General features: G+C 48.6%; 3 protein-coding genes across 5 annotated transcripts in view; all 3 read right to left on the reverse strand.

Annotated features, from left to right (window-relative positions):
* Nucleotides 1–7,843: 7,843 nt before the first annotated feature.
* Nucleotides 7,844–35,629, reverse strand: XKR5 (XK related 5). 2 transcript variants are annotated; one of them, XM_042241469.2, is made up of 7 exons: nt 35,542–35,629; nt 33,045–33,228; nt 27,184–27,368; nt 25,402–25,611; nt 24,576–24,745; nt 21,122–21,233; nt 7,844–19,345 (listed from the first exon to the last, which is right to left on the reverse strand). In XM_042241469.2, the coding sequence occupies exons 1-7, from the start codon at nt 35,597–35,599 to the stop codon at nt 18,276–18,278; spliced, it is 1,989 nt and encodes a 662-aa protein (XP_042097403.1). In that variant the 5' UTR covers nt 35,600–35,629; the 3' UTR covers nt 7,844–18,275. The 2 variants fall into 2 exon arrangements, with proteins under 2 accessions (XP_042097403.1, XP_060262953.1); XM_060406970.1 differs by lacking the exon at nt 25,402–25,611.
* Nucleotides 35,630–39,572: 3,943 nt separating this feature from the next.
* ZNF596 (zinc finger protein 596) lies at nt 39,573–48,344 on the reverse strand. Of its 2 annotated transcripts, none has more exons than XM_042241471.1 (6): nt 48,224–48,344; nt 45,604–45,686; nt 45,358–45,484; nt 44,523–44,618; nt 43,755–43,837; nt 39,573–41,354 (listed from the first exon to the last, which is right to left on the reverse strand). In XM_042241471.1, exons 2-6 carry the CDS (start codon nt 45,613–45,615, stop codon nt 40,476–40,478), a joined length of 1,197 nt encoding a protein of 398 aa, XP_042097405.1. In that variant the 5' UTR covers nt 45,616–45,686; nt 48,224–48,344; the 3' UTR covers nt 39,573–40,475. The 2 variants fall into 2 exon arrangements, with proteins under 2 accessions (XP_042097405.1, XP_042097404.1); XM_042241470.1 differs by having other exon boundaries at nt 39,573–41,357.
* An 18,798-nt stretch (nt 48,345–67,142) lies between these two features.
* The window catches only part of LOC101104632 (zinc finger protein 239-like), a 3,829-nt gene continuing 874 nt past the window's right edge, over nt 67,143–70,097 (reverse strand). Inside the window, exons 3-6 of the mRNA XM_027962506.3 lie at nt 69,985–70,080; nt 69,779–69,786; nt 67,861–68,311; nt 67,143–67,794 (exon numbers count right to left, since the gene is read on the reverse strand). Coding sequence (XP_027818307.2) covers nt 67,433–67,794; nt 67,861–68,311; nt 69,779–69,786; nt 69,985–70,080 — 917 coding nt within the window. The 3' untranslated portion in view covers nt 67,143–67,432. The remainder of the gene's footprint in view (nt 67,795–67,860; nt 68,312–69,778; nt 69,787–69,984; nt 70,081–70,097) is intronic.

Below are 70,097 nucleotides of genomic sequence, written 5' to 3' on the forward strand. Positions count from 1 at the left end.
TGCTTCTGCATCTTGGCTGCTGTAAGAACGCTGCCATGAACACGGGGGTACAGACACCTTTTCGAGTTAGTGGTCTTTTCCTTCAGATAAATAACCAGAATTGAAATCGCTGGATCCTATGGTGTTCTATTTAGTCTTTCAAGGAAACTTTGTATTGTTTTCCGCAGTAGCTGCACCAATTTACATCCCCACCAACAGTGTACAAGGCTGCCTTTTCCCCACATCCACCCAACACTTGTTCTTTGGGGTCTTTTTGCTGTCTGACAGGTGTGAGGTGCTGTCTCTTTGTGGACTTGATTGCATTTCCCTGATGACTAGTGACACTGAACCTCTTGTCATGTACCTGTGGGACATCTGTATGTCCTCACTGGAAAAATGTCCACTCACGTCCTCTGCCCATGAGAGGAAATGAAAAATGAGATTTTTTTTTTCTTTTTCGCTATTGAGTTGTGTGAAAGTGAAAAGTCAAAGTGAAAGTCACTCAGTTGTGTCTGACTCTTTGTGACCCCTGGACTACAGAGTCCATGGAATTCTCCAGGCCAGAATACTGGAGTGGGTGGCCTTTCCCTTCTCCAGGGAATCTTCCCAACCCAGGGATCGAACCCAGGTCTCCAGCATTGCAGGCAGATTCTTTACCAGCTGAGCCACTGAGGAAGCCCATTGAGTTACGTGAGTTCCCTTTTAACCATTTTAAGGGTAGAGTTCAGTGGCATTAAATGTGTCCACACTGTTCTATATCAGTTATTACTTCCCACCTCCAGGGCCTCCCAGGCGGCACTAGTGGCAGAGAACCCGCCTGCCAATTCAGGAGACATAAGAGATGTGATTCGACCCCTGGGTCAGGAAGAGCCCCTGGAGGAGGGCATGGAAACCCCCTCCAGTACCCTTGCCTGGAGAGTCCCGTGGACAGTGGAGCCTGGCGGGCTGCACACTGAAGTGACAGCATGCACACATCCACCCCTGGATTTCACCCCGTTTAAACAGACTTCATATTGTTAAGGCTGCTTTCGGTTCAGAGTGAAATTGAGGGGAAGGCACACAGAGTCTCCACAGCCCTGGGCTCCGTGAGCTCTGCAGGGCAGCTCTCTCACTGCCCGCAGTCAGGGGTGACCCCTCCAGTCGACGCCCTTCCTCCTGGGAGCTGCCGCGGTCCCAGCGCAGAGGGCTGTGCTCTGGCAGACACGAAGACCCCACCAGGGGATTCGGGTTAGATTTCAGGAGAGGAATTCAAAGGCCTCTACAGGTTTATCTGGCTAAGATCCCAGGCCTCGTGGAGGCCTTTTAAACTGGGGTCCTGGTGAAGAATGAAGCCCCAGAGGCAATTACCTACCTGCAGAGGTGAGGCTAACTGATTAGACAGCCCAACACACAAATCTGTTTATACCTGGCTTTTTTGTTTGTTTGTTTGTTTTAATTTCTAGTTGGGAGAAATGACATCAAGTTTGTATGCAGATGGGAATAAACCAATGGAGACTTTAACAATTAGTATATTACCTAATGTATTGACCATATATATTTGCCCTTCATCTAACAATCTGAATTTACAAATGCATTTCCCGTAGAAACTGGTTATGTATTTCTGATTCTCATCTCTCACTGTCAATACTTCCCCCAGGAACTTATCATCTTAGTAATTTGATTGATGATTAAACTCTTTCCTGGTATTTTCTAGAGCCTATAGTAATCATGCTTTTCAATAGAAATTTGATTTCCTTTAAAGAGCTTTACAAATAGACATAAAACAGAAATTAGCTACCATTATGTTTTAGCGGTAAGAAAAATCACTACTGATATAAAAAATGAAAAGGAAACTCATGTCCAGGGCAGACTGAGTCCTCTCCTGATACTTCAGCTACTATTGATTCAACTATTGATTGAACTCGGTGTAATTGTTTGCAGTTCCAGTGATTGAGGCCTGGTCTTGATGCTGACCAGGTGGGACATCACTGTGGAAGCTGTGTTTTGTAGCAGGCATCTGGCTGGGGGAAAGACACGCTAAAACCTACCCAGAGGGGGCAGATTTTCCTGCCATGTAGGAGGGGTTGATGGGAACTGGTGGTGGCTCAAATGCAAGTGCCTGCCAAATCCACCTGCCAACACAGGAGACGTGGGTTCGATCCCTGGGTCAGGAAGATCCCCTGGAGGAGGCCATCACAACCCACTCCAGGATTCTTGCCTGGAGAATCCCATGGACAGAGGAGGCTGGTGGGCTACAGTCCATGGGGTCACAAAGTATCAGACACGACGGAACACACCCACGCACACCCCACAGTGAGGGCAGGGGACATGAAGCAATGCAGAGGGCCGACCGTCAACAGAGGGGAAAGAAACCAACAGTGTGGAGCCTTACTGCAACAGGATTTCACCTTAATTCCTCTCTTTCTTCCCTTTTTTGGTAGCTAATATTTATCTTGAGTCTCACATGCCAAACACCATGGTAGGCAGGATCCTTGTGTGACCTCAGGAGCACTGATGAGCTCCGTGCAAGACAGGCGCTAGCATCTGGCCCACTTCCTGGATGAGGAGACTGAGGCGTGAGGCAGGACCCCTGCCAAGGTCACGGCAGGCCCACTTGATGCAAAGCCAAGCCCTGCCCTTTGCCTTTGGCTGCTCCTCATGGAGATCCAGGTCCTGCTGCTCAACGATTCATTTATTTTTCACCCCAAGTTTATAGACTTGTGTACATGTTCAGATAAAAATAGACTCTTTCTGGGAGGCAGCCAAAGCTGATGAGAAAGTATCTTGAAAATTGCCAAGTGTTACAAAGAAGGTTTTTTAAACAACCTCATTATACATTATTGCACAAAGTGTTACTGTTTCTATTATTAGTGGACATGTCCTAGAATCGCTTCTTTGTTTTTCTGCAGAGGGACTGACTTGGGGATATGTTGGAAGGGAAAGAAAAAAAAAAGGTTTCTCTGACCAGCACTCCAGATAGAGCATATTTGAGTCTTATGCAGCAGATACCTGTACTGCAGATGACACCCCCCTTACGGCAGAAAGCGAAGAGAGACTGAAGAGCCTCTTGATGAAAGTGAAAGAAGAGAGTGAAGAAGCTGGCTTAAAACTCACCATTCAGAAAACGAAGATCATGGCATCCGGTCCCATCACTTCACAGCAAATAGATGGGGAAACAGTGGAAACAGTGACAGACTTTATTTTCTTGGGCTCCAAAAATCACTGCAGATGGGTGACTGCAGCCATGAAATTAAAAGACACTTGCTCTTTGGAAGAAAAGCTATGACCAACCTAGACAGCATATTAAAAAGCAGAGACATTACTTTGCCAATAAAGGTCCACCTAGTCAGAGCTATGGTTTTTCCAGTGATCATGTATGGATTGTGAGAGTTGGACCATAAAGAAAGAATTGATGCTTTTGAACTGTGGTGTTGGAGAAGACTCTTGAGAGTCCCTTGGACCGCAAGGAGATCCAACCAGTCCATCTTATAGGAGATCAGTCTTGAATATTCATTGGAAGGACTGATAGTGAAGCTGAAACTTCAATACTTTGGCCACCTGATGTGAAGAACTGACTCATTTGAAAAGACCCTGATTCTGAGAAAGACTGAAGGTGGGAGGAGAAAGGGATGCAGTTAGGATTAGCCTCCAAGAGAGCCTGGAGGATGGAGGTGATGTCAGTTGATGGAGTTGGAGTTGGCAAGGTGGCAGGGAAGGGAAAGGGTGGTCCGAGGAGGCAGCGGGACTGGGGAATGTTTTGAGGCAACATTTGTTTGAGTGGACATGCAGGTGGGTGTGGAATCTTAGCAGAAGCACCTGGAGAGAGAGGTGGTGGGGATAACTCACCTAGGAAGGTCAGGAGGGAACAGGAAGGGACGGAGGGGCAGGGGTGGGAGATGGTATTTTGTAAGGACAAGGACCGGAGATGGCACAGAGGCTGAGCAAAGATCCCAACCCCTTTCAGCAAGAGGACATGGGAAGCCAATGGGCTTGCTTCCCTTCTGATGGGGTCTATCTTCCCAGTTCAGCTGGGAAGCACGGAGAAGACCCTCAGGATCAATGCTGTGGGCACCATTGCAGGGAGGAAGGGGAGGTGGGGAAAGTGATTGTAGACACACAAAAAGCCCGGATCAAAGCTAAGAGGGTGCATCAAAGCAAAGGGGCTCTCTCCTGCTTTGTGGGTTTTCTCCCAGAGCCTGGATAATGGCTATCCCTGTTGAGTGTGAGCTGAAGTTGCCATCAAACCTCTCGAACTTCTGAGTCATGGGCTGGCCTGTGGGGGCCTGGGGGAGCTGGGGGGAGCTGGGGGACTGCGGTCCCTCAGTGGCTGCACACACCCCCTCTGGGGGTGGGGGGGCACTTCCAGGGCCCCTCTCCTCAGGCTCCTCTCCTCAGGCTCTGTAGATGCTCTTCACTGGGGGCTCATGGTGACCAGAGGGCCAGCTGGAGCCTCCTTGCTGTGCCACTGCAGAAACAGACACTGAAGACCCTTCATTCCATGAGCGTGTCTGACTACTCAGTGTTAGAGCCGGGCAGGGTCCTAGGTTCCGGGCTGCAGTGAGGAGCGAGGGGGCCTGGCCGCTGCCGGGGGCTCACGTTCTGTTCAGTTCAGTCACTCAGTCGTGTCCGATTCTTTGCGACCCCATGAATTGCAGCATGCCAGGTCTCCCTGTCCATCACCAACTCCCGGAATTTACCCAAACTCATGTCCATCGAGTCAGTGATGCCATCCAGCCGTCTCATCCTCGGTCATCCCCTTCTCCTCCTGCCCCAAATCCCTCCCAGCATCAGAGTCTTTTCCAATGAGTCAACTTTTCTCATGAGGTGGCCAAAGTACTGGAGTTTCAGCTTTAGCATCATTCCCTCCAAAGAAATCCCAGGGCTGATCTCCTTCAGAATGGACTGGTTGGATCTCCTTGCAGTCCAAGGGACTCTCAAGAGTCTTCTCCAACACCACAGTTCAAAAGCATCAATTCTTCGGCGCTCAGCTTTCTTCACAGTCCAACTCTCACATTTATACATGACCACTGGAAAAACCATAGCCTTGAGCTGATGGACCTTTGTTGGCAAAGTAATGTCTCTGCTTTTTAATATGCTGTCTAGGCTGGTCATAACTTTCTTTACAAGGAGGAAGTGTCTTTTAATTTCATGGCTGCAGTCACCATCTGCAGTGATTTTGGAGCCCCCAAAATAAAGTCTGACACTGTTTCCCCATCTATTTCCCATGAAGTGATGGGACCAGATGCCATGATCTTCGTTTTCTGAACGGTGAGCTTTAAGCCAACTTTTTCACTCTCCTCTTTCACTTTCATCCAGAGCCGTTTTAGTTCTTCTTCACTTTCTGCCATAAGGGTGGTGTCATCTGCATATTTGAGGTTATTGATATTTCTCCCGGCAGTCTTGATTCCAGCTTGTGCTTCTTCCAGCCCAGCGTTTCTCATGATATACTCTGCACATAAGTTAAATAAGCAGGGTGACAATATGCAGCCTTGATGTACTCCTTTCCTGTTTGGAACCAGTCTGTTGTTCCATGTCCAGGAGACCACAAATGCCAGGTCCACAAGGGACCACAAATCCCTGTGCGAAGAAGCAGCACCAGGGAACCAGAACCTTCTGCCGATCTCAGCCCTGCGGCACCGAGAGACCCGTGCTGCTCAGAGAAGACTCGCGGAGGCCCGGGGCCTCCACTCACACCCGCGGGCCCTGGCTGGGGTCTGGATGGAGCCGCTGTCCGACGGCGGGGCCCGGGAGTCTGTGCTCCGCGGTGAGGGGCGCAGGCGGGCGGGCACGCTGCCGCTGTTGGCATACACGGCACCCAGACTGAGACAGCACCTGCCCGTGGAGTTGGATGCGCGACCCGACACCCAGGGTGGCTGCTCTGCGGCAACCTGGAGCAATGGAGGGGGTGGGGAGGGGGCGTTGGGAGGGCGGGCAGGAGGGAGGGAACACGTATGTGCCTGTGGCCGACTCACACACGGCTCGCAGGGGCCATCACAGTATTGTAATTACGCACTTCCCTGGAGGCTCAGACGGTAAAGCGTCTGTCTACAGTGCTGGAGACCTAGGTTCGATCCCTGGGTCGGGAAGATTCTCTGGATAAGGAAATGGCAACCCACTCCAGTACTTGCAAAGAGTCAGACAATTTTGTAATTATTCTCCCATTAAAATAAATATATATTAAAAAAAAAAAAAAAGAAACAACCTTTCCTTGAAGAAAGGGGATTGCTGCTCCGTGCAGCGCCTTTCCGAATGCTGAGGGGAAGGCTCCGGACGTGCAAAGCCAGGAAGGCACCAGGAGCCCCCATCACCTTAACCCTGGACTTGGACGGCTGGTGAAAAGCCGAAAAGCCATCGCTTCCCAGCCTGGATGGTAACCAGCCTCGGGGGAGCCGGGTTGAATTCCCGGCTGTGTTGCCCTTGACGCCCCTGTCTGGGCAGGAGCAAAGAGGTCTGGGATGCAGGGGGCGGGGTGGAGGCTGGAATTCAGCCCAGGCCCCGGGACTTAGCGTGTCTTCCTCTGACCCTGCTGCGGCCCGCATCCCCGGACGCCTCTAGTCTGCAGGCTGTCTTCTCTGGGATGGCCCCTGGGGACTGAGCTTTCTCCCAGGGCTGGAGGACCTTCCTCTGCGTGCGCTCTGGGAACATCCCAGCTGAGGGCAGTGGGGGGTGGGGGTGGACCCCCAGGGCCCTCCTGTCCTTCCCCGCAGGCCCGGGGAGGTGTGGTCCCTGCAAACCTGCGGCTGGGGCCTCGAGGAAGCAGAGAGGAGAGGCCGCCTTCAGCGCTGGCTCGCGGAGGACAGAGAGTTTCCTGTGCACTTCGCTGGGCATGTTCTGCGAGCCTGGTTTGCATTCAGTGGATATTTTTCTTGGCTCCTCACCAAAGCACAGCTTGCCTGGAGGTGGAAGAAACCAATTTGTTAACAATCCTCAGAAAAAGAAGAGGCCGGGTGGGTAGCAAGAGAATAGAATCCAGAGGCAAAATCCCAGCCAGCCCAGAGAGAGGCCTGGGTCCAGGCTCTGCTTTTGCCTCCTCCTCTGGCCCCTCACCCTCACCCCTGCAAGTCCTCCTCCTCCTCCAGGAAGCCTTCGAGCCCTTCTCCTGGTGATGTGCTCAGCTCTCTTTGCTTCTTTGCAGGAGGCATTCTGCACAGCCACGAGCTGGATGCATCGCTTTGGTTTGCTTTTATGCTTGTTAAGATGGCACAACCCTGCTTGGAGTTGTCTGCTCTCAGGCCACTGGGTTCCATGTTTCCTAAGTCCAGGACACCTGTGACTCGGTTTTGTTTCTCTTAATAGTCTTCTTTTTTTTTTTTTTAAGCAGTTTAGGTTCACAGCAAAATTGAATGGAAGGTGCAGACTCCCCATGACCCCTTTGTACCATGGCCTCTCCCAGGAACCACATCCTGAACCAGATGCCATATTTGTTTCAATCAATGAAACTCCACTGACGAATCTTAGGGCTCACTCTTGGTGTTGTGCATCCTATGAGTTTGGACAAGTGTAAAAGGATGTGTACCCATCACTATAGCATCATTCAGAGTCTTCTCATTGCCCTAGAAATCCTCTATGTTTCACCTCTTCATCCCACCACCCCTCAATCTCTGAAAACCACTTATCTTTACAGTCTCTATAGTTTTACTTTTTCCAGAATGTCACAGAGTTGGAATTACGCAGCATGGAGACTTTTCAAATTGGCTTCTTCCACTTTGTCCTATGCGTTTAAGGTTCCCCCATGCCTTTTCATAGCTTGATTTTATCATTGAATAATATCCCATTGTCTGGAGGAACCACAGTTTCTTTAGCCATTCACATTCTGAGAGACACCTTGATTGCTTCCAAGTTTTGGCAAGTATGAATAGAGTTAGTAAAAATATCTATGCGCAGATTTTTGTGTGGACCTAAGTTTTCAACTCCTTTGGGGAAATGCCAAGGAGTATGATTGCCGGATCATGATTGCCGGTAAGAGTATGTTTAATTTCTAAGAAAGTGCCAAAGTGGCTGTACCATTTTGCATTCCCACCAACAATGAATGGGACTTTCCTGCTGTTCTACATCCTCACCAGCCTTTGGGGATGTCAGTGTCCGGGTCCAGTTATTTTCCTAGGGGTGTGGGGCATCTCCCTACTGCTTAAATTTGCATTTCCCTGATGACATCGGATGCAAGGAGCATCTTTCCATGTGTTTATTTGCCATCAGAGCATCTCTTCTCCCACACAGGGACAGGGTCGCGCTGGGCAGTCACTGGGTTCTGAGCATTGGACTTGGCCTCTCATTCCTTATGCTTGAAGTTAGGAAGAGAGCTTGCCGAGGGCAGGGTGTCTCCCAGGTCAGACCTTGACCCTGGAGAGTCTGGGCACTGTGGGGTAAGAGGACATCTGCTTGTGTGATCACAGAGAGGCTACATCACCCACCTGAGCCTCAAGCTCATCACCTGTGAAATGGGGAGAGGCCCAGGACCTTCGTTAGAGAGCTGTTTCCAGTAGTAAACCTGCTGCTGTATATAGCATAGCTCTGAGCCTGGCACACGGGCAACCCCAGGAAAGATTAGAGAATGGTGACCGAGACTGTTCCGCTTGCATCTTGGAGGAAGGACCAGCTTCCATTAGCTCAGATAACAGCTGAGGTGGGACAGGGGAGCTGGAATCATTCTCAGTGCCAAGAAATCGGAAGCCAGCTGCCAGGCTGCCTTCTTGTGTTGTCTCATTATGAAGATTTTTATTTTTTCTAAAGTAGGTGCCTAGGAGTTTGGGGTGATGAGGAGGCAGAAAAGGTTAAGACAAAGCCACCATGCCATGGTTGCAGCTTGATAAACTTCAACTCCCGGAGCAAGTATTTGGCTGGAAACACATAGTTATGACTTGAGAATTAAATGTAAAGATTAGGAGACATTACCTAATATGGGGATTCACCCAGGAGTCAGGCTGAGTTATCAGCAAAGGGGTGAGCTGGTTAACAGAAAGCTAGTTCCTGGGGTTCCTCACTCACTTTCCTGGCTCCAGCCAAGGCCAGTCCTGGCCTGCCCTCTCCTCACACCATCAGCACACAATTAATGAAATGCTGGAACGGACCCAGACGAAAAACTTGTTTAGAACACTTCCTCCCCACTTCACCGGCACACAAACATCTATTCTGGGTTTGGGCTATTTTCCAAGTTGTGTTACATGATAATAAACAAGCTTGGTTTTTTTTTTTTTTTTTTATGACTGAAACTTTAACTGGGTACTTTGCAAAACACAATTAAAAACATTATTTGGAGAAACTAGTAAGTGGAAAAGTTCAAGACGTAAAGAATTGCATGTGGGTTATAAAAATGTTTTTCTCTAAGCTCTGTTTATTCCTTGCCATTTGGAAAGACCTGCTTGGACACATTTCTGCCCAGGAATATGTGCTTCCCATAGATGTTTGGACTTTTTTATATAGGCTATCAATAATTAGCTATCTTATTTTAAGGATAAAAAATGGGAAACGTTCAAGAAATTGATGAGCGGGCTTAAATTTGCTGAGAAGCTTAGAATTCATGACTGAAATTTACAAAGTAAATCAACACACTGTGAAGAAGTAAATTAACCCAGAATGACAAAATGAAGGGATGGTTCCCATGTAACCTCATAAATTTCCTGCTTGATGCATTTCAAGTCTCTGATTTCTAATAAAATTCTCATGAGAACATACTATTGCTCCATAAAAACTCCTGAACTCTCCCCATGAGAACCAACTGGTTTATAAGGGCACAAGGGTTCAAGGCTGTGGTTTATTTATTAAAAAATTCTCAGTAAATAGATCATGGTCCACTGGAGAAGGCCCCACAATTATGGGGCAGCCGCGTGTCATTCCTCCTGTCCCCAAGCATGAAGAAAAACAAGAAGAAACACGTCAGAAACTCTGAACCAGGAAAAAATTGTAACCTTCCCCTGCCCCCCTTAAAGAAAGTTCTATGTGAGTTGCTCCAGGCTTTTATCCTAGGTGCAAAGGATAGGGGAAACTCTCACGGGAGTTTCCTCTTTGCCTTAGGGGAGTGTGGTTGACAGCCAGCCCTCAGGCGCAGAGTGGAGTCTTGGTGTCCTTTCCCTTTGGGGAGCACCACCAGGGCACCCCTCCTGGGACCACACAGCAGACAAAGGCTGTCAGGTAGGTCTGCACAATCTGAGAAATTCCAAATGTCTCAGAGAAGAGAGGTTTTAATATATTTAAGTGTGGTCATGAAGATAAGGAGTTCGTGGCATATTCACCTCCTCCCACATGCCTACCACCTGGGAGAGTAATCTCTACTAACCTTGTGTTTTCATCTGTGCCAAATACTTGGTGAAAAGCTGTATAGGGGACCTCCCTGATGGTCCTGTGGTTAAGACTCCATGCTTCCCATGCAGGGGGCATGGGTTTGATCCCTGGTCGGGGAACTAGGATCCCATGTACTGGGCGGTGCAGTCAAAAAAAGAGAAAGCTTTATATTAGACCTCACTCGATTGTACACACAATCCTGTAACAGAGGCTGTTTCTGTCACACTGATTTCAGAGCCCTGAGGGAAACTCCGCACAGAAAGGTTAACTCAGCTCACGAGGGATGGAGCAGGGACCCAGACCCAGTCAGGCAGACTGAAGTGCTGACTGCTAACCACCCGACTGGACTTGGAGGAAATGCCCAGCAAGGAGGTGTCATGACTCCTGGGCCTTTCCAGGTCTCAATCAGCTCGCCCAAGATGCTCTTTTAACAGACTCAAAGGTTCAGGTATAACAGCTGCAAAGCACCTTATCGGGTTGAAAACTGTGCTGAGCTCCTCACAGGTGGGCTGTGTCTGACGCCCGCAGCCCGCGAGGGAGACACGCCCTCTGCCTTTTGTGCCGCTGTCTTCACCGGACTGCACACTCCAGAGCTGGACCTTGTGTTTCCAGCGCTTGGCGAGGGGCCTGGCACAGATAGGTGCTTGATGAAATGTTCTGAGAGATAAAAGTAGGTTTTGGCTCATGGCTGAGAAGAGAGGATAATTGAGATTTAAAACAACGGAGTGCTTTTAAATTGCAACCTTAGATTCACAGCAGAATTGAGAGGAAGGTACAGATTCCCAGATATCCCCTGTCCGACCGAGGCATCACCTCCCCCATCGTCAACATCCCCACCAGATGGCACATTTGCTGTGACTGATGAACCGACGGATGCACCATCACCACCCAGGGTCCACAGCTTCCGTCAGGGCTCACTCCTGGCGCTGTGGCCTCCATGGGTTGGGACAAGCGTGTGACTGTGTGTATCTATCATTATAGCATCACATAGAGTAGTTTCACTGCCCGAAACATCCTCTGTGCTCCACCTGTTCATCCCCCTGCCTTCTGCCCCCAAGCCTTGGCAGCCACTGACCTTTTTACTGTCTCCATATTTGCCTTTTCGAGAACGTCACAGAATTGGGATCACACAGGACGTGGTCTTTTCAGATCGGCTTCTTTCTCTTGTGTGTGCTGTTACCAGGCGCCTCTGTCCGTGGGATTCTCCAGGCAAGAACACTGGAGTGGGCTGCCACGCCCTCCTCCGGAGGACTGTCCTGACCCAGGATCAAACCTGAGTTTCATGTCTCTTGCATTGGCAGGCAGGTTCTTTACCATTATTGCCACCTGGGAAGCCCAGCTCTGCTCTTAACAATTATCTCAATAAACCCTTAAGCCCACAGCTGATAAGGGCAGGGCCTCAGCTGGCTGGGAGACGCAAGGGCCACGTGTAGCTTTTCAGAGCTCGAGCTGCCGCCCATGCAGGGTGTTTGCGAGCATGACTGAAAGCAGCGGATTAAAATCTACCAACTAAACTTGTGCATAAATGGATGAAGGATGGAGCGGGCTGATGGAGGGGCAAGAGCGCCACCTACTGAGCCCACGCCACCCTGCAGGTGCGGGGAGCCAGCCTGAGACTGCAGTGAAATCCCTGTCAGCTGCCCCTGCTACGCAGGGTTGGGGATTATGTGATGCTAGCGCTTGCTCTTAAAACACGGATGTATAGTATGCTTAACTCCATAACACACATCTAGTAACAGCCCCACACAGCACGTCTTCATTACAAAAGTAAGCAAGATCTATGGCCATTTAATGCATTAACATGTCAGGGGATGCTCATCTCTGCACAGAACGGGCTCTTTGCAACTTAGAATTATGGCTAAACCTTGTCATGAATTAAGCGAGAGGAGAAAGCAGTTGGCCATTTATTTCAAACCCAAGTCAAAACGAAGCCAGATTAAACTTTTTAGCTGATAGTTATTTAAAATAAATGACCTGAAATCCTAAAAGTTTGTATAACCTTACAAAATGCAACTTGGACCTTTGTCCACCTAACTCCATTACTCAGATTAATCACATTGCTTCCTGACTGCTGAGAAAAAAATCTTGACCTCTAAATTCTTCAGGCGTTTGAGAAGGGAAAGTGGGGTCTGAGTATCTAAGGAAATATTTATCCCTCGATTTGCAATGGCTGTGATTTAAAGCAAACACAGGACCGGCCACCAGAACCAATCTCTTTTCCTCTGGTGTTCCTAGAAGTCCAGGGGCTTTTAGAAGGGGAGGCTGGGACTGAACATTTCAGGAATTCCTGTTTTGTTTGTCAGTTGTTTCTAAGGGTCAGTTGATCATTTCTAATGACCACCCGATGAGCCCACAAAGCCTGAGAAGGGTCTCTGCCCTCACCCTACAGGACTCTCGCAGGAGGCTGACCTTGTGACCCCCCACGAGGTTATAAGACTGTGGCGAGATGCCCTGAAGTGAGTTTATGGCTTTGAAGCAATTACTGTAAAACGTTTTAAGTCAAAACAAGCTTAAGTCTCCATGAGGACCCAGGATGCACTTGCTCAGGGGTACGTCAGCGTCCTGCAGGTGGTGGTGTCCCCTTTCCTCCATGGTCTGGGGAACAAAGCACCCCCAACCGCATGGAGTGACTCAGGCTCCACCTTCTCTGGAGGGCAGCCGGGACACTGGGCTTGGGAGAGGGGGTGCGCAAACTGAAGGGCCCTGCCCCGGAGGTGGGCAGGCCATCTCCGCTGGCCGTGAGGCCGTGCACAGGGATTCTGTGAGGCAGCCAGGCTAGCTCAGCATCTGATTCACAGAGGAGGAACCCAAGGCTCAGAACCCTGAACTGACTTCTGTCCAGTCAGACTTTAGCTGGAGAAAGAGCAGAAGAGAGCCCAGGTCTCATCTCCTATAGGGATCTCCCACCTCAGAGCTTCCCTCAGAGGTACAGTGCACCAAATCTCATCTCTTCCAGGCATTAAAAAAAAAAAAAAAAAAAAGTGAATCTCCATTCTCCTACCAAATATTACATCTTTTAAAGTAAATTAAAGGCCCATATAGTCAAAGCTATGATGTTTCCAATAGTCATGTCCGGATATGAGAGTTGGACCATAAAGAAGGCTGAGCGTCAAAGAATTGATGCTTTCAAATTGCAGTACTGGAGAAGACTCTTGAGAGTCCCTTAGACTGCAAGGAGATCAAACCAGTCAGTCCTAAAGGAAATCAATCCTGAATACTCATTGGAAGAACTGATGCTGAAGCTGAAACTCCAATACTTTGGCCACCTGATGTGAGGAGCCGACTCATTGGAAAAGACCCTGATGCTGGGAAAGATTGAGGGTAGGAGGAAAAGGGGTAGACAGAGGATGAGATGATCGGATGGCATCACTGACTCAATGGACGTGAATTTGAGAAAACTCCAGGAGATGGTGAAGGACAGGGAAGCCCGGCATGCTGCCGTCCATGGGGTCACAAGGAGTCAGACATGACTCAGCAACTGAACAACGAAAAGAAAAGACAAAATACACCTTGAAATCCAAAATTCTCAGGTCTGGATGTCATTCTCAGTAACACTGGTTATTTTTTGGTTGGTCTGTGTTCTCTTAGTTTCAGCTTGAAGGATACACTAAGAACAAAAATCCATATTGTTTTTGCTGTTCCCCTCTTCCCATCCCCCCACCCCCAGCCTTGCCAATTTGTAAACAAATCAGAAAAAAAAAAAAAAAATCCCCAGTGGGCTGGAAACCTGTCCATGGTTTGCTCCAGCTGGAAAGAATTGCGTTCCACCAAGATTTAGACCCCATTTATAATGGAAACCCTGACGGGCAGTGTTGTAATTATAGTCTTGCCGTAATGAATGTATCTCTGTGGTCAGTCGTGGATTTTTCCATGGTATTTTTCCATGGGAGATTTCCTCCCTGGGAGATGTTAACTTAAAATCTGGACTATAGCTTTGACTTCAGAGCAGACTTCTCCTGGCATCAGCGGAGCTTAAAGTCAACCATCATGTTGGCTTTGGTAGACAGCATTAGCAAGGGGGACATTAGTCAAGTTGAGTTTTGCAAGATTGATGGGGCTGGGGGACAAGGGTTTGGTGCTGGAGGACTGTATTTTGGGAACCTTGCATTGTTGCCCAGATTTTTAAACCAGAGACTGTTTTCTCTGCTGAGTGGCTACATGAAGTAGAAAAAGTGTCTAGAGTGGACAGGTATCAAGGCGACCAGCCATCCCAAACGGCCCGGGAGACTATCTGGTTTAACTCTAAAGTCTCACATCTCAGGAAACCCCCAGTCTTAGGGAAACCAGGATGGTCGGTCATCTTAAAAAGTGGGAGAAATGGAATCAAATTCTACAACTGAGCTGAGTTTTAAAGTAAAATCCTTTCTGTGTGTTTAAAAAAACTCAAGTGTCATCAGCCCTTAGCATGAGAACTGAACTGGGGGCACAGGAGCGGGGTCTCAGAAGGAATAAGGTCTCAATCTCATGCTTGGCTCGCCACAATATAGTATGAAAAACCCAAGACACCACCATGCTGTTTAACGCTTTCTTACACTGACTGATCCCACTCTGGAGGTGTGAGCAGGACAAGGGGCTCGAGGGTATGCTGGCCGTCCCAGGAGACACTGCTGGGGCCCACAGAGGGAAGGATGCAGGGGCGAAGGCATCAGGGCTGGCGTGGAGCCGGGGTGCACCCTCTGGGCCCCGACTCAGTGCCCTGGCCCGGAGGTGGCCTTCTGGGTCTCTCTCAGTTCACTCTGATAGCCTTTTCCAAGGACTGCAGAAGCCTCTGCCTTTTAGGGACTGGGAGGCTGACTGGGGTAGGAAGAAACGGAAGAGTAAGGAATCAAAGCCTAGGCAAAAATGGCCAACACCAGGGACTTCCCTGGCAGTCCAGTGGTTAAGACTTTCCAATGCGGGGTGGATGCAGGTTCGATCCCTGGTCAGGGAACTAAGACCCCACATGCTTTGGGCCAAAACACCAAAACGTAAGACAGAAGCAATACTGTAACAAATTCAATAAAGACTTTAAAAGTCACCCACGTTAAAAAAAAAAAAAATCTTAAAGAAAATGGCCAACACAAGATCCCAAAACATGAGGGAGCTCTGCACAGGGGTGAGAAGATACACGTGTCAAACCTCCTTCTGGCTTCTAAAAGCAGGCAGCTTGGGACACAAATATTAAACCCATCTTTGGGGTTATAAATGCTGAGGTTTTGGGGTAGGAATAGAAGCTGTTTCTATAAGCTCAGAGCCTTGGTGGATGTGTGTTATCTCTGCTGTTGCAGATTCTATAGCTCTGAGGTCTAGCATCGAGATGGAGAAGCAGGGCACACTTAAAATGGCCATATCCCTGCTTGGGGGCAACTGGTTTGGGGGCAACTGGTTTAGGGGCAAGCGCGCTACAGTTTGCGAAAGAAGCTGAGAGCACTGCTAGGGGGAACCGGGCGGTTACTTTCAGCGCCCCCCGCCCCAGGCTGGCCTCCAAAGCTACCGGGCTCAGGGCGCCCACTTTTGGAGAGTTCGTGTCCTCTGCCTTCCCTTTCTGGCAGTGGCGGTGGAGAGCGGGCCTGGGGCATTCACCCCCGTGGCCTCCTGTGGCCTGCTCGCTGTGGGTTGGCATTGGTCCTTACCAGCACCAGCAGCACAGCACACCCAGGGCGCCACTGCAGCGAGAGGACCCTCTTGGGGCTGGTGCAAGCCCCTCCTCCTGCAAGCTAGGGTGCTCTGGTTCTTGGGACCCCAGCCAGAATGCTGTACACCACCCCCTGGGTCAGACTGTCGACCAGCCTGTGAATGTAGGAGCCACTTGTGCTCCAGGAGAGCAGGGACCTCAGCAACAAAGGCAGGCGCGTGCAACTGTTTTTAGAAAAACCCCCTCCCCAGATGGTTATTTAGAGGCTTTTCTTACGACCGGCGCAATCTCTAGTCCTTCAGAAAAATCTAGAATTTAATTCCACTTAGGGGTGTTCACTGTGTGCTGTAAACTGTCTGCCAGCCAGGCCTCACCAGGCAAACAGCTGAAGAAAACAGCCTGTCCCAAGGAGCGAACCATCAGAGAAACAGTTGTGGAGACCCAGGCGTGATTTCATCAGCTTCTGGAGAGCCCGCTTTCCCTTCTTTGTGTGGGACGTGCGGGCAGTCGGTAGCAGGCGATCCTGCAAGTCCTTGCGTTGCTTCCTATGCAGCTTCAAGGGAGAAGGGAGTGAGGTAGGCTTAAAAGAAACGAGAAAAGCTTGTGCGACAGCACATTTGAGATAAATGTCCTCAAGCAAATATCCGGGGGCAGCCTGTACTTTCAAGGTTTGGGTGACGGCCTCTCACTGAAGCAGGAACATCAACAGGATACATCCAGTACGTGACTTAGCCTAACAAACAGCCGTGCAGCGACTACCGATATTCCGAGGGAGCAGAGGGCAGCCCCCCAAATCTGGGAGCTCAGGGGATGCTCCCAGCCGGGCTGTGCGTGGTCATTCACAGGGTCTCACAGGTTATCAGCTTCAGAAGAGGCCACCTGGAGACGGCGATAGAGAAAAAGCATCACCGCACCTCGCAAGATGCACCGCTTCTAGCCAAAGGGGCAACGGCTGGCCCGGTTTTCAAGTGTGGCTTCTTTCCCAGTCTGGTCTAGCCTCTGCAGGTGAGCGTGAGTCTCTGCAGGTGCAGAGGCCAGGTCACAGAACTGCACCCGAATCAGACCTGCTCCCCAAGGTCCTTCCCAATTCCCACACCGCGGCCCCAGCCTCGGTCCGTCCTCAGACTCGTCCTGAGATGCGCTGCGGGGCTCATTCCCCATCACCGTGATGAGTCCTGAACCTGCTGGTTCCAGCTCAGGTGGCTCGTGGTGGTCCTCCCCTGAGGACACGTGCAATGCCATCTCCAAACATCACGCTCAGGCAGTGCGTGTCCTGACCATGGAGATCCAGACGAGGAGGAGTCGGGTAGGAAGCTCCCTCCAGTGACCGCTTTCTCAAGGTCACACAGAGCATCCAGTTCTTGCCGAGCTTTCGATGTGGAGGGGAAAGGCCAGAAGCCCTGGGTGGAGCCACTGATGCTGTTCTCCGCGTCCTCCTGACAAAGATTCTCTTTGACCAAACCCTGCTCAGGCTCCCCTGAACTTTCCAGCCAAGTCCTCTTCTGTGTTCCTCTCTGCTTTGTCCAGTTTTAGCATGAATCCTCCTAAGTCAACTTGGCCAGAAGCCCCCACCCTCAGTATCTGATCACCTTCTACACCCGATCAGGTTCCTCAGTCACCGGATCCTCCGACCCAGGATGTCTGACCTCACTGGCCTGCCTTCAGCAAGCTTCCTGTTACACTGGTTTAGCCAGAAGCCCCCTAACCCCAATGTTTCCTCTCTATAATTTTCCACCCACTAAGCCCCACCTGCCCCTTCTGCTGTAAACCCCACTTGTCCACACTGAGTTAGTTGAGTTGAGCCAGTTCTACACAGAGGCCTCATCCCCTATTGCAACAGCTCCTGAATAAAATGTTTTCACCAAGTCAACTCTGTCCAGCTCTGGCTTTTCTCAACTCTCCTTCTACGGGACAGAGGCCTGAGGTGTCCTGAGGCTTACAAGGGATTTCACAAAATAATGCAGCTAAAATACATTTAAAAGAAGAATGATTAACAACCACTTAAGTGTTATTAACAGAATAAAATAGGACTCTGGGTTTTACCCTTGAGTTTACTGGGGAAGCCACAGGAAGGATCATAGAGTTTGTCAGGGGCTTCCCTGATGGCTCAGATGGTGAGGAATCTGCCTGCAATGCAGAGTCGGGTTCAACCCCTGGGGCAGGGAAGATCCTCCGGAGGAGGGAATGGCTAATCAGAAGCAGGCGATTGGAAGGAAGCTTTGTCGTCGCCTCCCTCATGGTGTTCGAGCAGGACTCCTGTGCCAACGTGTGGCGGGTGGTGCTTGCAGGGACCTTAGAAACAATCTAATCCGGTTCCCTCGTTTTCAGGCTGAGCGGCGGACGTCGGAGGGGCTGTGGCACACTCACGGGTGGAGGTGTCGGAAGTCCCCACCCCAGCGACCAGCCTGACGGGCCGGCCTGTGGGTCACCCACTGACCGTGCTCAGCGGGAAACCCGCCTCGGCCGCCAGCCTCGCCCTGCGGCCGCAGTCCCCGGCGGGGGCCGTGCACTTGGGGGTGGACGTGAGGCAGGGCGCGTCCGCGGGCCTCGGGCGGCCCTCGGGCAGCGGCCTCTGGGTACCAGCCGCGACGGGGCGACGCGGGGACTCCCGCTGCCCCCGGATCCCCGAGCCGCCCCGGGCCCGGCCGCTGGGCTGTAAGCGTCCTCCGGGGCCTAGGATGGGGCTGATGTCGGCCACGCTGAGGGGAAAGCGCTCGGAGCTGCCCGACCCCAGCCCCTTCCCGGAGAGGGACGTCGGCTCCCCGGGGGAGGGGAGCCCCCCTTCGGCGGTGGCGGTGGCGCTGAAGTACAGCGTGGAGCCGGCCTGCCCGCCCCCGCCCCCCGGGCGCCCCCCTGCACCCTTCACCCCCGCGGCGGCCCCAGCTCCCTCCTCTGAGCCGCCCTCCCGCAGCTGACGGCTTGCAGCTGACGGCTGCTGGGCTGGAGCTCGGTCAGGACTCTCGATGGCAAAAGACAGGTAACTGGAGGTCTCGTCAGCCTCTGCTTTGGGCACCACTGGAAACTCAGAGCCTTCCTCTGAGGTTAGAGGGTCCTGGGGTGATGAAGGGGGCTCCTGCTGCGGGGGTGGGGGCGTCCTCCAGCCGCTGCGGTGTTGGCTCAACCCCCACTCAGGGGAGCAAAAGCGGGCCAGGCCATCTTCTCCAAAGACTGCATTGATCTTTGACACGTTCCCCGTCTTCAGAGCGAGCTTCACCAGCAGCCAGTGGTGGTGGCTGAGGAAAGAGGCCTCTCCCACCGTCTGGCTTTCCAGCCCAGCCTCTGGGGGCGCCCACTGTGGGCTGGGGGGCTTTCCCAGGCTTGGGAGCTCATCGCTTTCCTCTGGGCAGGGCCCCACGCTGTCTGGTCCCTCCCCTGCCGGGCCCAGGGCTTGTGGAGAAGAGTCTTCTTCTGCTTTATCACCCTCTGTGGGGCCCCGCCAGATGTCTGTGGATTTCGGATGCAGCAGGCTGTAGTAAACGACCAGAGAGACACTGCCTGCAAAACAAGGGAGGAGAAAAAAGCGCAAGGTTACGTTCTCTGAAGTCCCGCATCCTCCCTGTGGTTTGCAGAATTCCGGCTTCTCCAGTTTTGAGTAGAGTGATATCTGGGATCCAAAACAGGACTCTTGTTGGAGCATCAGAAGGGGTATTTGGGGGAATTTAGGGCTTCCCAGGTCGTGCTGCGGTAAAGGATCCGCCTGCCAGTGCAGGAGACGCAAGAGACGCAGCTTTGATCCCTGGGTTGGTAAGATCCCCTGGAGAAGGAAACGGCAACCCACTCCAGTATTCTTGTCTGGAGAAATCCATGGACAGAGGAGCCTTATGGGCTACAATCCACGGGGTCGCAAAAGAGTCAGACACATCTGAGTGACTGAGTGTGCATCCATACACACACATACACACATACACAGTTCCAATAAGCTGCAAATGTTTCTACTGTTAAAAAATGTAAGAACAGAGTTTAAATCTTAGAGATTTTATGACTTCTTCCTTGAAGGAGGCTCCAACCGAGTCCTTTAGATGTATGCGAGCATGTGTGTGAGACAGAGAGAGAGGTTTGATAGAAAAGGTAATTTCACTTTCAGAAAACCGGGTCAAATACCCAGAACACAACCAGCCACACACTGATTGATGGATTCCAAAGTGAAGGCAGAGAGAGATAATCATTTCAAAAACAAGACCCAAGCAGAGGTTAAACATACCCATCAAAACCCCCATATCAAGGAATTTCCACGAGCAGCAACAAAACTTCCTTTGTGCACAAACATCTGAATCACATTGTTGTCAGCTTCATTTATTTTGATCAGAAGTGTTGACTGCGGCAATAATTTATTTAGCAGAGCATTCCAGTAATCCTCCCACGTTATTTCCAGTTTCCTGTTGTACTGGACCAAGCGCCGGGTTTCAGGGAGCTCGTAATAAACAGTGTGAAGCCTGATATGGGGGCGGGGGTTGGGGGGTGGTGTGAGCTTCGGCAGGGCCAGGAAACGCAGCAAGGATGCAGCTAGAAGGAACAGACGTCCCTTCGCCTGCTGTCAGCATCTCTGGGGGAATGGGCTCAGAACTCCTAACGGAGGGTCACCCGGTGTTGTCTCTGCAGGGGGCACGGCTCAGGCCATTTCCACCCAGTGTCTTGAGTCCTCACGGTCAGTGGACAGGAGGGATTGTCCCCCTTCTCCTATGAGGAGCCCCCCGAGACCAAGAAAGGGGAGCTGACCCCATCCGCACCGCAGTCACAGGGCTGTGTATGTTCAGTGAAGACAGACTTTCCTCAAAAGCCTGCTGTTTAACTGGTTTCTTGGTGGCAGCCCCAGGCTGGCATGCAGTAGACACTCAATAAATGTTTATCCAGGCAGCTCGAGATGGAAGCTGGAGCTGCTGCTTTATAGCCTGGCTCCACCTCCCCGCTGAAGACTCTAGTCCAGGGCACTGGACAGTCGGGGTTCGCTGCCCCCGGAAGCTGGGGGGAAGGGCCAGCCAGCCTGGCTCTGCCTGAGCCCCACCCCGGCCTCACCAACAGGCCACCTCTGGGGCGGCCCCTGCTTGGCTTGCGGCTCTGAGCACCACCGAGCAAAGGAGACAAAGGCCGATCCAGGCCCTCACGCCCGGGGGCGTGGCCTGGCCACCCTCCTCGAAGGCCCCGGCCCTGGTCTCCATCCAGCTGCTTCCGAGCCCCAATTCCTACCCCTGGAGTGAGCTGACCGCAAAGAAGCAAGTTGTGGGAGGTGGGTAGGGGACGGAGGGGGGCAGCGAAAGCGACCTCGGGGCTCACCGATCAGAAATCCAGACAAGACGCCTGCAATGGCCCCCAGGCTGGTCCACGAGGCCCCCTGGAGAAAGTCCGTCGCCAGCAACACGAGGATGATATTTTCGAGCAGCATCACCTGTGAGAACAGGAGAGTCAGCACGCCCGGGCAGTGCACACAGCCTGGGCACGCTCCCGCCTCGTGATCTCCTGCAGCCCCTTCAGGGCTGGGGGCTCCCACTGCTGACTGGGCCCCCCTAGCAGCAGGGCAGGGCTGAGCGAGCCTCTCCCGCCAAGGGGGCCCTCCTGTTCCCACTGCAGCTCGCCAAGTGTCTGCAGAGGCAGAAACACACGGGAAGCGGAAGGGCACAGCTCACAAGGCCGCAGGGGTCCCTTTGGTGAGTGGGGGTGGGGGGGCTGACCGGAAATTCTTTGTTGCTTTATCTGTTGCATAGTCTCATGTTAATTGCATACATGTTAGTTTTATCATGCGATAATCAAAAGTACCTGCAGAGCTCACAGTGACACTGGATCCCAGTGAGTCACAAACATTGATAACAATTTCAGAATTTTTTTTTTCCCCCAAATATTTGCCCGAGACACCCATCTCCTCCCGTCCCTGGGGACTGGAGCTCATGGTTCTTGGTCTTTTGGGCCTGGACTGAATAATCACCAGCTTCCTGGTTCTCCAGCTTGTGGAGGGTGACTGTGGGACTTGGTGGTGCTGTAATTGCATGAGAAAATCCCTGTAACACATTACTTATGTATCTAGACACATCTCACTGGTTCTGTTTCTAGTGGTTGCATTTGTCAGGGCCCTCCAGAGAAACGGAACCAACAGGATGTGAATGCAACCACTTTCCACTGACAAAGATGCTCTTCTGGACCAAACTTGACTCAGACGGGCTCTCTGAGCACTCTTCTTGGCCTATAACAACTGCAGACCTGAAGCCGAAATGACTGTTTGAAACCAACACTAACGTACTTTCTAATAGCTCAAGCCTGCATCCCTAGCGTGGTGACCCAGCCCCAAAGAAGTTCCTCCCGAGAAAACTCGGTGCTGCCTGGAGAACTTACTGTTTGTTCTGGAAAAAACCTGGTCATAATGCAAAAGTGGCCCAGACCCCCCCACGCAGGGGAGCTACTTTAGAAAGCCTGCAATTACACAGATTCTCTCTGCTCCTCTGAAATGTCAGTCTTTTACAGCCCAGAGCCGTCTTCTCCAGGACCTGGGAACCAGCCCTCGGAAACACAGACATCCCAGGAGACGGCTCTCCCAGCTCTGTGTGTCAGTTGCTCAGGCATGTCCGACTCTTTGTGACCCTATGGATTATGGCCCGTCAGGCTCCTCTGTCCTTGGGATTTTCCAGGCAAAAATACTGGAGTGGGGTGCCAGTTTCTTCTCCAGGGGAGCTTCCCGACCCAAGGATTGAACCCGGTTCTCCCACACTGCAGGCAAATTCTTTACCATCTGAGTCACCAGGGAAACCCAGCTCTAAAGTGTGTTCACACTGCCTCCCGTCATGAATACGTGGGAAGTGTGTGAACGATGGTGTGCAGATGGTGTGCAGTCACTCCCCGACTTTGGTGGAGACCACACTGTTCCCTGCCCCCTGTTCCCCCTTTAAAACGTGCAGTCGCCTCCACATAAATGGAGGTGAGGGGTCAGTCCATGCGGGACCCCTCTCCTTGCTGCAGTTGACTTAGCAGCATTTGCGTCCCTCGCCTTTCCTCCGTGTCTGGATCTGTTATCTCAGCACCATCCACACGCGCTCTCCCTTGGGCACCCCCCAGCTTCCACAGCCTACACTGTGATTCTGCAGCTTCTCCCCACTTGACACTTCCGCAGTGTCTAACCTCTGCCTCTCCTGCTTGATCGCTCTGAGCTCAGTGGTCCAGCACCTAAGACGGCTGGAAAGAAGGAAGCATTTCCCCCCCGTCCTTGTGTGTGCGCATGTGTGCTCAATCACTTCAGCCATGGCTCTGGGCAGCCCCTGCACTGGGGCCCGCCAGGCCCTCGGTCCATGGCACTCTCCTGATGAGAACACTGGAGTGCGTTGCCATGCCTGCTCCAGGGGATCTTTGGGACCCAGGAGTTGAATCCGAGTCTCTTGCTTCTCCTGCGTGGCAGGCAGATTCTCTACCCGCGAGCCACCTGGGAAGGCCCCCTTCCCGTAAAACTCCCGGGACACGAGCTGCTGATGAGGGTGTGAACGTGACAAGAGCAAGCAGAAGCAGCAAACGTGAAACGCCTCCTCATCTAGTTCTGCTTCTCAGGGCGCCTCTGGACATCAGCACGTGAGCGCCCACAAACGGACAATGAAATTCACCCTCTTTTACTTGCAGTGTGTGTGGGCTGGGCTGGACCACACGCCCAGCCCTCAGCCCACACAGTGTAAGGGGCCTGGTTACTCCCAGTTTCCAGATGTGGAGACTGAGGCTTGGGGTGACTCACCCAGTATCGTGGGTCCTCTGTGGGCCTGTGGCCTCGGGGGTCAGCGAGCTCTACAGGGCTCTCCTAAACCCAGAGGTGACCACGCCATCACCTGCCCTGGACCGGACCTGCCTCCCTGGCTTTTCCCTTCACTCTGGTCTCCAACCTGAAGCACCGGCACCTCTGAAAGTCTCAACTTCTATTTTCGGTAAAGGCCACTCTTGGTTGCTTATTTCAGCCCAAGTTTATTATTTTATTTACTCTTCACAGGGACCCGGAAAAGTAGGTGGGTATTAACATTATTCTCTCAGCGACACCAAGAGGTGAGTTTCTGATGCGCTGATGAAAAAATAGGTCCAGAGAGTCTAAATTCTCAGTCACAGTTGGTAACAGTTAATGACAGAGCCAGGGTCCCATGGAAGCCCTCTGGTTCCAAAGCCTCAACTCTGAAGCCTGTGGCTGATCCAGGCTCTCCTTTGCCTCCTGCGATACAGCTCAACTTCCTGCCTCTCGTCAAAAGTGTCCCTGGTCATCCGAGCAGGAAGTGATAATCCTATGCGATTCAGACACTGCTTTCTCTGCTGGCCTTGGTCCACTTTCTGCCTCTTTATTATTACTTGGGTACAAGCTTATTTCCTCTAATGCACTAGAAGCTGCCTACAGATGAGCATTATGTCACCTTTGTGCTTTTCACGCTAACTATGACCACAGCTGTAACTCAGCAATTGAGCTGATTGACAAGGATGTCACGCATATGACAAAGAATAGAACTGTGGTTATCTTTATCAGATGGGCTGATGTAGAGAGTTGCTGAAAAGCATTCACCAAATACACCACAATCCTCGCTCTGGTAACTACGTGGAAACAGACATCCGGTTGCTCCTTTCAGAGGTCATCATCCCTGCTCAAGACTATAATTCCTTTCATAGTTTCTCCTAAAATCAAGCTATTGCTTCACAATAGATATTCGTGCACAGTTGTATACATGCACACACACACGCATGCACGCCCACATTCCACGCATACAGTAGAGTTAGGATCACTTGCCGTGTAGAACGTGGCCATCCTGTTTCTGGAGGGGCCGTCCCAGAGGTTGAGGTAGCAGAGGATGAACACGGCACCCACGAGCAGGTTGAAGAGCCTCCAGCAGCAGGTGCTGTCCACGATGTCACTCTGCTGAGCCACGAGCCAGAAGGTCATCACCAGCCAGTGGGCACCTGGAGAGAGCAGCCCCAGGAGTCAGGGCCCAGCGAGGGGGCAGGGCTTCGGGAAGCAGGAGGGCTGGGGCAGGGACTCGGAATCCGGGGCCGTAACCCTCCTCTGTTCTGACTGCGTGTGACTTGGCATCCAAGGAGACGGACGAAAACCCAGGAGAGATCCGAGGGACACAAAACGTTTAATGTCACGTGAGCCTTCGTGCATTCCTCTCTCCCTGGACACTCAGGGACACTCAGGGTCTCCCTCCACATTCCTGAACCTGGGCTGGCCGAGACTGCTTTGCCGGGCAAAATTCAGCCGGAGTCGTGCTCATCCAGGTCTGGGCCCGATTTAAGAGGACTGGCCGCTCCCACCCCCTTGCTCTTGGAATTCTCAGCTGTCTCGTCTGAAGCCAGCTGCCTCGCCTGCATGGACAGGGTGGAGGGGCCCCGGGTGCAGGATGTCTGAACAGCCAGCCCAGGGAAGCCCCTAGGTGGGTCCAGATACCTGCGAGCCTATAGGGATGGTGTGAGGACCCTGCAGGCAGGAACCCCCAGCAAACCCCGGTTGGCCCTCAGAGGCCTGGTCGTTGCTCACCAATGGTTCTTTTCAGGCATTAAGCTCTGGGGTTGCTTGTCGTGCAGCCGTAGACGGTTGGGACAGCAGCTCAGCTTACCTGTGACTACCAGCACCCAGACACCGTAAGCCCGGAAGAAGAGAACCAGGCTGAGGACGCGAGCCCCAACCATGCCCATCCTCCAGAGCTGCTGGCAGCCGAGGGCCGTCCAGGGTGCGGAGGGGTGGTCCGGCTTCATGGAGCCCAGGGATCGGGCATAGCACACCAGGGCCCAGGACAGCGTGGTCCAGGAGCACAGGGCACTCACTCCTGGAAGGCAAGCGGGACCCCATGACTGCTAACCGACAGAACCTGCCTTCACAGAGGGCATCGCCACCTCTATGCAAACATGCAGGCCTGTCTCCATGCAGAAGAAACGAGGACTTGGGTACTCCTCCCTGCCAAGGCAGGCTGGGCTGTCCATGGGTTCACACTTAAGGAAAAACGCTCAAGGGCTTCCCTGGTGGCTCAGGGGTAAAGAAGCCATCTGCCAATGCAGGAGGCATAGGTTTGATCCCTGGTCTGGGAAGAAGATCCCATGTGCTAGGGAGCAACTCAGCCCGAGCACCACGACTACTGAGCCTGTGCTCTGGAGCCCGGGAGCCGCACCTACCGAGCCCACCTGCCATGACTACTGAAGCCCCTTCACCTGGACCCTGTGCCCAGCAACAGGGGAAGCCACTGCAACGAGAAGCCCGCACCCCACAACTAGAGGGTAGCCCCCACTCAAAGCAACCAGAGAAAGGCCCGCACAGCAAAACGAACACCCGGGGCAGTCAATAAATAAATAAATAAAATTTATTAAAAAAAAAAAAAAAAAGGCAGCCCAGCCACTGCCCCTCGGGCACCTCTGGTTTATGACGAAGCAGCTCTTAACGGCTCTGAACATGGTATTTCATGTCAGTTGTACTTTGCAGCTCAACCCATACGCGTGCATGTATGTTGTGTCCAACTCTGCAACCCCTGGTGAGCCATAGCTCGAAAGGCTCCTCTGTCCGTGGGGTTCTCCAGGCAAGAATACTGGAGTGTGTGGCCATGTCCTCCTCCAGGGGAATCTTCCCGACTCAGGGATCAAACTCACATCTCTTCTATCTCCTGCACTGGCAGGTGGATTCTTTACCACTTGGGCCACTAGGGAAACCCTCAGTCCATACAAAGGACCAGATAAGACCAGAACAGCAGGGGGTGCCAGGCCCGGAGGAGACACCCTGAGCCCTGGCCTGAGTGCTAGTGCCTCTGCCGGCGCCCGAGGTGTTGATCCCACTGCTCTCAAGGGGTGAGGCTCAGGCTGCACGGAGTTAGTCCCAGGAGAAACGGAACACTGATCTCACAAGGGGCAGCGCAGGCCTCCCCAAAGTGCTTTCAGGGTCCTCTCACCACCTGCAACTTTCCTCTCACGGACCGACCCCCACGAAGGAAGTCCACCCCCTGGGAACTCACCGCCCCAAACAAAAGCCAGTTTTAACCGTCACCTTGGGCATCGTAGGTAACATCCCTGGTGGCTCAGATGGTAAAAATCTGCCAGCAATACAGGAGACCTGGATTTGATCCCTGGTTTGGGAAGATCCCCTGGAGGAGAAAATGGTGACCCACTCCAGTGTTCTTGCCTGGAGAATCCCATGGACTGAGGAGCCTGGAGGGCTAAAGTCCATGGGGTCGCAAAGAGTCGGACACGACTGAGTGACTCAGACTTTCACTTTTGTGCACTGTAGTGAGCTTGGGCTGCCCTAACTCTGCCTAACAGAGGACATCTTAGGTTGCCAGGGTTTGCTAAACAAGGCGTTAGCTTCTGTCCCCCATGAGAAGTCAGGCAGTCTGCGGTCGGGGGTAGAAGTCACTCACCTGGCATGGGAGCAGTGAAGTCAGAGGCGAGGAAAATGTATGTTTGGACCAGCAGGTGGGGCCCGACTTGAAGCAGGGCTTCGAGGAGGCGCAGGGCTGCCAGGTCCGCCTCCCACAGCAGCAGCGGGGCCTGGGGGGCGGCTTGCCCTTCCTTCCAGAGGCTGGCGGACACAGCGTCCCAATGCCTGGGACAGAGGAGGGCCAGGACTCAGAACCGCACTACGAGGGCTCAGTCGGACCCCTCTCCTGGCGTACCACCTAGAGACCGAGAGCCTTCTAGGGCCTAGCCCGCCACGTCCGCACCCCAGGTCCCTAAGCCCTGACTCTAGGCTGTGGGTGGCGCTCCTGTTCCCAGTGTGGGGACCCTGACCAGCGGACCTCACTCTGCCCACAAGTGGAAGGGCCACTGGGTTGGGAGCTGGGAGCAGACAGGTTTGCTGGGGGCTCTCTCTGAGCCCTGCGAATCCTGAGCTTAGCCTGAGCCCTGTTTCCGACCCTGGGGCCGCCAGTGTCAGTCGCTCTGTGTGACCCCTGGATTGTAGCCTGCCAGGCTCCTCTGTCCATGGGATTCCCCAGGCAAGAATATGGGAGTGGGTTGCCATGCCCTTCTCCAGAGCCTCTTGTGATGGGAATTAATGCAGTCCCGTTGAACGGCAGGGAGGGCAGGGGGCTACTAGGGGGTCTGCAAGACCAGGCTGGCCCGGGCACAGGGATACACTGGCTCCTCCAGTGGGGGCCACCTGCCTCACGTCCAGGAAAAGGAGTGAACACAAGAGAAAAAAAAAAAAAGTCAGTAAATATTCCTGTTTCATTCTGCTTCTGATAAACCCATCCTCGAAACCTTTCCTGATGCTTTAGTCTCATGCAAGCCCACAGGAAGTGCCATGGACCACCGTCTGTGCCACCTGGACGGTTATGCATGTATAAAAATGTCACTGCAGGCTCTAAGGACTTCAGGTTTTCACAGCAATTTCCCCCTCACCCTCCCAGGGGCAGGAACAAGGTAATCCCTACACCTGCCTGCAGCGGGGGCAGGCGTGCCTGCCAAGTCCACAGGCGATCGCAAACTTCAGTCCTATCCAAGTTAAGAAAAACTGGAAATCATTTAAATTTACTGATTCCTGAACCAGAGCTGGGTGTGCCTTTCAAGTTACCCCAAACGCCCTCTCCCTCTGATCTCCGGCCAGCGTTTCTTCAGCCAGAACAGGAGGGGGTCCTCTTTGAAATGTTCTTAATCAGGGTACCGAGAGCCCAGGAAAGGGGCTCAGGAGAAAACAGCTTTCCTTTTTCATGACTTGGATCCCGGAGTGAAGTGATTTCTCACTGAGTCTTTGAAGCTGTGATCTCTGACCCAAACAGAATGTTAAGAAAAAGCAGATGAAGACAAACCTGTAGCTGCCCTTTGGGTCCTGAATCCTCAGTTCTGGGGACACCCCAGCCCCCTTCCTGCCCTCCCAGCTGCCCCCGTTCATTCAGCAGGCATCTCTATGGGCTGCCCCCACCTGCTGGAGACGGCAGAGGCCACCAGAGAAACTGAAGATGCTCTCTAGAAGCCCGAGATTCAGTTATGGAAAGAATGCCACACACGCTCGAGTTTTAAGCAGGAAGAAAGATGTGCCAAAACGAGAGGGATGAGAGGGGTCCTGGGGAGAGAGGACAAGGTGGGCATAAAGGCACCCAGTGGCATGGTCGTGGTCCCTTCTCCCCAGCCCTGGCCACCCCCCTTCTAATTTCTCTCTCTCTGTTTCCAGCTACTCTAAGCACCTCATGTCTGGGGCCCAGTAGCTCAGACGGTAAAGTGTCTGCCTACAAGGCGGGAGATCCGGGTTCGATCCCTGGGTCGGGAAGATCCCCTGGAGAAGGCAATGGCACCCCACTCCAGTACTCTTGCCTGGAAAATCCCATGGACCAAGGAGCCTGGTAGGCTACAGTCCAGGGGCTCACAAAGAGTCAGACATGACTGAGCGACTTCACGTCACTTCAAGCACCTCATGTAAGTGGAATTATCCATGTGCCTTACTGCATCATGTCCTCGAGACTCATCCATGTCACAGCGTGTCACAGAATTCGCTTCTGTTTTCCATTGCATGTAGAGACCACACTTTACTTATCCTTTCATCTGTTAATAGACACTTGGGTTGCCTCATGTTTTGGCTATCGTGAATGATGCTGCTACGAACATAGGTGTACGAAGATCACTTCAGGACACTGCTTTCAACTTGTTTGGATATTTACCCAGAAGTGGACTTGCTGGATTATATGGTAATTCTGTGTTTAAGTAATTGAGGAAGTACTATACTGCTTTCCACAGCAGCTACACTATTTTACACGGTCACCAACAGTACACAAGGGTTCTAATTTCTCCACATCCTTGCTAACATGTTATTTCCTGTTCTTGGTTTTTTTTTTTCTTTTTTTGTGGTGGTGGGGGATAGTAGCCATCCTAATGGGTGTGAGGTGGTATCTCATTATGGTTTTGATTTGCATTTCCCTAATGGTTAGTGAAGTTGAACATCTTTTCATAAGCTTATTGATGGGAATGTACATTACAAACTTTTAAATGTTAAATTTATACCCATCAATATTAAGCTTGCCTTACATATCCTTAAAGCTCATCTCAACTATCTTTGTAATAATTTTTCCCTTCCACTAAACAAATATTTTTAACCGAAAACACAGGCTCAGGATGAGATGGTTTAGGTATTCTTCTATCATCTCATGCTGTGTTTACAAATGCATTTACAGGCTTAAAATTTTTTTTACTCGGTGGTAACATGGAAAATCCCATGGACAGAGGAGCCTGGTGGGCTGCAGCCCATGGGGTCGCTAAGAGTCGGACACGACTGAAGCAATTTAGCAGTAGCAGCAGCAACATGTAGCATTAGAGTAGAAATATAAAAACAAAATGTAACTGACTTTGTTTAAACAAGTAGTTATTAATGTCAAGTTCTTTGGAACAGTCAGACTTAACATTATCGGTACTTTTTGGAATTTTTAAAAAATACATGGGACTTCCCTGGCAGTCCAATGGTTAAGACTCTGCACTTCCAATGCAGGGGACACAGATTCAATCCCTGTACCTGGTGGGGGGACTAAGATCCCATGACATGTGGCTGGATAAAAGAAAAAAAGGAAAACATTTATGTATTAACTCCTTGAACTTTTTATAAGCTACTTTATGTCAGGAGGTTTTTGTTTAATTGGTTTCTCTGTAGTCAGTACAGTCTTCTGCATTGTATCAAGCCTCATGTGTGCTAGGTCATTCAGTCATGTCTGACTCCTTGTGACCCCATGGACTGTAGCCCATCAGGTTTCTCTTTTCATGGGATTCTCCAGGCACGAAATGGAGTGGGTTGCCATTTCTTCCAGGGGATCTTCCAGACCCAGTGATCAAACTGGGTCTCCTGCATTGCAGGCAGATTCTTTACCATCCTAGCCAGGATCCCATTTTAAAAAGGTAAAACCATAGTCAAAGCTATGGTTTTTCCAGTTGTCATGTATGGATGAGAGTTGGACTATCAAGAAGGCTGAGCGCAGAAGAATTGATGCTTTTGAACTGTGGTGTTGGAGAAGACTCTTGAGAGTCCCTTGGACTGCAAGGAGATCCAACCAGTCCATTCTAAAGGATATCAGTTCAGAATATTCATTGGAAGGACCTATGCTGAAGCTGAAACTCCAATATTTTGGCCACCTGATGTGAAGAGCTGACTCATTTGAAAAGACCCTGATGCTAGGAAAGATTGAAGGCAGAAGGGGATGACAGAAGATGAGATAATTGGACAGCATCACCAACTCAAAGGACATGAGTTTGAGTAAACTCCGGGAGTTGGTGATGGACAGGGAGGCCTGGGGTGCTGCAGTCCATGGGGTTGCAGTGTTGGGCCCAACTGAGCGACTGAACTGAACTGATAGAGAATTAGCAAACAGAGTTCCTTTGGCTCCACCTAGAGGCGCTTTTACTGAACTGCAGTTTGCTGAGAGGCTTCTTGACTGACCCTGATTGGGAGTCCATTACAAAATTCCGTGTGGATTTGCTTCAAGACAGTTCATTATCCAGTGTCTTCTCTGTGAAAGCCAGATATGCTGGTTTCAGGATGAGAAACAGATTTGTTTTCTACTTTAACTTTCAAAGCTTTCTTCTAAGGAAGTAGATTTCCATTTGTTCAATTTTTTTTTAAACACAGAAACACTGCAAACCACGGAGCTTCTTATGTTAACAAAACTCAGACCCAAATTTATGGTTCACCTCGAGTAACTGCATTTTGCCATTACCTTCTTTTCCAACATTCCCTTCCGCTTCCTGAGTGTTCTCATTTCTTTTCTTTCTTCTTGCCTTTTTTTTGGTCCTTTTAAATTATATATATATATTTTAGTCACCTTAACTGACTTTTAAAATAAGAAGAGATATAGATGACTATTTGTTTTTCCTAGTTTCTAATCTTTATGTATCTCTTCATTTATTTCCATTAAAAAATGTATTTAGTATTCATGACATCATTGGAGAGACTTGGGGAAGAATAAGGGGGTCAGTGTTGGACACCAGCATGAAAGTGGACACGTGACCCTGACCCTGCCCCACTTCTGAAAAAGGTATTGGATCAGATGGGCTGGAGGGTCCCCACAGGACCCCAGAAGGCAAACTTATCTGACAATTATTCAGGAAGCTTCTCTCAAGTGACTGGCGCAGACTTTACTCTTCTTCTGAGCTATGACATGTTTGCTTACGGGAAAGCTGATTCATTTTTTTCAAGAGGTGGTCTGTCTTTGAGGTCACATGCTTGTTGGCTATAATGTACCAGGTGGTCCCCAGAAGGACTCGAGCCCTTAATGGTTTTCAGACCAAGCTGGGCTGAGAGAAGCATCTGCACGCGTGAGTAGTGCCCACGACAGGCTCCAATCCCCTCCGAGCCAGAAGGAAAAGCCGCCTCTGCTCTCTCCCCACTGGTCAGAATCTCATCTTTTCAGAGAAACCACACAGCTTGAACACAATGGCCCACCATTAGGCTAAATTGGTGTGGCTGAAAATGCTTTTGGTGCCTTTAGAGATGGAGGGTTCCAGCTCAGAGAACCACAGTTAAATTTGGCTAGCTGCATGATATCTTTATAGGAAGCACCCTCTGGGGTATTCCCAGGCAGTCTAATGGTTAGGACTCCGGGCTTTCACTGCAGAGGGCCCAGGGTTCGATCCTTGGTCAGGGAACTAAGATTCCACATGCCTGGCAGCAAGGCCAAAAACAAACAAAAAAAAGCACCCTCTGCCTCCAACTTGAGATTCACTTCCTCCTCAGAGTCTGCTGGGACACCATAAAACTCACTTCAGTTCCTCTAAAGAAAGCCTTGGGCTACAGCTTGAGGGCATAAAATACCCAGCAGCAAGCCTGAGATCTGAGACTAGACAACCACTCCTTGAACGGCCTTCCCACCCTGGCGCCTTCCTGCACCCTGAGGGAAGGGCTGCACTGGTCTGGTCTCCCACAGGCCAGCCCACTGAGCACTCGCCTGTCCAGGCTGCCTTTTATGAGAAACTTTGGCCCTGGCTTGCTTGGAAAATCCCATGGATGGAGAAGCCTGGTGTGCTGCAGTTCATGGGGTCGAAAAGAGTCGGACATGACTGAGCGACTTCACTCACTCTTGGTCCTGGCACTCAAATGGTTTCTTCTCGCAATAAAAACTTAATACAAATGTCACCATGCAACCTACTCCGCTGCTTCAATCTGTGCCGCCCTCCTGGGGTGACAGGGTAGGGTTCACACGGGCTGCCCCGAACTGACTCACTTTCTATGGCTTTCTATGTGCAGAACGACTCTCTTATCTCAGGTGTGAAGTCACCCAGCGGGGTGAAAGGGGCTGTCTGTTCTTACCGCTTCCACACGCCGAGCTGGAGGAGGTGCAGGACCACCAGCAAGCAGCCACCTTGACGTCCATCTTCTCGGAACCAGAGATAGCTCAGGCCCTGGACCAAGAAGCCAGGCAGTAGCACCGAGAGGACCAGCCAGGCCCAGAGGAGCCGGCCTGTGGTGAAGTAGTAAACCACAGTGCAGAGGCCTGGGGCCGAAGAGGAAGGACCAGAGGATTAGTGGGAGGCTGGGGGCGAGGGGCGCCTGCGCAACACTGCATCCCCAGAGTTGTCTGGGCTGCCTGCTAGACCCAGCCCGGGGGGCCGGCAGAGCCCACAAGCAGCCTAGATGGGAAGGAGGTTGAAAGGAAGGGCCAGAGCTACCCAAAGGATCAGACACCACGGTCCAAGGAGACTGCTGGATCGCATAGGGCAGCGTGCACAAAACACTGGATACTTAGCATGTGCTAAGAAATGTAAAACCTTCCCTCTGGGGACAGAAGATCCTAAGACAGGGTCGGGTTTCCCAGGTGGTTCAGTGGTAAAGAATCTGCCCACAATGCAGCAGACATGGGTTTGATCCCTAAGTTGGGAAGATCCCCTGGAGGAGGACATGGCAGCCCATTCCAGTATTCTCGCCTGGGAAATCCCACAGACAGAGGGGCCTGGTGGGCTACAGTCCCTCGGGTGGAAGAAGGGTTGGACATGACTTAGCGACTAAACAGCAACAAGTAGAAGACAGGGTCAGGTAGCGGAAGGAGCTTGACCAATCTAATTTGGATCTGCCCTCCCTGATGAATGACAGTAGAGGTGGGTGCCGAGGACTCACAGGAATTGTTTGATACGACTGTTGCTTGGGTTTCCCAGTGTTAGAGTTTAACATGGATTTATGGGTGCATAAGGCTGTGAATTGCAGCAGCAAGAGGGTACCAGCCCCGGGTACAGACAGGAGCCCTGCAGGTCTGGACTGAGAAGCTTGGGCAGCCCCTCCTTGGTCCACAGGCTCTGTGTTTTGTTGAGTCGCTAAGTCCTGTCTGACTCTTTGAGACCCCATGGACTGCAGCACACTAGGCTTCCCTGTCCTTCACTGTCTCCCAGGGGTCTGCTCAAACTCATGTCCCGTTGAGTCAGTGATGCCACCCAACCATCTCATCGTCTGTCGCCCTCTTCTCCCGCCTTCAATCTTTTCCAGCATCAGGGTCTTTTTCAAGAGTGAGCTGTTCACATCACATGGCTGAAGTATTGGTGCTCCAGCTTCAGCATCAGTCCTTTCAGTGAATATTCAGGGCTGATTTCCTTTAGGATGGACTGGTTGGATCTCCTTGGTTCGGTCCCCTGCTCTAATCATCCGGCACACAGAGCAAACCAGGGTCCCCCAGGCAAAAAGCGTCTGGTGGAGTCACAGCCTCCCCAAGCTGAGGAATGCCCAAGCCCTGGCTGGGAGGGAAGGAAGAAGCTGGTCTGCGGCACCCCCTGGAGTGGGTGCTGGGACTGGGGTCCTGTCTCACAGGGGGCGCTGGCCCCGGGCGGGAGTTTAGGTGCAGATCTCAGCCTGGCGCCTCCTCCGTGCACCTTAGAAACCTCAGGGGAACTGCACGGACCGCAGTCCATAAGGGCCCCGCTAACACTAGGTCGGGGGCAGGGGTGGGGGGTGACGGGCAACTCGCTCCAGGGGTCAAGTTCAGGGCCGGCACTCAAATGTGGTGCGAGCTGGGGAGGGGCGAGGAACCCTGGGGGTCTCGAAGCTGGAGCCCCATCAAATCCACTCCGCACCCGCCATCCGGGGGGACCCCGCGGAGGAAGAAGAGCTGCAGGGAGCGGGGCAGAGAGCGGCGGAGGCCTCGGCGCCGGCACTGAAGGAGTTACACGTTCAAACTGGAAAGGCGCGAAACCGCTCCCCGCGCTCGCTCCGCCGCGGCTGCGGGACCGCGCTCAGCACTCGGCCTCGGGGTCCCCAACCGGCCGCCTCCGGGCAGGAGGTGAACTGTCCTCCAGAGCTCCGCCGACGTCGAGCTCGGTCCCACCCCAACCCGGCCCCAAACGGGTCCCCGCGCCGCCCGGACCCCAGGCGGGCGAGGGAGCGGGCAGGGACGAGCAGGGCGCGCCAGGCCCGCGTGCAGCGCCCCGGCCCCGCAGCACCGAGAGGCCTTCCGGAGGAAGGCGGGGGTGCGGTTCAGAAGTTCCCAGACTCCCGGCGAGGATCGCCCGTCCGCTGGGGACGAGGGCTGGGGCTGGGGGTCGGGGAGAGGATTGTGCATCCGCAGGGGAGGGGTCTCAGGCACCCGGAGGACCGTGCGTGCAGCGGGGCGGGGGTCCATGCATCCTCAGGGGGATTTACGCCTCCCCGGAAGGGTCACGCGTTCGCGGGGATCCCCGAGGGGCTGGGCGGGGGTGCGGGGTGCCCAGGGCTAGCACTGGCGCGCAGTGCTGGGGTGCAGGCTGCCGCCGTGGCGGGGCGGGGGTGAGGGTTCCCGGGCGTCAGGGTGGGTCGGAGGGGCGAGCGTGGCCTGCCCCGCACTCACGCGCGCTCTGCTCGGCCGCCAGCAGCAGGGCAGACAGGCCCAGAACCCCTGCGTGCATCCTCCGCGCCGCCCGCCCGCCTCCTGCGCTCCCGCCCCTTCCCCTCTGGCCGACCAGGGACTGGGAGGTTTCCGGCCGGAGACCCCACTGCAGGTTGCGTTTGTACTGGGCTCTTCGGCTCAACGTTTTTTCCCGGGTTTCTCTCGGGTTTTTTCCCGGGTAACTAGACGGGGCGGAAGGAGGGAAGAGAGGCAGCTTGAGTGGTCTGGTTGCTAAGTCAGGTAAAGCACGGATTACGCCCGGCCTCTGGATGTGCGCAGCGGCGGACCCCCAGCCCTGTGACCCGCCCTGGGACGGGACCCGGTGAGTGTTAGGGCCGCGGAAACCTGCCCCGCCTCGAGCCGCTGAGCGGCAGTCTGGTGAACCACTAGTCTGAGAGCACACGGGCGTCTGTGGGAGGAGCTGACTTGGAACCGTTAAGGAGTCTTTTCGAAACCCTGGAGGGCATGAAAGCTGGCATCTTCCCGGTTTCTCACTCTTAAATCCACCATGATCTCTGTCCGCACAATGTTTTTTTTTCCTCCCTACATGGACTTGACGGTTAATCAAGATTCCCACGTGCGAGAAGTAAAACTGCTCTTTGGAAACACCTTCCCCCACGTGGTACGACCAGTCTTGGCCTTCCGCAATCTGCAGAAATTAGTAGAGGGCAGAGGAGACATTCAGGCAAGGCTTTACTGGGGCTCCTGGCTTCTTCCTTGTTTGGGGTGAGGGTTGGGGTGGGGTCAGGCTGGAGGGGTGGCTTAGGTGGTTTGCCCGCCTCTTTGTGGTGTTGAGAGCAGAGGGTGCTCAGTACCCTACTTTTGTTCTGACACTCAGTTTTTGCTCCTGGCTCTCCAGAAATGACGGCTGAGTTTGTTTTTGTCTTTGTGTGTCTTTTGGGGTGAAGAATTCACCCCAACTGCACATGCATGCCGTTATTTTCAGTCTCCTACAGTTTCTTTGTATTTTGTAGGGTGCAAGCATTCCAGCACTGCAGCAAAGTGTCTCAGTCCCAGGCCTGTCTCACCAAGTGAAGTGAAGTGAAGTCGCTCAGTCGTGTCCGACTCTGCATCTCCAAGGACTGTAGCCTACCAGGCTCCTCTGTCCATGAGAGTTTCCAGGCAATAGTCCTGGAGTGCATTGCCATTTCCTTCTCCAGGGGATCTTCCCGACCAAGGGATCGAACCCCGGGTCTCCTGCATTGTAGACAGACGCTTTACCGTCTGAACCACCACATCTATCTATCTCTGTGTGTGTCTTATCTGTCTATCTAACTAGCTGTAGTTTAAGGAAGAAGTGATATTTAGGCATGGTGATGCTGATGATGCAGGTGGGCCGTTTAACTTTCAAAGTGGGCAGTTAGCCAAACTATTCCTCCTTTTTGGGCTTCCCTAGTAGCTCAGATGGTAAAGAATCTGCCTGCAGTGTGGGAGACCCAGGTTTGATTCCTGGGTCGTGAAGATTCCCTAGAGAAGGAAATGGCAACCCGTTCCAGTATTCTTGCCTGGAGAATCCCATGGAAAGGAGCCTGCAGGCTACAGTCCATGGGGTCGCAAAGAGTCGGACACGACTGAGTGAGTAACAGACACGCACACACGCATGCACACACACACACACTCCTCTTTTTAATTTGGGAGAGTTTTCCACGTGCATCCTTAAGTCGAGGATTTGCCACTTCCAAAGGACCTTGCTATGCTGACCCACTGGTTTAATGAGATAGTGTACCCGCTCCTTCCCTACAAACGCCCTACACTAGAAAATGCCCCAGCTGAAGAACTTGTATTTTGAAGGGAAAAAATTGAGGGGGGTGACCCAGGTGACCCTGTAAATCAAGTGAAGCTACAAAACATAATTATTTTTTCATTTACCAAAATAAAACTGCAGAGTCAGACATCTTTGATTCTTCCTTACTGTTTGGATGCAGTTCTTTAAAAAAATGCTTTATTTCATTGAAGGTAATGCATTTGGCTTCCCTGATGGCTCAGTGGTAAAGAATATGCTTGCAGTGCAGGAGATGCAGGAGACTCTGATTCAGTCCCGGGTGTGGAAGATCCCTTGGAGAAGGAAATGGCAACCCACTCCAGTATTCTTGCCTGAAAATCCCCAAGGACAGAGGAGCCTGGTGGGGTACAGTCCAGGAGGGTGCAAACAGTTGGACATGACTTAGCAACTGAACAGCAGTGTGTATTTATCCCAAGAGGCTTCCCTCCTAGTTTTCCACTCACTTTTCAATGCATTTCTGGATTTCTCATCAGAATTCTGGTCTTCTAGGTCTATCCCCATTTCAGAGTCTCAGTTCTGTGATACAGATGTTCAAACCCCTTGTAAACCTTTGGCAACGCTTCCCTCAGGGCGTCCCTTGTGGCTCAGCTGGTAAAGAATCGCCTGCAATGTGGGAGACCTGGGTTCAATCCCTGGGTTGGGAAGATCCCCTGGAGAAGGGAAAGGCTACCTACTCCAGTATTCTGGTCTGGAGAACTCCATAGACTCTTTGGTCCATGGGGTCACAAGAGTTGGACAGGACTAAGTGACCTTTACTTTCACTTTCCCTCTATATCAATGCAAGGGAGCAGGTTTAAGATCTGGGTTGCTGTATTATGTTCGGCTTCATTTTCACCAAAACCGCCATGTTTAAAGGCCCACTCCCTTTGGCTGACTACTACCTCCCCTTTTATTGGCTTCCAGTCCCCAAAACCTCCTTTTCCTGGTTGTCCAAAAGGAAACATATCCAAAAGGAGTATGTCATAATGTGTACACATTGGGAACAGGACTCTCCTCCTCTAGAAAAGAGATGGAAAATTGAAGTCACTTACAGAATTTGGAATTGGGAGGAAAGGAATCATTGTGGTATTCCATACTTTCCTCAGTGTTTCAAGTTTTGGAAAAAAAGAATGTTTCCCCGAATTCCTAAGTATTATTGGAGGCATAAATATGTATCCTACTTTCATATGTTAGAAAAAAATCCAATGATTAAAGGTTTGGAGGAGGGTCTTACTCCTGGGACAGCAGCAGATTGAACAGGAGCTACAGTGAATGTCTTGGGCCCTGAAGCTGTGGGAGGGTTTTTGTGAGGAAGAAGTTATGGATGTGTGTCAAAGGATAACTTTCCAAGTCCTTCAGACAGAGTGGGGAGATCTGCTTTGTGACAGCATTTTTTGAGGGAGGAAAAGTACATTACGCTAATTGTTTTAAAAACCTGCTTGTGTGATGGCTGGTAGCTTTACACATTTTATATTCCTGCAGATTTATTCCATGAGCTTATCCTGTTTAGTGAGACAACTGTGTGCATAATTCAGGAATCAGCTGAGTAAGTTAGTATGATCATGGAAGGAACCCTCCATCCACTTGGCACAGTTCTGAGGCTTTGGTACAGAATAACAGAGATTTCTGAGGTCTGGGAGGGCAGAGACGTCTGTCTCTTGAGCCCCAGGTGGATTCTCTCTGCAGACATAGGTTGAAGGGCCTCAAATAATGTAGGACCAGATGTCTCTGAGCCTCCCCCAGGACCTTGCCTGAGCAGGTTGTGACATTCTGGGAAACCTGGCCAGTGAAGCTGAAGATCAGAGCTGTGTCACCCCCAGGACCTGAAGGGTAGATGCGGGGGCGGTGGGGGGGTGTTGGAATGAGTGGATCCGAGTTGTAAGGAAAGAGCAATGGAGAAAGGGGGACTCAAGAGAGTGGGGCTGAGTCTCTGCCCACTTTCCCAGAGTGCAGACCTGCACCCCTGTGCTAAGTCTCTTCAGTGATGTCTGACTCTGCAACCCTGTGGACTGTAGCCCACCAGATTCCTCTGTCCATGGGGATTCTTCAGGCAAGAATACTGGAGTGGGTTGTGATGCCCTCCTCCAGGGGATCTTCCCAACCCAGGTATTGAACCTGTGTCTCTTACATCTACCTGCATTGGCAGCCGGGTTCTTTACCACTAGTGCCACCTGGGAAGCCCATCCCTGTGTTTACAGGGGTCCAAAGAAACCAGACAGCAACACTAAGCTCCTTTAGCCACAGACTTTATTGTTTGAATATTTTCAACTATGACTTTTTTGGACAGACTTTAATTTTACAAAACCCTACATTCCATGTTGCTGGGTCACTTCACTCTCCATGTGATACCACATTTTCATGAAGAGGTATTTCCCTCAGTCAAAAACTGCCTGATTCTTTTAGGCAGTTTAGGATTCTTTATAGGATTCTTTTAGGATTCCCCTTACCACACAGTATCTTTTTTTCTTTTTCTGATATGAAATCTAGCTGTAGATTCACTTTTGATTTTAGGATTGCTGCATCCTCAGTGTGAGAATTTAATGTTGACTGAGAAATGAAAGTGATCTCTGAAGTCTTCCCTTCTGTCATGACCCTGAGAGTGTGTTCTATAGACTGAGCATGTGTGAACTGGGAGGGTTGCTCTATGGAGAAAGAATTTCTCATACATTTCCATGAAATAACTTCTCTAGGATGAATTATTTAAAAGTATGCTTGGTGTTGCTCAACCTCCTTTGGTATCTTTCAAGAGTCTTCATCTTTGTTCTTGTGTTTATTTTTTTCTCAAGGTTTCTTGTGCACCTCAACTGAATGGTTGTCAACAGTTATTACAGTCTTAGTGGTTCTCTCCATGGAGTTGGTTCACATTGATCAATAATTATCGAAGAAGGGGTTGCTTATCCTCTGCTCATGTCCTCTAAGGTCTTTAGAGTTGGGGGCTGTTGCTGGAAACACCCATATTGTGTTTGGTGAGTGAGTTCTGTTAAGTTACACGAGGTCAGGCTAATGACTAAAGGCTTAGGCACAGAGATAGCACACGTGTGGATCCACACCCACAGGCAGCGCCTGTCTGTACTGCACAGCACAGTGCCTGAAGGAACCTCCATATTGATTATGTCACCTCAGGTCAGAATGTCTACCGAGGGTGTGACTGGTTTTCTCTCCTGTGCTGGGTTCCCTTGTGTCGTCTAACGGAAGAGGCACGAGTGAAGTGTCCTCCACAGAGCTGACATTCATAGGGCTTCTCTCCGCTGTGGGTTCTCTCATGTTCCCTCAGCTTAGCATATTTACTGAAGGCCTTCCTACACACAGAGCATACGTATGGTTTCTCTCTAATGTGGATTCTTTTGTGCACATGAAGCCCCGAACTATGAGTAAAGGCCTTCCCACACTCAAGACATACATGTGGCTTCTCTCCAGTGTGGACTTTCTTATGCGAACTGAGGCCAGAGCTTTGAAGAAAGGTTTTGCCGCACTGATGACATTCATATCTCTTCTCTCCTGTGTGAATTCTCTCATGTTGTTTCAAGGAGGAATTTTGATTGAAGACTTTCCCACACAGATGACATTTGAATGGTTTCTCTCCAGTGTGAATCATGCTATGTCTCCTGAGGCTGGCACATCTACTAAAGGCTTTTCCACACTGATGACATTCGTAGGGCTTCTCTCCTGTGTGAGTTTTCTCATGTACCTTCAGGGAGAATCTTTGATTGAAGACTTTCTCACACAGTCGACATTTGAATGGTTTCTCTCCAGTGTGAATCATCTTATGTCTGCTAAGGCTAGAGCATCTGTTAAAAACTTTCCCACACAGAGCACATTCACATGATTTACGTTTAGTGTGAATGCGACCCTGTCCGTTGAGGGATGACCCTTGACTAAGTGATTTGCCATGCTGTTTGCTGACATTATGTTTGCTTCTGAAGGGAACTACTGGATATTGAAGTGAAGATGTAGGAGTAACTTCATCTCTCAAATCAGCGCATCCAGCAGGATCCCTTTGTGGGTGAGAAACCTGCTTTGAGGGGAGGAGATATGAGGCTGTTACTGGTTTGCCCATGTCCAGGTAGACACTCATCGTCTACATATTCACCCTAGAGCATCAGCCGATAATAGTCTCCTGCCGGGGGCCAGCGTGAGGAATTCCGCCCATGGCAAAGGTCATGAGGAAGGAGGCTTGGCATACGCAAAGGCGTGATCAAGCCTCAGGAAACCCCCTGTTCCTGAGCATCTAACCCCAAAACCAGAGTCTGTTTTATGCTCTCACCTACACCTCTGACTTTACGGGGGGCTCTCCCCCATAACTGTTTCTCTAGGAGAAGGAGTAAACGTGCAGCTCCAAGGCAATAAAAATTCCTGGGCGTGACAAGAGTGTTTCAGCTTACAGACTCCTCTGAAGGTTATCTAGCCCACTTGTATAGGTTTGTCCGGCCACATGTGATTGTTTACAGCCTCCCAACCTGAGAGGCACGAGATGTTTTAGACTTACTAAAGGCAAAATCTTTTGGGGAGTTAGAAATTATTAGTATAGTTGGTTAGGAATTATATTGGTGAAGGGTCTCTTCATTTGTTGTGTCAATAATTGCTGCTAATTCCCTGCTCTGGGTGGGACAAAGCTGTCTCAGGTCAAACCTCTCTGCTGACAGACTAGCTTGTGTGACAGGATTATCCTTACTGCTGCCACTAGGCACATGATTGTTTGCTACCTCTCAACCATAAACAGCACAGAGAGTTTTGGAGTATTTTGAGAGTCTTAATTAGCATAGGACTTTTTCTTCTTGTTGAGTCAATGATCGCCGCCAGGCCTCTATATCCTTAGATACCTGGGAATATATTAATCAATGTATTTGGAATATAGCGAAGGAAATATGGTAGTTTTTGATGTTAGCAATACTAGACTTTTTGAGTTAATGGATTTTCTCTTTTGTAATAGATCACTGTACTTATATATCACTGTGTCCTTGCTGTGTAAGAATGTAACTTTATCATATCTTAAGACTAAATAGATCTTAAGGGGAGCATTGGTGAAAGGATTTTCATTTGTTGGGCTGATGTTTGCTGCTAAATCTCCATGTTCCCTACTCTTATAATGAATATAACTAGCATATAGGAAGAAATAAGTATTAACCTTTAAGCATATAGGAGAAATAAGTATTAACCTTTAAGATTAATCATGTTAACCTTGGGTTAAATAAATTCCTTTCTTGATTGTAACTCACTACACCCTCACCCTATAGGAATGTAACTTTATTTGGAGGGTGGTGCCTGGTTTAAGAAAAAAACACCCTTGGAAGAAATAAGTTTTTGGTTATCAGAAAGAAAGCATCATAAAATGTCAGCAGGTCTCACTCATGGCCAGAAGATGATGTACCTTTTTTTATACATTTATGTGAAGCACCTGATTTTGATAAAGGTCAGGACTGCTGACCCCCGCGTGACTCTGTATTCATCCCTATGTGTAACAAAAGGTATATAAGCAAACCCAAAAATAAAGAAATCGGATCAGTTTCCGGAAAGACTGATTCGCTCATGTCGTTCTTTTCTGCTCCCCATTTTTCGGGCTGAATTCCCATCTGGAGCGTGGGTGCCCTCCAAGTCTACTTATTCGCCCCGGTTTTCAAGACCACGTGAGAAGGAGCCCAAGGAGGGGCACCTTCCGATATTCAAGTGGCACCGGTGGCCCAACGTAGATGGTGCAAATTCCTTGTCTTGGAATTTTATTGGTATCCCACATAAACCAAGTTATTCAGCCCCCTTTTTTCTCTCCTACTATTTTCTGGCCGAATTCCCATCTGGTACATGGGTACCCGCCAAGCCTACTAATTTTGCCTGGGCTTCTAAGATCGGACCGGGGGGGGCCTCAGTGCCACCTCTCCTTCTGGAGAACGGGAAGACGCCTGCGGCCTACGTAGGTGGTGATTGGTATCCCATGTGAACCAAGTTATTCAGCCTCTTTTTCTCCGCTAATCTTCTAATCCCTTTCTATCTGTAATTAAACAAGTTATTTCCAGAGACGCCGACTCGTCCCCACCTTCGAATCACCCTGGATCCACCGGGGCTGGACCCCGGCAGTCTCCTGTTAAAGTGTCTCCAGGGTTGGCTGCAAACACATGTTGTGTTACTCCCCTGCAGGCACAAACATTCTTTTATAGTTTCCTGACCACAGATATCAGATTAATTTTGAAGATTTCGTTGTGTTTTAAAGACTATAAGATGAGCAATGTTTCTGCAACGTTTTTTTCTTATATTATGGTTTTGAGCTCATACTATCTTATTAAGTAGCTTCATATATCTAAAAATTTGCCTAGAAAAGGCTCAATTTCAACTTACATACAGGAAATTGTGCTCAGTTACCAACTTATCTCATCACTAGGTCTTTCAGCTGATGCCTGGACTTCTCACCTATGAAACTTACCATTGTCCTGGTTGGGGATGTGTGCTTCCAGTAAACACTTTGCCTTAATATCATTTCTTGTTGTCTAAAGAGACTTTCACTGCCTACAGAAATGGAAAAAATACAGATTTTAGAATGGCATTAGAGAAATGAAAACATAGATAAATACCAAGGTCCATGTGCCTGTGTTTCAAAAATTGGTACTTAGATGGAGAAACTGTGTATAACAAAGAAATACTGAGGTAGTAGAAATACTTTAAAGGTAATTGTCTAGGAGCTTCCCTGGTGGTGCAGTGGTTAAGATTTCACCTTCCAGTACAGGGAGTGTGGACTTGATCCCTGATAGGGGAGCTGAGATCCCACATGTCCTGTGACTGAAAAACCATAAAACTGGAGAAATATACTAACAAATGCAATAAAGACTTTAAAATGGTCCATATTAAAAAAAAAAAAAATATATATATATATATAGGAGTCGTTGTCTATTAGAAGAAAACCAGGATTAAATATAGAAATGTTATGTGGTGAAGAGACACTGGGTCAACAAATGATGGAAAAAACATTAAATGGGAGGATCAGGACAAGAATCACTATGTAGAAGTTTTAATTCAGAAAGTCCAAAGTACTTTTTCCCTGAAAGAAGAGGAAGTGGCTGGAAGGAAGCGATATGAATTGCGGTGATAGATGCACAGGATGATAAGAATCTGAGGAATATGCCCAATGTCCTCACTTCCATGTTAGGATATGTCCCTCCCTTCACTTCCATTTGGTATCTCTAAGGATGCTCACCTGGACTCTGACCTTGGAGGCCTCCTGCTGCTTCCGGCCACAACTCTTTCCCTTGTTCCAGTTGGAAAATCACATCTGATTTGCTGATCTGATAGCCTGTTTGATTAAAAAAAAAAAAGCTGTGGATGTTGAGTCCAGGCTAATTACTCTTTGCTGTGCTCAAAACAGGTAAGGTACTGAGGAAAATAAAGAGATAATTGAAGGTCAGTGCAGGCAGCAACATCTTTACCAGACAGAACAGTGGAGGTCCTTGAGCAGACCAGGAAGAAACCCAGAGCAGCAGCAAGAACAGTGAGGCTGTCTAAGGGCTGATGCCCCTGCACCAGTTTAGAGAGAGGCCACAGAATCTTTTCCAAATGGGAAAGATCAAGAGACTCTACAGTGGGCTGAATATTTCTGTCAAACAGGATCCAGGAGTGATTCACCTTACAGGAAGAATCAAAATTAAGTCATATACAGACATATGAATATGACATATACATGAACTCTGGTCTCAAGCCTTCATGCAGTGACAGGAACAAAAGAATTATTTTTAAAAATATTTCATCCTTTATCCTATTATTTATGTATTACAATATCCATTGAATCCTCAGCTCTGTTCTGAATGTTGAGACTGAGTAGCAACAAATATATGAAACCTGGCCAAGATACCCCTTCCGTGTGGTAATAAAAAGTACCTAGAAAGGAACATCTTCCTTTTATGTAGTTAGGAGGACTAGCAGAGAATCAGGGAGCAGCTGGAGTGGGACACAGGGAAGCTGCTCTAAATGCTCGTTCAGTGAGTGAATGAACAGAATGGACACAGGAGCAGGCACATCCCTGTTGACAGACTGACCTACAGAGACCAGGTGGGTGACAGTTTCCAGCATCACATTTCTGAACAGGTTTTTCTGGGACTTGTCTAGCAGGCTCCACTCTTCCTGGGTGAAGTCGACGGCTACATCTTCAAATGTCACCGATTCCTAAAACATCAGGATGTTCTGGTTTAGACAGAGCAGCCCTCCTGCTGTCCAGAGTGGGCAGCTGAGCTGAGGAAGGATGGGGACTGGGTGCAGCGTCAGGAGGAAGCACCCCTACTCACCAGGGGCTCCATGCTCAACAGCTCAGTCACCGGGAGCCTTTCTCGGGATCTCACTCAGCCGATCAGGCACTAGGCAGGCCAACCTGAGGATGGAGAAGCCACGAGACTCCAGGCCTGTGCTCCCAGACCCACCTGAATTCAAGCCCCCAACCTTCACCTGGGTGTAGCCTCAGCCCAGCACTCGGGAACCGGTGGTGCGTCCAGGGAATACTATGCAGCTTCTTCTCTCCCAGATCCCATGTGAAGAGCTAGAGCTGTGGCTGCTAACACAGAAAGTCAGAGTCTGCAAATAAGGACGTGCTAAGCACTGACTTTGTTCATCTGCCTGTGGTACCCAGAATCTCTCAGTGTCCTCCCTCATTCCGGCCCTCGGCGACCCTGACTCTCACCAGAGTGAATGGTGGTTACTGCTGTAGGTAAGCGCTCTGGAGGCCCCCAGATCATCCCCTGCCTTATGCGCCCACAGTGCTTCTCCAACAGCCCTGGCAGTCCTCTGGAAACACACTGCCTTCCAGCTTTCCCTCAGCCCTGAGGTTAGTTCTGTCCCCCATGGATGTGGATATCAATTACCCTAGGATGGTTTTTCCAGTAGTCACGTATGGATGTGAGAGTTGGACTGTGAAGCTGAGTGCTGAAGAATTGATGCTTTTGAACTGTGGTGTTGGAGAAGACTCTTGAGAGTCCCTTGGACTGCAAGGAGATCCAACCAGTCCATTCTGAAGGAGATCAGCCCTGGGATTTCTTTGGAAGGAATGATGCTAAAGCTGAAACTCCAGTATTTTGGCCACCTCATGAGAAGAGTTGACTCATTGGAAAAGACTGATGTTGGGAGGGATTGGGGGCAGGAGGAGAAGGGGAGGACAGAGGATGAGATGGCTGGATGGCATCACTGACTCGATGGACGTGAGTCTGAGTGAACTCCGGGAGTTGGTGATGGACAGGGAGGCCTGGCGTGCTGTGATTTATGGGGTCGCAAAGAGTCGGACACAACTGAGCGACTGAACTGAACTGAGGACCTCCTCTTTTAGGATGGAGTTAAATGGAGGACTTTTTCCATTTGGAGGGACCATAGCACCCACCCTGCCAGCCTTGTCCTTAATATCCCCCGCACCAGAAAGTAGCGGGAGTCCAGGAGTCACAGTGTTACTGTCCTAGACTATCTCAATCCTCCTGGTCAAGGATGGTTGGAAATATGGAGGTTTAGAAGGAAATTGTTTAGCAATTTACAGTGGACACCCAGAGGTTCCAAAATCTTTAATATCTGACAGGGTTCCACTAGAGGAAGGAGCAGCTGTCATTAATTTTGCTCAGTCTGTGTTTTGTGATCAAATACATTTAGCCTAACAAAGATCAATAGGTTTTACCTGTAATATGACTTCTAACAACAATACAGAAGAAACTCCTGTTATTTCTCCGTATTTATCGCTTAGTTTGGGGGGAATGTCTCCATATTTCCAAAGCCAATCCCCTCACCACATCCCCTCTGTCTTGAAAGAGAAGTCTCCCTGGAGATATTTGCTCTCAGTCTTCTGTTCTCGGATCCTCCCTTCAAAACCAAAGTGAAAGCCTAGGTGTCATTTCCTATCAGAAATGAATTCCTGGATCCATGCCTCTGCTCACTGTGGAGAGGAATCTAGTGTCCAGGACAAAGCATAGATCCCAAAATCCACTCAAGAAAAAGGATTGGATTAGTGATTAGATTATACAGAGCACCTGGGGAAACCCAAGCTGGGAGGGACTGTCTAGGAAAACCAATCCCGACTTGACCGTGGATTGCCTTTGGTTTCGATTCTACTTCAGACAATTTCCAAAGTGAAGTGAAGTGTTCTTTTTCACTCTTAGAATATTTCTTCTACTGATAATAGGAAGAGGTAAATTACTATGATATCCAGGGAAACCCCAGGCATAGGTAACAGGCTGCCTACAATAGAAAGAAGATGGAACCTAGGCAACTTTGGCTATGTCCAACTTAGATGCCATAAGAATCAAAGGAGGTTAATATATATTAATTTTTTGGAAGAATTAAAATAAGTATTTCAAGTGATTTATTCCACCTTGAGATAATTATTTCAACATAAAAATAGATCTCAAGACACATAAGAAATACAGTGAGGAAAATCACCTGATGAAATCCTTTAAAGGAAATTAATTCAGAGAAGCAGAAAATGAAATACTTAGAAGATAATTATCTAAATATTTAGAAACAAATATTTTAAAACATCAGATGTAGATCAATGACCAATAAAACTTTTCAAGACGAAGGACATACTCTGTATCTGCATCGTGTGATACAGAAAGTGTCACACACGTGGGATGAAGTCTGGCTGGCAGTACCAATGGCTGAAATTTAGCTATTTAATTGGATTAATTTAAATGTTCAAGGCACATGGTAGTGTGTTTGAAAGCACAAGATTAGGATCTTAGGTTAGGCGAATAAATAGATTCAAGACAGAAATGTTGGAGCTGAAAAAAGGGATGTGAACAGTCAAAGGTTGGAATGACAGTGGCAGAGAAAATGTTGACACAGTATGATTCAGAGACCATGACGTGTCTAGAGACAGGTAAGACATAACATTAAAGGAAGGAAGCACACTCCTATCTCACAGTTTGGAGCACTCACCAAAATCCTAAATTGGAGGAGTGGGTCAAGCCAAGTGGATTCTAAGGACTCCATAGCAAGCAGCTTGTTCCTCTTCCTCCAACCTCCTAAACAGTCCAGCTTCTTCTCTGAACAAATGCCTACCTCCCTCTGTCTGTTTGACGTCCTTTTAAACCTGAATAGCAGTTTATAACCCAACCTGATCCACCCTATCAAGATCCTGAGCTTAATAGGGTTTTAGTCTGTGAGCCACACCCCGTCCGGTTTGAAAGTCTGGATTTTCCAGATTAATTGAAATTGTAACCCACACCCAGTGTTGGAGAGCAAAGATGTAATGACATCGTCCAGGGACCGTGAGAAGATCCATCATTCTCTTCTTCATTCATAAATACTTTTGAGTTCATTCTCTGTACTGTCTTCAAATAACAAGGCATCAGACACACTGGGATTCTGTGGAAATGAAGCTGGGGTTCCCTGGGAGAAATTTGGAATTAAAAGTAAAATACAAGATGAAGAACTATGAACATTTGAAATATAAATAATGAGGTGACAACATAGAATCTATTGCTGGGCTGCAGAGTACTGACGACACAGTACCTTCAAGAACATGTTAAGACTCTATTAAGGCAAAACCAATACAATATCATAAAGTAATTAGCTTCCAATTAAAATCAATTTATATTTAAAAAAAAAAAAAACAGTGCTGGGATGGGAAAGCAGGAGGGATGTCAAATGATACCCTCCATCTTTAACGCTCCCTTGATGGAAATGACAGCCTTATTTGTTTTGTTAACCAGTGCATAATTAAAAGTCAATATTCAAGATCATAATAAAAATCTGTATAACTACTCATGTTGTGAGACTGAGGCTTGGAAGGAAAATCCATTAAAACACAGCCATGTGTAATTTACAAGAAATCAGTAATAAAATGTTTGCTCTCAAAAAAAAATCTATTAACTGTGTAGAGAAAATGGGAAGACAACTTTATACTTTGCTTCTTGGTTAGTAGGAAAATCCATACAAGTGTCCCTACATGTTAAACTATTACAAGTAATTTTATTTCCATGTTATGCACATGTTATGTTATTTAAACATTTGAGTGGAAAGCTTATGGATGTGGAGATGGCTCTTTAAGCTTAAAATTCCTGGTTGCCAAGTGGAAAAAATTTAATCAAGGGACACAGTATTTCACTGTATCCGAGAACATTTTTTTTATACCTCATACAATGCCTGGTGATCCTGTTATCTTGTGCATTTCAATTCCATCTCCCATATTCATTAAAGAATATTTCACCTGAAACTAGTATATTAAGGTAAATCCACTGTACTTCAATTTTTAAAAAGAATATTTTAAACTTATGCCATAACCATTCAGTCTCCATGGACTCATCCTTTTCCTTTACATTCATCAGATTATGTACAGACTGTTTCCAAAATGAAATAGATAATTTTGAGTGTGGACTCTTTCTACCACAAGATTTAAAGAACTCTTGTAGGTTTATGTATTAACTATGCCATCTCCCCAATGTAATGAAAGGAATTGCCTTTCATCTAAGCTTGGGAATTTATTTCTACACTTGTATTCTTTCCTGTTTTCTCCTGGCACATTAGAATGTATGTTTTGACTCAAAACGTATACACTTTATTTTATTTTCATTTAATTTTTAAAGTATAGTTGATGAACAACATATTTGTTTCAGATATACAACTTAGTGATACAGTATTTTGTACAGATTATACTCCTCTTGAAATTATTATAAAATATTGTATGTATTCCCTGTGTTTACCACATATCCTTGTAGTGTTTATTTTACATATGGCAGGTTGTATCTCTTAATCCTGAACCCCTAACTTGCCCCTCCCACCTCCCCCTCCAAATGGTAACCACTAGTTTGTATTGTATACCTGTGAATCTGTTTCTGTTCCGTTATTCTTTTTTTTAGATTAACATATATATCATACCATATAGTATTTGTCTTTCTCTGACTTATTTCACTAAGCACTGTATGCCTAGGCTCATCCCTATTGTTTCTAATGGCAAATTTCATTCTTTTTCGCTAAGTAGTATTCCATTCTAATATATACCACGTCGTCTTTATCCATTCATCTGTGGATGGACACTAAGGTTGCGTCCCTGTCTTGGCTCTTATAAGTAATAATTCTGTGAATATGGGAAGTGCACTGTATCTTTTGGCATTCTTTCCTTTTCTTCAGATATGTACCCTGGAGTTGAATCACCTTTGTTCCTTGAGGGTTTTGACAGATGATTTTTCTTCTGAAAATATTATGTAGCTTAATATTTTCTGTCAAGTATGTATAATGAGCTTTGTGTTGCCCCCCAAGTTCATATGTTGAAGCGGGAACACTCAGTGCATCAGAAGGTGACTTTACCTGGTGAGCCTGCAATGAGAGCCAGGATTAGATTAAAGTGATGGCCTTCTGGTGGGGCCCTAATCCAATGTCATCTGTGCCCTTAGAAGCAGGAGAAGACACCAGGGGTCTGAGCGAGAGGAAAGGCCCTGTGAGGACACAGTGAGTTGATTCCTGTCAGCTGTACATGGACACAGGCCTCAGGGACAAAGAAATCCATCTGTGCCTTGATCTGGGAAATTCTGGATCCAGGAAACCTTGATGGAAACTAATGCGAAACTCCAGACTAGGGTAGGAGGGAATGCGCTATTTCACACTAAAGACTTCAGAACATTTTCCATGTCTTTTGTCCATTCCCTCAGGAGGCAGAGACTTAACATAGAGCTCTGCTCGGGGATTTCATAAGACCAGAATGTGGTCAGTGAGGATGAAGGGCTTAGGAATTCCGTGAAAAGAACTTCAGGATGCTGTGTACATCTAACGTCTATATAATGTCAACCTAGGTACATTCTTTCTCATTCTTCATTTGTCATGAGTTCTATTTCACACATCTTGAAATGATGTATAAATTCAAATAATTTTTTAAAAACATAAATCTTATCTCATACTTTCAATTTTTCAAAATATATTGTCATTACACATTTTTTGTTATCTTTCTTCCCTAGGCTATTTAAATGACTATTTTTGTTTTGAAAGTAGGAAATTGTTGGACCCCTCTTTGCTTATTCTAAATATTTTGGGTCAAGTGTGGCTAAAGAGCTGTGTGCCATCACCTGGGCAGATGGAGGACGACCATCTTCTCACAGCTGACAGCATGTGTTCTGATGGAGCCCAGATCTGTGCCATCTCGCTAAAATCGTCCTGTGTCCTGAACCCCTGCCCCCTGGAGGTGCAGGCTCAAGAATATCAGCCCATCTCTAATAATTCCAATCTCATCTGGCTTCTGTGACAGACTCCTCTCTACGCCTGTGATGCTCAGAGGATTCCATAAAATAGAGCATTCTTAGGCCCATTCAGAGCCTTTGAATTGACAAAGTTGAAGATCAGATGATGTTTTCTTTTGTGAGAATCTAAGAATGTAATGAGGAGGATTTAGGTCCTGAGACAAGGGAGTAAAAGGAATAGGCTGTGACCCAGGTCACAGAGAAAGACAGTCTCAGAAGTTTGGGGCGGTTTGGGCCCAGCCCCAGCGTGCCAGCTGTCTCCCTGACAGTTTCATCCCCTTGTGCCTTCAGCCAGTGGCTCCCTGCCCTTGAGGTGCAGGGCTCTGCAGAATGAGGAGATTCCCCCAACCGCTGCTCTGTAGGAAGGAAGGAGCACAGTTTGCTCTTCCAAGGAAGTCCTCTCCACGTGGCTCAGTGGCTGTTCTTGGACGTACTCAGGTCTTTTCCTGCTGGAGAAGAGAGGCAGCCAGGGAGGTGGGTGATCTCTGCCCAGCACCTCCAGTGCTTCTCAAACCCTGCTGCTCGTCTGATGACCTCAGCGCAGCGGCAAGCCCGGTGCCCAGGCCTCAGAACAGACAATGAGCTCTACCTGAAAGGAGGATCCGGGCGTATGTACTCATTGCAACTCACCAACTGAGTCCAGTGTGGCCAGAGTGAGAATAAACCAGTACAAATGCTTATCATATTCTCTACGCACGACACTCACACGGTGCATTGTCAATGTGCATATGTGGGGATCTGGGAGGGCCTGATTCTGTGTTTTTAATAAGGTCCCCTGAAGCTCCTCTTTCCCTCAATTACAAAATCTATCTTGAGTAAAAATAATATTCAGATCCTCTTCAAGACTTAGAGATAAAAACCACATAAAACATGTCTTCTATGGTAGAACTTTATTAAAATTGAAAGAAAATGTTTATTCTATGGTAAATTTTATAAAATTTTTGAGAGATATTATATCAGTCCTAGCAAAATCATCATTAAAAAGGAAGGCAGGAAAAAAAAAAAGGAAGGCAGGAACTTGCAAATTTGATTTAGGGAACAGGAAGGCCCTGCTAGGGCTGGGTTCAGGGCCTGCCTGCCACAAAATGCTCTTTCTACATCTCTTGATATGATTGTATAGTTTTTCTTATTTATTCTATAAATATAGAAAAAATTTAAACAAAGCTTTATAGTAACACCCCTGGTGGCTCAGAGGGTAAAGAATCTTCCTGCTACAGGAGACTCAGGGTTGATACCTCAGTCAGGAAGATCCCCTGGAGGAGGGCATGGCAACCCACTCCAGTATTCTTCCCTGGAGACTCCCCATGGACAGTGGAGCGTGGCGGGCTACAGTCCATGGGGTTGCAAAGAGTCAGATATGACTGAGCAACTAACACTAATAAAACATAATAAACACAGCCATGGGAAGGTCCCCCACCATGATTTACAGTGAAAGACTCCAGAGAGTCCATGAGTCTCATCTCAGGACAAGGCACTGCTGACCTTCTGCAGAGCAGAGTCAGGCCCTTTAGGCAGGTTCCAAATGTTCAGATACAGATACTACCATCAAATACAGATACTACCATCACTTCCTGTCTACACAATGGTTTCAAGTCACTCCTAGAGTTTGCCTCAATTGCTTATAATCATTTTAGGTTGACAGCTTGCCATCCGGTTGGATAAGCGCCATGGGACAGACTGGGGTTCCATGAGGAGACAGGGCAGTGTGTGCAGCTGTGTATCCCCAGGGAGGTCCGGTCCCACTGCTGTCTCACCCACCAGGGTGGGGAGTCTGGCTTCACTGGGAACAGCCACTCCCTCTAACACCCAGTCCACCCCCCAGAGTCACAGTCAAGTCAGGGCACCAGGCGCTGGAGGATGAGTCTCAGTTGCCACCGGTGTCTGCGTCCCAGTCACTCTCTTTGGAGGAAGAAGACACCTGGAGGTCATCGTAGAGGACGCTCCGGGGCCCGGGGACAGCGAGTCCCTCGGGCGCCTGGTCAACGGACGGGCTCTGAGCAGGAGGGGCTGGCCGCTCCGTAAGCCCCAGAGACGGGGGCACCGTGTACCGGCAGCTCCAGCAGCCTTTGGCATCTCTCAGGAAGTGCATCCTGAGAGGCTGGGCCCGAACGAAGATGCTGATGGGCGGCGGGTGAGCTGCGGGGACCCCGCGCACGCTCTTGGAGGGAGATCTGTCCGCGTGAGGCTGGAGGTCAAAGCGTTGCCCCTGGGCAGGTGTCTCCCTGGATGCACGGAAGGCCATTCTCGGTCCACATCCAGCTGTGCTGGGTGGAGGAGGGAGATTGAGGAAGGCCCCCAGATCTGCTGTAGGAGTGCTCTGCTGGGGGGTCTGGACGGGACTGAGTCTAGGTTTCTTTGGGGGGTTCACACATGTCAGAGTGGGGTCGGTGGGGCTCTGAGCCCATCTCTTGCCTGGAGCTTTGATGCAGCCCTTGGAAGCCTGGACCAAATTCTTGCCGATGAGAGGCACTGCGGGGAGGCTGGATTTCACATCATCTTTCCTGGTGGGTGACCCTCTTGAGTGATCTGGATCCTGGACGGATTTCCTCTTGGATGTGTGGATAAGCAGGGGCATGTTTGAGTGCTGTAAGAGAAGAGCACACAGAGAGGCCAGGTGTGAGAATCTCCTCTCCCTCTAATAAAACACCTCATAGGAATTAATTTTATATGATAAGATAGTCAACATCAGGTTTGTTTATAAAAAAGAAAATTACAGTATGACCTTGATACATTTATGGATCAAATAGGTAAATGGAAATGTTATAAAAATATCTCTCATTAAGTAAGGGGAAGCAAGCTTTTGGTATACCCTCTTCTTAGGACTATATACAGCTTGCTGTTTTGCAGGCACCTTGATGGCAAAATGAGTTTCCATGGTCATGGAAGATGAATCACAATTCACAGATTCCTGTTCTAACTTAAAGGATTCGACTATGGAAGCTACTGAATGCGGTCCACTGGAGAACGGAATGGCAAGCCACTTCAGTAGTCTCGCCTTGAGAACCCCATGAACAGTATGAAAAGGCAAAATGATAGGATACCAAAAGAGGAACTGCCCAGGTCATTAGGTGCCCAATACGCTACTGGATATCAGTGGAGAAATAACTCCGGAAAGAATGAAGGGATGGAGCCAAAGCAAAAACAATACCCAGTTGTGGATGTGACTGGTGATAGAAGCAAGATCCGATGCTGTAAAGAGCAATATTGCATAGGAACCTGGAATGTCAGGTACATGAATCAAGGCAAATTGGAAGTGATCAAACAAGAAATGGCAAGAGTGAACGTTGACATTCTAGGAATCAGCGAACTAGAATGGACTGGAATGGGTGAATTTAACTCAGATGACCATTATATCTACTACTGCAGGCAGGAATGGAGTAGCCATCATGGTCAACAAAAGAGTCCGAAATGCAGTACTTGGATGCAATCTCAAAAACGACAGAATGATCTCTGTTCGTCTCCAAGGCAACCCGTTCATTATCACGGTAATCCAAGTCTATGCCCCAACCAGTAACGCTGAAGAAACTGAAGTTGAACGGTTTTATGAAGACCTACAAGACCTTTTAGAACTAACACCCCAAAAAGATGTCCTTTTCATTATAGGGGACTGGAATGCAAAAGTAGGAAGTCAAGAAACACCTGGAGTAACAGGCAAATTTGGCCTTGGAATGTGGAATGAAGCAGGGCAAAGACTAATAGAGTTTTGCCAAGAAAATGCCCTGGTCATAGCAAACACCCTCTCCCAACAACACAAGAGAAGACTCTACACATGGACATCACCAGATGGTCAACACCGAAATCAGATTGCTTATATTCTTTGCAGCCAAAGATGGAGAAGCTCTATACAGTCAACAAAAATAAGACCAGGAGCTGACTGTGGCTCAGATCATGAACTCCTTATTGCCAAATTCAGACTTAAATTGAAGAAAGTAGGGAAAACCGCTAGACCATTCAGCTATGACCAAAATCAAATCCCTTATGATTATACAGTGGAAGTGAGAAATAGATTTAAGGGCCTAGATCTGATAGATAGAGTGCCTGATGAACTATAGAATGAGGTTCGTGACATTGTACAGGAGACAGGGATCAAGACCATCCCCATGGAAAAGAAATGCAAAAAAGCAAAATGGCTGTCTGGGGAGGCCTTACAAATAGCTGTGAAAAAGAAGAGAGGCGAAAAGCAAGGGAGAAAAGGAAAGATAAAAGCATCTGAATGCAGAGTTCCAAAGAATATCAAGAAGAGATAAGAAAGCCTTCCTCAGCAATCAGTGCAAAGAAATAGAGGAAAACAACAGAATGGGAAAGACTAGAGATCTCTTCCAGAAAATTAGAGATACCAAGGGAACATTTCATGCAAAGATGGGCTCAATAAAGGACAGAAATGGTATGGACATAACAGAAGCAGAAGATATTAAGAAGAGGTGGCAAGAATACACAGAAGAACTGTACAAAAAATATCTTCACGACCCAGATAATCACGATGGTGTGATCACTCATCTAGAGCCAGACATCCTGGAATGTGAAGTCAAGTGGGCCTTAGAAAGCATCACTATGAACAAAGCTAGTGGAGGTGATGGCATTCCAGTTGAGCTGTTTCAAATCTTGAAAGATGATGCTGTGAAAGTGCTGCACTCAATATGCCAGAAAATTTAGAAAACTCAGCAGTGGCCACAGGACTGGAAAAGGTCAGTTTTCATTCCAATCCCAAAGAAAGGCAATGCCAAAGAATGCTCAAACTACTGCACAATTGCACTCATCTCACATGCTAGTAAAGTAATGCTCAAAATTCTCCAAGCCAGGCTTCAGCAATACATGAACCGTGAACTCCCTGATGTTCAAGCTGGTTTTAGAAAAGGCAGAGGAACCAGAGATCAAATTGCCAACATCCGCTGGATCATGGAAAAAGCAAGAGAGTTCCAGAAAACATCTATTTCTGCTTTAGTGACTATGCCAAAGCCTTTGACTGTGTGGATTAAAATAAACTGTGGAAAATTCTGAAAGAGATGGGAATCCCAGACCACCTGACCTGCCTCTTGAGAAATCTGTATGCAGGTCAGGAAGCAACAGTTAGAACTGGATATGGAACAACAGACTGGTTCCAAACAGGAAAAGGAGTCCATCAAGGCTGTATATTGTCACCCTGCTTATTTAACTTATATGCAGAGTACATCATGAGAAATGCTGGACTGGAAGAAACACAAGCTGGAATCAAGATTGCCAGTAGAAATACCAATAACCTCAGATATGCAGATGAAACCACCCTTATGGCAGAAAGTGAAGAGGAGCTAAAAAGCCTCTTGATAAAAGTGAAAGAGGAGAGTGAAAAAGTTGGCTTCAAGCTCAACATTCAGAAAATTAAGATCATGGCATCTGGTCCCATCACTTCATGGGAAATAGATGGGGAAACAGTAGAAACAGTGTCAGACTTTATATTTTTGGGCTCCAAAATCACTGCAGATGGTGACTGTAGCCATCAAATTAAAAGGTGCTTACTCCTTGGAAGAAAAGTTATGACCAACCTAGATAGCATATTCAAAAGCAGAGACGGTACTTTGCCGACTAAGGTCCATCTAGTCAAGGCTATGGTTTTTCCTGTGGTCATGTATGGATGTGAGAGTTGGACTGTGAAGAAAGTTGAGTGCTGAAGAATTGATGCTTTTGAACTGTGGTGTTGGAGAAGACTCTTGAGAGTCCCTTGGACTGCAAGGAGATCCAACCAGTCCATTCTGAAGGAGATCAACCCTGGGATTTCTTTGGAAGGCATGATGCTGAAGCTGAAACTCCAGTACTTTGGCCACCTCATGAGAAGAGTTGACTCATTGGAAAGACTGTGATGCTAGGAGGGATTGAGGGCAGGAGGAGAAGGGGACGACCGAGGATAAGATGGCTGGATGGCATCATGGACTTGATGGACGTGAGTCTGAGTGAACTCCGGGAGATGGTGATGGACAGGGAGGCCTGGCGTGCTGCGATTCATGGGGTTGCATAGAGTCGGACAGGACTGAGTGACTTAACTGAGCTGAACTGATGGAAGCTACTGATAAAATCACTCCATGTCCCTGCCAGCTTCTCGCCAGACATGGGAATCAGAATGCAAAATCAAAGGCACCACGAAAAATGGCATCTGAAAAATAAATGCTGACATTGGTCAGGAAAGAACATGACCGGTTTCCTCCCAGAGACAGGACTGAGGCCAGTCGATTAAGGAGGGGGCCCGAGAGACTGACCCTCAGGCAGAGGCCGGGCTCCGGCTCCTCCTTCCAGCTCTGCGGCTGCCGGCTGCCGAGTGCGGGGCCTCCTGGGAAATCGCTGCAGGAGCTTTCTCTGCTGCTCCTCTTTCCTGCAACACGAACAGGTCAAGTGTCAGAACCCAGTGTCCTTGTCACCGTTGGGACCGACGGTGCTGCGGCCCAGCCCCTTTCCTCATTTGGGGGTGACACCGGACCTGAAGCCCTCTGCCTTTGTGCAGACCCCCCATGTCCTTCCCCGACTCCAGAGGCCCCTGCAGGGTCTCCCAGGAAGTCCTGTCTCTTCATCTGTATAGCCTGGGGGCCGGTCCGGTGCAAAGCGGTGTGTGTTCCCCACTCTCCTTAGTGACTTCAGGGCCTGGTGTGAGCCCCTGAGCGTGGCCCCTGAGCACGTGGCTCCTGTCTCTGTGTCCCCAGTTGCCCTGTCCTTTCTAGAGATGGCTCAGCACAGTGTCGACAAGGAGAGGAACCGCCTCCAGATTTCAGCCCCGACCTTGGGTCCCACCTCCCCGCCGCTCACCTCTGCCTTTCCTCCTCCTCTCTCTCAGCCGCATTAGGGGTCCCTGGGGCTGGTGGGTCCTGCAGCTTCCACGCCAGGTTCTCCTTACCGAATCTGGACCCCAAGGGCAGGGGCACCAGCGCCCCTTGCCAGCGCTTCATGGGGCACCTGAGGCTCCTTGCTGTGTGCCCAAAGGCTCCACAGTCCTTACTCTTCACCTGTGGGTGGAGGAGAACCAGGTCAGAGAGTCAGCAGAAGCCACAGGCACGAGTCCAAAGGGAATGCAAGGACGGATGGAGAGGGTTGAATGCTGGTTCTGGAGAAAGGACGCGGTTCCTCACGTGCCGAGATATTTACAATATTGTGGTTCCCAAAGCCCTCGTCAGGAGTATCAGAGGAGGAGAGGCTGGCGGTGTAAGCTGAACAGTAAGAGCCCACTGAAAGATCTGGATGAAGCCAGGGCAGACATAACCCCAAGGAGCCCAGGCGGTTCCTCCAAGGCTCTGAGTGGCCCAAGCTGCTGGGGAGGGAGGTCGAGGCAGCTATCTTTGGATGCAAATGTACTAGTGAGTTATGGACCCAGAATATTCCAGGTCTAAACCCTGTCTCTGCAGTCCCTGCCACCCACAGATTCCCGGCGGGTCCAAGCCTCCACTCACCATAGAGTCTTTGTCCTATGGCTAGGGAGCCATCTGCCTCCCAGGTCCCGGGTTTTGCTTCCTTACTTTCTGGTCTTGAAAGAGTTGGCAGGCTCTCAGCCATCCGTACTGACCAGCCATCTTCCACACCTACTGGAGATTCTCCTCAATCTTAATTTTTGGATTTCCTCTGTGAAAAGAGGAAATATTGATGCAGAGACACAGAGACATCCCTGCCTTATCAACCCTAAATGGGGATCATGACATCGCGACCGGGTTTCTGACAATTTGACTTCTTCTGCCTGACAGTCTGTTTTCTGGAACTTTTGTCCTCAATGTCTCATTTGTACCTAGCTAAGAATTGATGCTTTTGAACTGTGGTGTTGGAGAAGACTCTTGAGAGTCCCTTGGACTGCAAGGAGATCCAACCAGTCCATTCTGAAGGAGATCAACCCTGGGATTTCTTTGGTAGGAATGATGCTAAAGCTGAAGCTCCAGTACTTTGGCTACCTCATGTGAAGAGTTGGCTCATTGGAAAAGACTCTGATGTTTGGAGGGATTGGGGGCAGGAGGAGAAGGGGATGACCAAGGATGAGATGGCTGGATGGCATCACGGACTCGATGGACGTGAGTCTGAGTGAAGTCCCGGAGATGGTGATGGACAGGGAGGCCTGGCATGCTGGGATTCATGGGGTCACAAAGAGTTGGACACGACTGAGCGACTGAACTGAACTGAACTGAATGTGAAATACATGTTTCAACCAAGGGTGAACAAATAATGTTTTTGGCTTTCAATAGTATGCATATTCAGTGGAAATCTAATCAGCCATAAAAAAAAAAAAGAAAAAAGGTTGAGATCTTATTATTTTCCAGAACATGAAGAGACATTACTGTTATGATGCTAATGAATTAAGTCAGAGGCTTAACACAAAAGGACTTCAGTCCTGGGTAGAACAGTGAGAGCAAACATAAAAGTAACAAATCAACAGATCGATAAACAAACCAGAAGACAGAGGCAAACATACAGATACGCAGAACAGTTAGCGGACAATAGGGAGAAGTTTCCAACATCCACTGGCTCATCATAGAAGCAAGAGAGTTCCAGAAAAACATCCACTTCTGCTTTATTGACTATGCCAAAGCCTTTGACTGTGTGGATCACAACAAACTCTGGAATATTCTTAAAGAGATGGGAATAGCAGACCACCTGTCCTGCCTCTTGAGAAATCTATATGCAGGTCAGGAAGCAACAGTTAGAACCGGACAATGAACAACAGACTGGTTCCAAATAGGAAGAGGAGTACGTCAAGGCTGTCTATTGTCACCCTGCTTATTTAACTTATATGCAGAGTACATCATGAGAAATGCTAGACTGGAAGAAGTACAAGCTGGAATCAAGATTACCAGGAGAAATATCAATAACCTCAGATATGTAGATGACTCCACCCTTATGGTAGAAAGTGAAGAAATAAAGAGCCTTTTGATGAAAGTGAAAGAGGAGAGTGAAAAAGTTGGCTTAAAACTCAACATCCAGAAAACTAAGATCCTGGCATCTGCTCCCATCACTTCATGGCAAATAGATGGGAAACTGAAAACAGTGGCAGACTTTATTTTCTTGGGCTCCAAACTCTCTGCAGATGATGGGTGCGGCCATGAAATTAAAAGCCTCTTGCTCCTTAGAAGAAAAGCTATGACCGACCTAGACAGCATATTAAAAAGCAGAGACATTACTTTGCCAACAAAGGTCCATCTAGTCAAAGCTATAGTTTTTCCAGTAGTCAAGTATGGATATGAGAGTTGGACTATAAAGAAAACTGAGTGCCGAAGAATTGATGCTTTTGAACTGTGGTGCCGGAGAAAACTCTTGAGAATCCCTTGGACTGCAAGGAGATCCAACCAGTCCATCTTAAAGGAGATCATACCTGAGTATTCAATGGAAGGACTGATGTTGAAGCTGAAACTCCAATACTTTGGGCACTGATGTACTCACTGGAAAAGACTCTGATGCTGGGAAAGATTGAAGTGGGGAGGAGAAGGGGTTGACAGAGGATGAGATGGTTGGATGGTATCACTGACTCAATGGACATGAGCTTGAGGAAACTGGGAGATGGTGATGGACAGGAAAGGTTGCCCTGCTGCAGTCCGTGGGGTGGCAGAGAGTCAGACACGACTGAGCGACTGAACTGAACTGAGGGAGGAAGCTTCAGGGCAGAAGGCAGGATAGTGACTGTGGTCAAATGTGTAGTGGCAGCGAGAGAGGGAAGTCTGGGTGGTGAGGCTGTATAAGGGTCAAAATGCTGGAATGTAATAATGTACAAAAGGGCAGAGTCGCTGCAGTCCCCATGACGCGAGGTGACCAGCAGGAGCTTGCTCGCCAGAAGAATAAGAAAAGGCAGAGCCGCTCGGTGAAGGGAAGGCACTGAGCTGCCGGGGCGATTGTCCCCCAAGCAGAGGGACACCCAGATCATGCAGCAGAAGCTGAGAAAGGCAAAAGGGAAGGGGGAAGCCAAGTAGCTTTGGGGCTTCGTGTGCAACCCTCTTGCCCTTGGCCTGTGTGCCTGAAGCCAGTGCCCCCACGCTGGGGTTTCCTGCCGCAGGGCTCCCAGGCCCCAGGACCGATGGCGTTCCCTTTGCCCTGAGTCTGCAGCGGGTCCCTTTTGTGCCTCCTTCCCCTTGGGTAGCCTCTCTCCCTTTTGGCCACTGCCAGAGGGTGAGGGGGTTATCCTTTCCCAGTCGTTTTTATTCCTGTGGGGTTCACCTCAAAGTTTTAAAATTAGCTTTGTAATTGAAAAAAAAAGGACAAATAAACATGTAATATTAACATCAACGTTTACTCAATTCAAAAAATAAAATTATAAAGTTCAAGACACCTTACCCTATTGCCAGGCCAAATCACTACATAAGTTTACGATGGACTTTTGTTCTGAGCGATATGGTGAACGCCAGCTTTAAAAAGCAAACCATCCTAAACTCCAGCTGTGCTCCTCTTCTCTGTAGGAGATGATCAGAGAGGTGGGGGAGGAATGCCCTCACTGAGGGAGATGCAGCTTTGATGGTGCCTGAGGACCAGTCAAGAAGGAATTTCCCTTTCCCAGCTGACCTGAGGCTGCTCCAAGATCACATGACCTCATCGAGAGTTTCTTAGCCAAGTGACATCATCTATTCCCTTTGGTCTAACGACTTCTGAAGACTTGTTAAGAGAAATTATTCACAATGTCACTCATGTGTGGAACACAAAAGACAAAAAGAAAACAAGTAAACAGAATTTTAAAGAAGACAAGGCTGACATGATGGCAAATACAAAGGTACACAGACCTGAGTAAAGGGAATCAGAAGAGGAGCCGCAAAGAAAATGGGGCAGCAGATAGTCACAGAGGAAGCCTGCAGTTTTTGGTGCTGAGAAGGTGTGTGGTTCACAGAAGCTGAAATGTATGGCAATGCACCTAAAGTTTCACTAAAATTACAATGGGATAATATCAAAACTTAAAACAATTAAAAGTCCAAAGAAATTAGAGAATCGATCCCCAGCTGCCTAAAGCCACATCACTACATAACTTTCCTCTTGTCCCGTTTGCCTGAGGCACTAGCCAAACACCAACTTTAAACCACACAACCTTAAATTCAGCTGTGAGCCTCCAGTCTGTCAGCAGATGCTCAGAATCATGAGTGCTGGACACTCCAGCCGAGGAGATGCAGCTTCCAGGGTGGCTGAGGATGGTCAGAGGGGAAATTTCCCTTTCCTGACTTTCTACTCCCCTCAGGTCACATGACCTTGATGAGGTTTCTTCCCCCCGCCCTTTTTTTTTTGATGAGGTTTTCTTAACCAATCAATGTTATGTAGGCCACAGTCCAGGGGGTCACAAGGAATCAGACACAGCTGAGCGACTCAACAGCAGAAATCACCAGCAGAGGACACTCGAGAAATACCTTGTGCATTCACTTCCATGTGGAACACTAAACACAAATTTCAAAAGCAAATAAGTCAGCACAAAAAGCAAGGAAAGCAAATGACACAAAAGCAAACATTCCCATAGAGCAGAGCAGGGTGTGTCAGAGGATAGTGCAAGGCGACGGCCGACGAGTGAAACGGGTCCACAGTTGGTAACAAAAACACCTAAGTTGTTGGTGCTCATCAATTCTATGATCTACTGGAATTGAAATAAATTTTTGTACATGTAAAACTGAGCTAACATTTTCACTGAATGATATCCTACAAGAATAATTAAATTAAAAAATTAAAATATTCCTGCCCATGGCCTAGACTACATTGGTACCTATTTTGTCTACTGTCTCATTTCTCTGATGGACAAACTGAACATCAAATTTAAATCAACCTGAACCTTAGTCACATGCCTCTTACCTGTCAGTAGATGCCCAGAATGCTGGGTGCTAGGCACTCTGCACCTTTGAAGGTGACTGAGGAGGGCCAGTGGGATAACTTCCCTTTCCTGCTGCCTTTGATTTGTCCCCAAGGTTACCTGACCTTGATGAGGTTTTTCCTAATCCAATCAAGGTTATATATCACCTTTGGTCTAATAATGTCTTGTAGATACCTTTAGAAAACAGAAATACCTGATGAATTCATTCATATATGGAACACTAAATACAAGGAAAAAGAGCAAATAAGTGAAAACAAAAATTAAGACAGCAAATGACATGCAAATAAACACATTCACAGAACAGAGCCATGGATATCAGGGGGTACCAGCAACGGAATGGCTGCTGAGTGAAATACGTCCACAGGATGGTAAAAGAAAAAAACTTCAACGTTTTTGGTGCAGGTCAGTTTTATGGCATACTGAAATTGAAATGTATTTTATGTAAATAAAACATATAATATTGTAACCAAATGAATGATACTCTAGAAAAATAATTAACGGCTTCCGTGATGGCTCAGACAGTAAAGCATCTGTCTGCAATGCAGGAGACCCGGGTTTGATCCCTGGGTCGGGAAGATCCCCTGGAAAAGGAAATGACAACCCACTCCAGTACTCTTGCCTGGAAAATTCCATGGGCGGAAGAATAATTACGTGAAAAATTATCCATGCCTCAGTGCATAAAGCCATATGTGTACATATTTTGTCTATGTCTTTTTTCTCTGCGGGATACACTGAACACCAAATAAAGCCAAACAACCTGAAATCCAGCTGGGTGCCTCCCATCTGTCAGTAGATGCTCAGAATGGTGGGCGCTGGACACCGTCCACTGGAGGAGACGCAGCCTTGGAGGCAGCTGAGGGTCCGTGGTGGAAGTTCCCTTTCTTAGCTGACTTGTTACTGCTCCAAGGTGTGTGACCTTGTTAAGATTTTCCTGACCAATCCAAGTCATATATCAGCTTTGTTCCCTCTGTGTCTGAAGACAGATTCAGAGAAGAGAAACACCTATTGACTCTACTCATGTGTGAAGCAGGAAGAAACCAAGAAACCAAAAGAAAACAAGTGAAAAAAAAAAAATTAAGAAACTAAACAAATGACCCAAGAACACATACACAGAACTGAGTGGTGGATACAGTGGGGAACTGGCAGGCGGGAGGGCCCAAGGGAAACACAGTCACAGAGAGCAAAGGAGGGAAGATAATGTGTTGGTGCTGGGCAGGTGCACGGTATGGCGGAGCTGAAATCCACTTGTAAATGTAAAACTCATCTAATATTATAACAATGATAGCTCAGTATAACATAGAGATGAAATTAAAGAAAATTAAAGAACCTTTACTCCATTGTCTAAAGCCACAACACTACATATTTTGGCTGCTGTCCTATTTATCTGGGGGTTTAGCTAACACCACATTTATTTCAAACCAACCTTAAATCCAGCTGCACTCCTGTCTGTAACTAGAACCACAGAAAAGTGGTTGCTGGACAAACTCCACTGGATGAGATGAAGTTTCAAGGAGGCTGAGGAAGTGTCCATGTGGAGAGCTGTCCTTGCAAACTGACCTTCATACTGCTCCAAGGTCACATGACCTTGTTGAGCCATTTGTACCCACGGAATGATACATGTCACAGTAGACAGATAATAGAATTGGTTGCTCATCACCTTCACCCAGGACTTGTTTTCCCATCTTGACTGCCCCCAGAATTCCTTGTGGAAATTTTGAAAACCAGTGATGGATAAGAATCCTCCCGTCAAAGTGGGAGACACAGGTTTGATCCCTGCCCTGGGAAGATCTCACGAGCAGCTAAGCCCCTGTGCCCACAGTTGAACCTGTGCCCACTGTTGAGCCTGTACCCACTGTTGAGCCTATGTCCTAGAGCCCCAGGAGCCCCAGCTAGGCTCCAGGAGCCTAGAGCCGGAGCTCCGCAGCAAGAGAAGCCACTGCAATGAGAAGCCACTGCAATGAGAGAGAAGTTCCTGTTTGCCGCAAGTGGAGAAAAAGCCCTCCCAGCGATGAAGACCCAGCAGAGCCAAAATTAAATAAATTTTTTTTAATTAAAAAAAGTCATTATGGATCAGTACCATCCTTGTGTGTGTTTCTGTGAGTGGACTCAGGCCTTGGTTGGGAAATTGTACTGCTTTGACAGGAACACACCTCATCCGAGTGGATATCCGGGAAGACTCTCTCTGGAGATATGGGTTCAATATAGATGTGTGTCAAAGGATAACTTTCCAAGTCCTGCAGACAAGAGGGGAGATTTGCTCTGTGACAACATTTTATTTGGAAAAAGACATTGTGCTAATTATTTAAAAAACCTGCTTGTGCGATGACTGATAGTTTTAGGCATTTTATATTCATGCAGATTTATTTCATGAGCTTATGTGGTGGTAACAAGGCAGGGTTCCTGTTCAGTGAGACGGCTGGGTCCAAAATTCAGGAATCAGCTGAGTAAGATAGAGAGTCCCAAATCCCAAAACTTTGTCAGTGGGATTTTCCAGACAAGAATACTGAAATGGGTTGCCATGACCTCCTCCAAGGGATCTTCCCGACCCAGGGATGGAACCTGAGTCTTTTATGTCTCCTGCGTTGGCAGTCAGGTTCTTTACCACTAGCACCATCTGGGAAGCCTGCAGACATAGGTTGAGCAGCTCAAATAACATAGGACCAGATGTCTCTGAGACTCCTCCAGGACCTTGCCTGAGCAGGATCATGACATTTTGGAAACCTGGCCAGTGGAGCTGAAGATCAGAGCTGTGTCACCGCCAGGGCCTGAAGGGGTGGATGGGGTTGGGGAGGCCGCTGGAATGAGTGGAGCTGAGTTGTGAGGAAACAGCAGTGGAGAAAGGGGAGACTCAGCGAGCGGGGGTGTGTCTCTGCCCACTTTCCCAGAGTGCAGACCTGCGTCCCTGTGTTTACAGGAGCCCAAAGAAACCAGACAGCAACACTGAGCTCCTTTAGTCACGGACTTTATTGTTTGAATATGAACAATTATTATTCTATACACACATTTTAATTTCTTACAAAACTCTACATTCCATGTTGCCAGATCTCTTCATGCTCCGCTTTATGCCACATTTTCATGAAAAGGTATCTGCCTGATTGTGTGTTTGTTGTTATGGTTGTTGTGGTGTAGTCACTAAGTTGTGAACCCATCGATCATAGACCCCCAGGCTCTTTTGTCCATGGGGTTCTCTAGGCAAGAATACTGGAGTGGGTTGCCATTTCCTTCTCCAGGGGAACTTTCCAGACCAGGGATTGGACCCATCTCTTGCCTTGCAGGCGGATTCTTCACCACTCAGCCACCTGGGAAGCCTGATTGTGTGACAGGTTTCTTTTGCAGGCTTCCCCTCCTGCACAGGGTCATTTTTTTCTGATATGAAACCCGTCTGTAGCTCCACTGTGACTTTAGGATCGCTGCATTCTCAGTGTGATAATTTCGTGTTGACTGAGAAGTAAGTCCCCATAGACTTCCCTTCCTTCACAGCACCGAGGGTGTGTCATACAGACTGAGCACGTCTGGAGCAGAGTGGTTGATCTACGCAGAAAGAATTTCTCAGAACCTTCCATGAAGTCACTTTGCTAGGATAAATTATTTCGAAGTATGCCCTGGTATTGCTCAACATACTTTAGTATTTCTCAAGGATCTTCCCCTTTGTTCTTGTTTTAGTGTTTATTTTTTTCATTGAGTTTCTTGAGCACATCAAGCCTGGGGCTCCACTGAATGTTAATAGTGATTACAATCCTACTGGTTTCCTTCATGGAGTCGGCTCATGTTGAACAATTAATTATGAAAGAACTAGGGGTTGCTTATCCTCTGCTCATGACCTCTAGGTACTCAGGGGCTTCAGAGTTGGGAGTTGTTGCTGAAAACACCCATATTGTATTTAGAGGGAGTTCTGCTAAGTTACCTGAGGTCAGGCCAGTGACTAAAGGCTTTGCCACAGAGACAGCGCACATGTGGATCCATGTCCACAGGTGATTCCTGTCTGGACCGGGGAGTGCGATGCCTGAAGGAGCCTCCATATTGGTTACAGACAGTTACTTTACTGAGTGTGAACTTGGTGAGTTTAAAGGCTAACGCTATGGCTGCTGTTCCTCCCACGTTCCTCATGTGTGGAATGTGGAGGGAACAGCGTGTCACCTCAGATGAGAAAGTCTACTGAGGGCCTTCCTGGTTTTCTCTCTGGTGCTGGGTTCCCTCGTGTCGTCTAAGGGAAGAGCTGTGACTAAAGCACTTCCCACAGACCTGACACTCATAGGGTTGCTCACCGGTGTGTGTTCTCTCATGCCTCCTCAGCTTTGCATATTGACTGAAGGCATTCCCACACCGCTGACATTTATAGGGTTTCTCTCCTGTGTGGGTCCTTTTGTGCCGAGTCAATTCAGAACTCTGACTGAAGGCCTTCCCACACACAAGACACACGTGAGGTTTCTCTCCAGTGTGGATTCTCTTGTGCTGACTAAGGCCAGAGTTTTGGCTAAATGTTTTTCCACACTGATGACATTCATAGTGCTTTTCTTTGGGGTGGATTTTCTCGTGTTTTCTAAGGTAAGAGATTTGATTAAAATTTTTCTCACACAGACGACATTTGTAGGGCTTCTCTCCTGTGTGAGTCTTCTCATGTTGTTTCAGGTAGGACCTTTGACTAAAGAGTTTCCCACACACATGACATTTAAATGGTTTCTCTCCAGTGTGGACCCGATTGTGGTTTCTAAGGTCAGAACTTTGAAGAAAGCCACTTCCACAGAGACCACATTTGTATGGTTTCTCTCCAGTGTGAGTCATCTTGTGTTGTCTGAGGCTAAAGCAATTGCTAAATACTTTCCTACACAGAGGACATTCACAAAACTTGCCTCTACTGTGAATGTGACCCTGTGCATTAAGGAATGACCCTTGACTATGTGATTTTCCACACCGTTTGCTGACATTACGTTTCCTTCTTAAGTGAATTGATGAATGTTGAGGGAAATATCTAGAAGGAACTTCATCTCTCAAATCCGTGCATCCAGCAGGATCCCCTTGCGGGTGAGAAACCTGTTTGGAGAAAGGAGATATGAGGCTGTTATTGGTTTGCCCGTGTCCAGGTAGACACTGATTTGTCCATATGCTCACCCTAGAACATCAGCTCAAAATAGTCTCCGGTTAAAATGTCTCCAGTGTTAGTTGTAAACACATGTTGTGTTATTTCCCTGCAAGCACGAACATTCTCTTTTATAGTTTCCCAATCCAAGATAGGGAAACAGTGGAAACAGTGTCAGACTTTATTTTTTGGGCTCCAAAATCACTGCAGATGGTGATCGCAGCCATGAAATTAAAAGATGCTTACTCCTTGGAAGAAAAGTTATGACCAACCTAGATAGCATATTCAAAAGCAGAGACATTACTTTGCTGACTAAGGTCCGTCTAGTAAAGGCTATGTTTTTCCTTTGGTCATGTATGGATGTGAGAGTTGGACTGTGAAGAAGGCTGAGTGCTGAAGAATTGATGCTTTTGAACTGTGGGTGGAGAAGACTCTCGAGAGTCCCTTGGACTGCAAGGAGATCCAACCAATCAGTTCTGAAGGAGATCAACCCTGGGACTTCTTTGGAAGGAATGATGCTAAAGCTGAAACGCCAGTACTTTGGCCACCTCATGCAGAGTTGACTCATTGGAAAAGACTCTGATGCTGGAAGGGATTGGGGGCAGGAGGAGAAGGGGACTACCGAGGATGAGATGGCTGGATGGCATCACTGACTTGATGGACGTGAATCTGAGTGAACTCCGGGAGTTGGTGATGGACAGGGAGGCCTGGCGTGCTGTGATTCATGGGGTCGCAAAGAGTCAGATACGACTGAACTGAACTGAACTGAATCCAAGATATCAGATTAATTTTGAAGATTTCAGTATGTTCTAGAGACTAGGAGATGAAAAATGTTTGTGCAACGTATCTTTTTCTCTCTTACATTATGGTTTTTAGCTCATGTTAACTTCTTAACCAATTTCAGAGTATACAAAAATTTGCTCAAGAAGAGCTCAGTCTCAACTTACAGGCAATTGAGCTCAATTACCAACTTATCTCACTGCAGGTCTTTCATTTGGATAACTGGGGTTCCCACCCATGAAACTTACCATTGCCATGGTAGGGGATGTGTGTGTCCTGTAGACACTTTGCATGAACATCATTTCTTGTTGTCTAAGGGGTCTTTCACTGCCTAAAGAAATGTGAAAAGTATAGATTTTAGAGTGGCAATAGGGAAATAAAATGTAGACAGATACAAAGGTCCATGTGAATATATTTCAAAAATTGGTACTCAGAGAAACTGTGTATAACAGAGAAATACTCAATGTAGTAGAAATACTTTAAAAGTCATGTCTATTAGAAAAAAGCCCAGGCTTAAAATATAAAAACATAATGTGGTGAAGAGATATTGGGTCAGAAAATGGTAGACAAAACTTTTAAGTGGCAGGATTAGGACAGGAATCACTATGTGAAAATTGAAGTGTGGTACAGTCCACAAGCACCTTTTTCCCTAAAGGAGAGAAAATATCAGGAATATGAATCATGACGATAGGGGCCCAGAATGATAACATGAGGATTATGCCCTAATGTCCTCACTTCCACTTTGGAATATATCCCTGCCGTCATCAGACTTTCATCTGGTGTCTCCAAGGACTTAACACACAGGCTGAAACTGTTTTGCCCTGAAGCCCAGGCCCCTGACGCTCACCTGGACTCTGACTTTGGAGGCCTCCTGCTGCTTCAGGCCACAGCTCTTTTCCTTGTTCCAGCTGGGAAATCACATCTGATTTGCTGATCTGATAGCCTGTTTGATTAAAAAAA

Source organism: Ovis aries, chromosome 26, assembly GCF_016772045.2.
Source record: "Ovis aries strain OAR_USU_Benz2616 breed Rambouillet chromosome 26, ARS-UI_Ramb_v3.0, whole genome shotgun sequence".
In the NCBI taxonomy this organism is placed as follows: Eukaryota; Metazoa; Chordata; class Mammalia; order Artiodactyla; family Bovidae; genus Ovis; species Ovis aries.

Bases quoted from the DNA above. Each gene is read 5' to 3' on its own strand.
- XKR5 (XM_042241469.2), bottom strand. From the start codon at position 35,599: ATGCACGCAGGGGTTCTGGGCCTGTCTGCCCTGCTGCTGGCGGCCGAG. The intron at 27,369-33,044 runs GTAAGAACAGAC...CCTCTGTCCCAG, and splicing joins CAGCTCGGCGTGTGGAAGCG to GCATTGGGACGCTGTGTCCG. The intron at 25,612-27,183 runs GTGAGTGACTTC...CTTGCCTTCCAG, and splicing joins CTTCACTGCTCCCATGCCAG to GAGTGAGTGCCCTGTGCTCC.
- ZNF596 (XM_042241470.1), bottom strand. The intron at 44,619-45,357 runs GTCAGTCTGTCA...TTAATCAAACAG, and splicing joins CACCCACCTGGTCTCTGTAG to GCTATCAGATCAGCAAATCA. The intron at 41,358-43,754 runs GTAAGTTTCATA...CTCCCCTCAAAG, and splicing joins CATCCCCAACCAGGACAATG to CAGGTTTCTCACCCACAAAG.